We start from the raw sequence: 72089 nt of genomic DNA on the forward strand, positions 1-72089 counted from the left end.
GAATTGAAATGGATTTCTTTTTCACTCCAAGACTGTCGCATTCCTCTTCATTGCGACAACCGGCAGCAATTCACATCAACAACAATCCCATCTTTCATGAGCGCACCAAACACATTGACATCGATTTTCACCTGGTTTGTGGTCATGTCAAAGATGGTTTCCTTCATACCAATCACACACCCTCTCGACTCTAACTAGCTAACATCTTCACGAAAATACTCCCTGCCACTAGTTTCCATTTTCTTTTGTCCAAGCGGGGCTTGGTTAAGCCACACCAAGTTCTAGCTTGAGGGGGGATGAAGAATGTTGTAGATTGCTGTAGAATATTTTGGAATTCTATAGAATACTTTAGAATGTTATAGATCATTAGGCGCCAATTTGTACAACTATAGAGTTAGTTACACAGATGTGGGGAGGTTCCACAATATTTAGCATGTGTATATATACAGTATCATGCAGCTTGTATCAAATATACAAAAATAAGAATTATCTTTCTATTTTTTCTTGTTTGTTATTAGCCTTTGTTTACCTTTTTTTTTGACTATTTTTCATATATATATATATATATATATATATATATATATATATATATATATATATATATATATATATAGGTGCATCATAAGGATGATGTTGCCATTTACATGGTTTGCAAGGATAGGAAAGAAAACCCAAGTTGCTGCACCCAAAAGCGAAAATGTTCATGTGCTTGTGAATTGGCAGACCTAGAAACCTTATAGTATGGAGCTCTTGAATATAGTCAAGAAAGATTTTTACAAATAGGACTATAGATTTGCACATGATGGCACGTATATATTTGCAATATCTAAATATGATGATGCAAGGAAGATAGAATTTCATAAGATAATGAGTAGTTTGAAAGATTTTTAAATGACGAATAGATAAAATTTATAAATTTATAAACAATATTATATTTTTTTAATATTAATTAGATAGATTCATCTATCATTTAAAGTTATCACATAAAAGTTAAAATGCTATTCCAAAAAACCCTCTTCCATGTATAAGAAAGAAATGAGTTGGGAGGGATTTAAAATCAATTAATTATATAAATTTATTTATAATTAAATTAAATTATCTATTATTATCATTATTAAATATTTATTTTTATTATTTATATTTAATTTTTCATCATACTCTTTTCAGTTTCAGTATTGTATCGAATATATTTAATTATTAGTTTTTAAATACCAAATCCAAAAACACAAAGTCAAGCCAAGGGATAAAAGATGAAAGTTCTTAGGGGTGACAATTACCGAAAATTCTGATTAATTATATTCTTCTTCGAAAATGTGTGCAAATCTTGGTTGGAGAGAGAGAGAGAGAGAGAGAGAGAGAGAGATGGGAGAGCTTGCAGTGGAAACCATCAACATATTCTCATGCTTCGCAAAAGATGGAGGGCATGCAGGCGCACTCATCATCATCACCACCACCGTTGCCGTCAATGCACATCAATCCATTTTCAACCCCACCACGATAATAACAAACATAACCTCTTACTGTCTATTAGATTTAGTTAATCTAGTGATAATAAAATTAATTAAAATGAAAATTCATGTTCAAATCTGATTAATATTAAATTAATTATTTATTGATTTTATTTTATTTTTGACTAATTTTAATTCTAATTATTATAATTTTAATATATTTTTATACTCTATCTTTTAATAAAAAATTAAAAAAACACTAACTCTTGCCTCTTCCTCATCCATCACTATTGAGTTCACCCACTTACAAAATTTTTATGCATGATTTATATGTATCATGCCTTGCGCTTTGGCGGGTGTCGACCAATGATCTCCTCTTTTAACCTCCATTGTATGTGTGGGGTCCAAGCATATTAGCATCAAGCTTCCCTCAATAACCAAAAGGGTAGACAAGGAGGGTCACCTTTGAGAAAGATGGTGCTTCCTTTGTTTCAACTTGTTCAAATACACAGAAATTAAACTGATGGTCTTAGGCAGTGACGGAGCCAGGAATTTAATTGAGGGGTCCAATTAAAATATACAATTTGTAAAAATAATATACATAAATAAATATAAATTGATAAAAATATTGTTTAGAAAATATTAATAAATTGTTATAATTAAATTACAATAATTCTCGTCTATTTTTCATTGACTGAAATCTATTTATAATAACTTCATTGTCAATACTTGCAAATATATCCCTTTTAATGTAAGTCACCAAATAATCATTTAGTAGCTCATCTCCCATTTTATTATAAAGTAAACTTTTAATGATATTCATTGCAAAAAAAGATCTTTCCACTGTGGCTATAGCAACTGGCAAGATTAATGATAATTTGATTAACAAATATACCAAAGGAAAAATAATATGCTTTTTTGTAGCAACCATCTTCTCAGCAAGGCCTCCAATTCCACTAACTTCAAAAAATTTTTCATCCATATGCATATCAAAGACAAAGTTCTCAAGTTGAGATCCAAGTTCAATTAGAGCAACTGGAGAAAATTCACATGGATAAAATTTTGCGAGTTGAATCAATTTGCTTATATTAAATGCAGAAAATGAGTCCTTAGGATCGAGAAATACCATGCATAAAAGGAAATTTGTATTCACTTCATCAAATCAATTATTAAGTTCTTGAAACTGCATATCAATCACAGAATAAAACAACATAACACGGTAGTGATGAAGATTTGTCATTTCTTCACTTCTACGCCTTGATCTCCCTCTAGTTACATAGACATCCTCCATATCTAATACAACTATATTATATTTACCACAAAATTTCAATACCTCAAGTAATAAAGCTTCCCAACCATTTTCTCTTATCACTTGCAAACGACATTTTGAGACTTTAACTAGATTCATAGCATTTACAATATCTTGATTCCTCCTCTGTAAAACTTGTGATAACTCATGTGTGATTCCTAAAATCTTTTTCATAAGATGCAACACAAAGACAAATTCAAATCGATTCATAATATCTAGCAAATAAATTGCTTCAACCCTTTGTGGATTATCACTACCATTTTCTCCAATAGACTCAAAAACATCAATGACAGAAGGAAATAAATGTATCAAATTAATAAGCATACCATAATGAGAACTCCAATGAGTATCTCCCGGTCTCTTCAATGTCATTTCTTAATTTAGACCTTGTTCAGTTTTTATTTTGAGTTTTTGACCGTACATGTGTACTTTATTATTGAATTTATCAGAAAAGGGCATGAATTAAAAAAATTACAAAAAGGGGGTGGGTTGGGGGTCAGATACCACAAAACGCTAATCAAAACAGCATTTTTCAGTAAAAACGCTAATTATAATAGCGTCCAAAGGAAAAACATTAATAATAATCGCGTTTAATCCAAAAACGCTAGTCATAATCGCGCCTTTCCGTGCCACGCTGTCCCTTACCAGCGTTAGAGCCAAAAGCGCCATTTATAATGGCGTCCCACTAGCCAATAGCGTTTTTACGCGCAACCTACGTGCTTCCAGCCGTCACACAAAAATGCCATTTATAATGGCGTCCAAGCATTCCAACAAATTTAGGATGCGTCCCGCTTATATATTAATATGTATAAAAATTATTTTTGTTTATAGATAAAAATAATAATATATATAATATTTTAACGAAATTTTTTTTAATTTGTAAAATATATTAATTTCATATTTTTAAAAATAGATTATTTTGTAGTTTAAAAATATTAAAGTTTAAAATTATAATCGCATTTGTTAACGAAAATATATAATGTAATTTTTATTAAAAATATGTTATTTCTAAATAATTAAAAAAAATTAAAATTTTAACCATATTTGTTAATGAAAATTAATAATATAATTATTTAAAAGATATTAATTTTAATGATTTAAAACCATTAAAATTTGAACGTACAGGGGTACTGTGCAATTTAAATTAGTAGAAAATGGTTCTAATAAAATAAATTGTGGGAGGGAGGTGGATGCCAAAATTAATTTGCATGGGATATTAATTTTTATTCTTATTATAATTATGGATAATATAGTTTTTTGATAGCAATTAATGAATTTAAGTAGATTTAAGAATTAAAAGAAATTAAATTATTATTTATTACATGTGAGCATTTATAACAATATATAATTTAGATATTGTTAGTGATTTTCATTTAGTACCAAATTAAGTTATAAAAAATTTATAGAAAATTAAATTGCAATCTCTTATAAAATTGTTAAGTGCTCACCGAAGTGGGAAAGAGTGAGGAGTCGCCACTTTAGTTTTGAGGGAAATTAAAGGAAACCATTTATGAAAACAAATTTAAATAAAACCACTTCGAAAACAGAGATTCTAGGTTCGGGGTCCGTATACGGGCGGGGAAGGTGTTAGGCACCCCACCTCGTCCCTCAATGAGGGTGAGCAGATTTAATCTTACGTTCTTTATAAACTAAAATCGATAGTTAGGGGGGGCTCGAATGGAGATGTTAATCCTTTTGATAAAAGGGAATATTTGATTTTTCACTAATTCGGATTACCCAGATACATAAGTAAATGAGACAACCTTAGTGAATTGATGTCGTGTAGCGGTTTTCGTTTAAGGGATTACTTTGCGTGTTTATTAAAAGTTGATTTTGAGGATCGGATAAGAACTCTCCTCCGATCTCTATATATTTATTAAAACTTGGTTAGAGATTCGGATAAGGACTCTCCTCCGATCTCCTTTAAATATTTATTAAAATTTTAGATTGAGAATCGGATAAGAACTCTCCTCCGATCTCCTTTAAATATTTATTAAAATTTTAGATTGAGAATCGGATAAGAACTCTCCTCCGATCTCCTTTAAAAATGCAATTTGAGAATTTTAATGAAGGATCTCGGATAAGAACTCTCCTCCGATCTCCTTTAAATATTTATTAAAATTTTAGATTGAGAATCGGATAAGAACTCTCCTCCGATCTCCTTTAAAAATGCAATTTGAGAATTTTAATGAAGGATCTCGGATAAGAACTCTCCTCCGATCTCCTTCAAATTTAATTACGATCGTATCGTGTGAGGACCTTAGGCTAAGGGTTCTGGCATCAGAAGACACTGGGGACCCGGATTAAACTTCTTTTAACTCATAGGTGACTTGTGTCTATTAGGGAATACCGGACTGAATTTTTACCGATCTCTTTCGTGTTCGGCTCACTAGTACCTTTCGACAAGCAACATTTGTTCTAGCCAGAAATCTAATTTTACTTCTGACTCTCCACCTTGCCCAGTCATCTTCTCGAGCTAGTCTAATGGTTCGACTTCATGACTTTTGATTTATTATCCGAATGTTTATTTAAAAACTCTTATGTTAAGATATTGCTACCAACACTTTATCAAACTACCTATACGTTACCCGTAACCAGAACACCTACATTAGGAGATAATAAAAAGACCAAGAACAAATAAATGACATGAACTGATATACCAAAGATAAACTCAAGAGGATGACCACTCACGCGGGACCTTCCCACGTAAGGCAAACTTTTAACGAAAATTACGAGCGTAAAAAGAAAAGTAAAGACGAACACCGGATAGGACAATGGTTCAGACACTCACCTGCAGGAAGTTGAACCTATTGAAATAACTATGGAGTCGCGAATGTTGCAGAGTTGCGTGTTAATGGTCTGAGGACTGATGCTTGCCTTGAAATGACGAATGCCTAGCTAGCATGTAATCGAACCGGAATGACAATGAGTGAGATTGAGCTCAGAAAATAAAAGTAGATATAAGGGTGATGAAAACAGAACTGAAACTTAAGAAAGGGTAACACAGAGTGATGAACAAACTGAAAATCAAGAGTTCCAGTGTCCAACACTTCTTCAAAGAAAATACTTTAGAAAAAAGTCTTTCTAGCTTAAAAATAGCAGAGTAGCAGAACTGAATTAATTTTCAGAGCCTTTCCACAATAATCACCACCCTCTTTTTTTAGTCCCCCTTTCAACAATTTTCATGCAGGTATTTATAGGGAACGTGTGCTCCCAATGAAGGGTCAGGATTCTCCTTGAGGGAGATGGAAGGTTTGGATTTTAAAGGACACGATCTGATGGTTGGGAATTAAAGAGAATCAAGACGAACGACTGAGATCTTTTTCTGCATATTTGTCCTTTCTCCTTTCTAATCTGACGGCTCAGAATTTTCTTGTCAAGGGCGATCCGAAGGTTAAGAATAAAGAGCACCGGTCTTGTCGTCTTGTTCTTTGATCCAAGGCCTCTAGACTTGTCCTTACAAGTAAGATCAACGGTGGAGATTGGGATGTACAGCACTGTCATGACATACTCTGGCACCTGTCAGTAATGTGGACGATTCTGAGGCCTGCAGTGGAGATCTCGTCTGCAATGCTTTAACTACCTCGGCTCTGATTATGATGACAGTTAGCGAAAGTTGTCTTATTCTCTTTGCTCTCTGACCTCCCCTCCTTTCCGATCTTCCTAACACGCTCCTTTTCCCATCTTTCATGCCGGCCTCCCCTCTTCCGATCTCTATCACTCCGGTCTTCTCCTTTATCTGGTCCGATCCAATCAAAGCATTTATTCCTTCGATTTCCGAGGCGTCCACTTCGTTTTCTGCTAGCAATAAATGCTCAGACTTTCCCTATATATATACCTTCAACAGGAAACCCCTCCGCATTTGATTTTCTCCTCTTTCCTTCTCACATTCCCTATTCTAACCTCTCCGGCAATAATCTCGGCCATGATAGTTGCTTTTGATCTTTTTTCGATTGTCCTCTTTATTCCTAGACTAAAAATTTATGATCCCGGTGATCGAAGAATTATGATAACCTCATTTGATGGCAGTGAGAGAACCAGACTAATTTGCTGACCTGGATCGAGGACCTCGATAGGGTCGATCTCAAATCGTTCGACCGATATAATCGGCGAACTGATTTCGAGCGAGAAGACTGCTAATATTCCTCCGATCTTTGGTGACTACCCTTCAAAGTTCATTTGGCTTCTCACCACATTGGGTGTCCCGACAGCAGCTCGATTCCGAGTGACAACATTGATGACGACCTCTCTCATTCTCATGAGAGTCATAGTCCCCCCATCTGAGCTGTACATCTATCCGATGTCGACGGCCGGTCTCCTGATCAAACACATCTTTTGATTTAGCCACGAGACTAGGCTTTGACATAGGCCTTTATTAGATAGGATGTTCCACCGATCTCTAAAGATCGCCCCTATGATGTAATCAGACCTTTAATGTAATCCGATCTCTAGAGATTGCCCAAATGATGTAATCTGACCTTTTGGAAATAAAATTTTATTTTGACAACTATCATTTTATTATTATTGTATTGGTTATTTTTCGATCTCTGGAGTATTTACCCAATCCAGCTCTTAACTTGAATGACCCTTAACCGATCTGTAATTCAGAACATCTTAATGTGCCGATCTCTAACTAGCGGATCTATTTATGGAATTTCCAGAATATTCGTGAGACGTGTCAGAAAAGGCTGGCAAATCTCGCTAACTGATGCGTCGCTTAGGACACTGTGAGCATTAAATGCTGGGACGGGTATAAATAGGGGATGGATTGGCTAGTTGCTCCCTTATGTCATTTTCGGCCTCTCGCGAGCAATTCCAAAAATTCTCTCATTTTTTCAAGTTCTTCCGACACCGATCACACTCCGGTAAGGGTTTTGATCTTTCTTTTAGTTTAAATTTCCTCCTTTCTTTGAAAATGAGAAGCGTCGAGGGTCAGAGAGCGGCAAGCCCTCTTTTCGTTCAGATCTCGTGGTTGTCTAATGAAGTTGAGGTGGTCGGACCAAGCGAGCGACCTGAGCCTCCTAGGACCTCCGTTCCAGCTCGTGGTCAAGCAGCACCCTCAAGGCATGCGCATTCTTCAGGGAGAGAAAATCTTCCCATGGACGAGCTGCCATCAATCCTTCAAGAAACTGACCTATAGTCGTTCAGCGAGGAGTATAACATTCGGGGCGATTCATACGAACTTATCCGGTGTCACGGCGATCTCCGAACCGATCACTTCTTCAAAGAAAATAACATGATTATGGTATATGAAGAGCAATTAAAAGCCGGGCTGCGATTCCCTCTCGACGACTTCTTCAAGGAAGTCCTGAGATTCCATCAAGTATGCATAGCCCAAGTTCACCCGAACTCATGGCAGATCTTAGTAGCCTTTAGAGGCCTCTGCCGGGCTAAGGGGCTCAATCCAACGGCGAAGGTATTCGCCGAGCTACATAGGCTGACTCACTGAAAGGACGACGAGTACTGGTTCTTTCAGGCGAAGCCACATTGTGGGCTCTTTACCGATCTGCCCTCCTCCCTGAAGAATTGGAAGAATCGTTTCTTTATCCTGAGGAGCAAAATTCTGAACGTCTTTGAGGGTTTCCCAAGCAGCTGGCTGCATCAGGTTCCCTTGCTTCCGAAGCGCATCACCCTGAATAGGGAAGAGGGCCTAATGGTGATCGAACTGAAAGATCACGCGGCTAGGCAGAAGTTCTCTTGTCTAGATGTAGTGACGGCCGAACTGCATCATTGGACTATGCAACTGGTCACCGGCCAAGAACGCGGGCTTCAGCTCTCTGACCTCGGCTTCGGTACTTTCTATATCTCTGATCTCTAAACCCTTAGCGAACTCACTGACTTTTCCTTTGCGCAGGTATGGCGGGCGGTGAGGGTTCTAAGGAGAGCCGGAAGCGGAAGAGAGAGATCTCCAGAAAGGTGAGGGAGATGAAGCGGGCCGAGGCTCTTTAGACACCCGAGCATGATCCCGGGGAAATGCAAGGAGGCTCGTCTCAACCCTCGGGACCGCCGATCCCCGACACAGAAGTGGTCCGGTCTCCTCCTCGTCAAGAAGAGCAGCCACCAACCCCTCTAGTTGCTTCGAGTGCGGAAGGGGGTCCTTCCCAACCTACCTCGAAGACCCTCTCCCGCGGCACTCAAGTACTGATCCATTCCTTGGAGAAGAACCGAACTGTTCGGGAGAATCCGGGTTTGGCTAAGGTTTTGGGGGCCTCCATCTGCCTTCGGGAGGATCGGGATAGGCTAACCCCGAACAATCTTAATGATATCCTGACCCAAACTATGAGCCTGAGTGTGGAGAGCCTGGTGAACCAACATATTGTCCGGGAGAAGGCTTATCGCATGGGGCAGGAGCTCGAGAAGGTGGGTCATGAAGCAACTTCCCTCCGATCCCAACTTTCATCCACTCAAAACTACATATCCGAAATTGAGGGGCTGATGAAATTCTACGAGGACAAGCTGGCCGAGCAAGCTCATGTTCTTGAAGAGGCTCGAGCACTCCGAGCCGATGTCGCTCACCTCACTAACGAACTTAAAACAAAAGAATAAGAGGCGATGACAAGGGAGGCCGGTGCTTATGTGAACGCCCATAGGGACCTTTTGGCCGAGTTCAGGAAGCGTTATCCCGAGGAGGACTTCTCCTGGATGGTGGACCTAGCTCCCCAAGATGAAGAGGATAGCGAGGAGGAGGCCGAGGGTGATAGAGGGGGTGAACAAAATGTAGAACAGGGTGGAGGATCACCTCCAGCCGAATGACTTGTATATATTTCAATTTGAAATGAAATGAAATTCCTTTTTTTGTTCAATGATTGGATGGGATCGGAAAGGATCTAGGTTGCATAAGCACTTGATTGTCTGAACATATTACAACAACTAAAAGTGATTATTAATCTAAGTGTAAGAGGTCGGAAAGCATTGTAAGCATGAGATCGGCTGAGAACAAACGCTAAACGGGACTTGATTAAAATTGGAAACTTGATTTGAACAATTAAGATCGAAATCATCGTTAAACCAGATTGGAACCTTAACTTTATCAAACGATTATCCCCAAACTTTTAAAAGGGAGATCGGCAATAAGACTGGTGGCATGAAGACCTGACGTTGGTTTGATTTCGTTAGACAAGAGATCGAAAATGTGATTGACTAGCCAGGAGACTTGACAATTGGTTTAAGAGATCGGTGAGGCTTTAAATGATATGGGGACTTAGTATTGATTCGATTCCTTTTCAGGAAAGAACGGAAATGTGGTTGTCTGGAGAATAGAGATCGGTTTCAAAGTTTATTGATTTCTGGGATCGGCCAAAATATGGTGTCAACATGCATAATTTATTAAATTTTATTCCCATCACATTTAGTGTTTCTTGTGTGTTTTTATGCATAATTTAGTTTATTAAAGTATATTTGTCATTTAGGCATATTTTTTAGATAGTTGTTGAAATAATTGTGTTAAATAGAGAAATTTTCAGCATTTGACATTTACTGTATTTTTCAGGTGTTTCTAAAGTTGTGGGTCTCCAAATTGATTGTTGTTTAATCCATTGAAAAGCTAAGATAGAGCACTTCAAATAATATAAAGGGACCAAAGCCCAAATTAGTCTCCAAGGTTGACAAAATCTGCTATGGATATATTACAAAAGCCCACACTTGATTGTCACGATCAGTTTCAGTATTTATTTTGTATCTGGAGTTTCACAGGTCCAAATGAAGCAAGCCTAAGCCCAATTGAACCTTAAGAGCCACCTCTACAACTTCTATGAAGGGCTGAAAGTAAGATAAGGCCATTTTAATTGTCAAAAATGGCAATGAAGTTGTCACTATGGGCTGGACCGTCTGTTTGAACCAGTCCCGGTTTTTGGGCCATAACTTGGGCTGTAGACCTCTCATTTGGGCAAATGAGTACTCGTTGAAAAGCTAAAAAATGGGGCTACAACTTTCCTGAAGAGGACAGAGACATATTCGGAAAGGAAGTCACTGAAAAACAGCTTTAATTTCAGAGATGTGAATGCAGACTAAAAATCTGTCTTTTGAATTTCAAAACTTTTCCTAGTTTGGTTCCTATCTTTGGGATTAGGTTTTTTATGATAAATGCGTCTTTGGGAAGCAGCTAAAACACATCCATTCAGACCTTCAAACACCATAGAAGACCTTCATTCTCCACTCTCTTTTTAGATTTCTTCTTTATTTTTCTATAAGCCATGAACATGAGTGGCTAAGTTTTAATTCAGTTCAAGGGATTCAAGTTTATTTTGCATGATTTATGAGACCAGGTTCTTAATTTAATTTATGTCTTTTTGAATATCTATTATTTTCTGATTTTATTGTCTTTGATCTATTGAATGATTTGCCAAAAAGGTCTATCAGTTAATTGTTTGATGTGATCAATTGCTAGTTCATCTTCATAATCCATAATTGTTGTATAAGATTGAACGTGAGTAGCAATTAGATTTTATTGATTATGATCCAAGTTTTCGATAATAACCTAAGGAAACAATAGGGTGAATTAAATGATTTATGCTTTATAAATCATTGTTCAACTTAACTATTTCCTTTTTTTAAAGCAGTTATTAATTTGATAAGAATTGCTTAATACCAATTCAGTTAATAATTAGAGTCAATAAGAGTATTGGGCTCGAATTGATGAGTATAGGGAAGTTAGGGATTTTACCTTACTATTTGGTAAATCTACGTTAAGTATTCAATAAGATATAATTATATTTCTTTTATCTATGATCGAATAAATGCATTGGAATGCGAATTACCTTGGACTGAAGTTTGTTTAAATTGAGAGTTTCATATTTAATTTTAGTTCTTAATTTCTAATTTTTTATTTCTTCTTTGGACTGCGAATTACCCCCCCCAACCTTTGTTTCTTTTTCCATTACACAAGTGCACGAAATTTAGTAATTCAGTCTCTAGGGTTCGACCTGGATTTACCACTTAATGCAGAAAAATATTTTATTACTGGTAATTTCAGTTAATTTAATTTCTGGTGAAATCAACAACCATCAAAAATTTATAAATTATGATAAGTATTCATAATTAATATACACATGAAAACAAATATTTAAATCAGTCATGTGCCACAACCAGGTCTTCGTATATGTCGCCTCGATCGATGAGCTCTATGTTGTCCCCCTTCTTAATGATCTTCTGAATCACCTTGTGCATCTTGAGGGTGGTTAGGTTGCCCTCATTATCGTCCTGATGATTCTCCCCCTGCAGTATAATGCATAGCAGTTTGGTCATGGTGTCCAAATAAACCTGCACCAGATGGAATATGGCCTAAGGCAGCAAACTGATATGGTACAAAGTATTGATCTGAACTACATCCACCAAATTAACTCGAAGTATAATGTGGAGGCCCAATGGTAAATGGTCTGCCAAAAGGAGCAAATAAGTCGCTGAATGGTGTTTGCGGCTGTTGACTCTCAGTGAAGTCGAGTGTGCTTCTACTTTGCATCCATGATGCTGATGGGCTAAGCATTAACAGGGTAGGCATCCAACCAGTGTAGTGTGTAGATGGACTAGGATCAGACAGTGTAGGAGCTAAGGGAACAGGATCAGGCGCTGATGCCATGCAGTAAGGGTGGAATGCAATAGGTGGGGACAAAACATCATCAGAAGGAAAAGCTCGACGCACTGGATGTTGACGACGTCGAGCAGGATGTGATTGACGTCGTCCTACTCTATGTAAGGGCTCAGGCTAGTTAATGGGTTGGTCGTCTTCTAATACATCATTAAAATTTGCTGCTTAAGGTGTGGATTGAGGAGGTGGCATTTGGCACAGTTGACTTTCTTGCTTTAGAGCAATCATCATTTTCCTTAATGTATGCTTAACTTCTGCCACATTTTGTGTTGATGGGTTCTGTAATTTTAGCAAACAATCCTCAATTACATCCTCCTGTAAAAATAAAAAGTTCATGCATTACTTAACATATTGAGTTAAAAATATAAAATAGCCATTACGAAGTATTTAATAATGAAAAAATATGTGTTGTAAATCATTACCACACAACTAATAACAGTTCCACTTATTGAGATCCAACGTCTCGCAACTCGACGGTGCCACTCCATATATTCAGAATGGCGATGGAGTGGTTGTCCCAATTCTTGCTCTTGAACAATGTATTGTTCTCGCCTATTCCAATGATGAATGTATGTCACATGGTGGTGTGCCCAATTACTCTCACTAAATCGGAGAGTAATCTCATGCAGCTCATCTGTTTGCATTAGTGGTCCTGGAATAGGCTTGGCCAAACCAAACTGCCTCATCACTCTATCAGGTTGGTGTCATTCAATAATATGAAAGCAAACTAATGGCACCACTGCCTTCCAAATAGGATGGCCCTGGATAAATATGTCTGGCAGCTCATCTTACAATTCCTCACTATATAGTTCCCATGTAATCTGCAAGTTAATATTAGCAAAACATTTAGTGATTATAAATGTAAGGAAAAATATAACATATTATTTTAAGTAAGATTTATGAAATTTTAGTTTACATCTTTAGGTCGCATTCGATCAAGGTTGTACCGAATTTGCGGTAGTACATGAGTTGTTACTTTAGTGATCTGTTGAGCTCTACTCCACTTATTAATTTATAAGAAAAATTAAAATGTAATGCAATAAAAATCAATTTATTAATTGCTTAATGGAAAAAATAATATAAATTTATTGACATACCTAGCACCTAAGGGTGCATCATGAGGTGCTGATGGATCTCTTATTGATGGAGAGATTATTTTAAATCTCACTGAGGCCCAGATTTGCAAAATGAATAGTGGTCCTGAAATCTCCTTTGTTTTAGTAACTGCAACCCTACATAACTTACGATAAAGGAATGCTAAGCAAACTCCACCCCAACTGTATGTTGTAGCTTCTATCAAGTTTTCTAAAAGAGGTAGGAACATCAAGTTGACAAGTGAGTTTGTCTTGTCAGGAAAAATCGAACCGATTAGTCATAATATGAATGCTCTTGCATGCCATAACACTGCTAATTCATCAGCATGATGTGGAATCTCTCCAAACTCGTTAATTAGCCATGATAATTTTAGTGTATGTCCTCGGATCATTTCCGAGGGTGGTCTAACTCCTAATAAATTCTCATAAACTTTCGGCCAATCAGCCCATGACATTTCAGTAACAGTAAAACCATGCACTGGCAAACTGGAAATGATGCTGACATCTTGAAGACTGAGTGTGCACTCACCAATTGGCATCATAAATGTATGAGTCTCTGGCCGCCATCGCTCTACAAAGGCACTAATGAGGTGTAAGTCAAGAGAAAAAAATCCTAGTCTAGCAATACCAATAAATCCAGATTCGCGAAGATGAGGAATAATTCGGTCATCAATGTTAGAATGCAATATGTTGCCTTGACTTCTGCACGTAAGCACTTCATGCTCAATAATACCATTCTAGATCCCTTCAGAATGATGCTATGGCTGGAGTCGAAGAAGCTCTAGATCAATTGGACCTGGTACAATGTAATCTCTTCTTTCTTGTTGTGTAGCCGAGTATTGTATCATTATGACAAATATACATTTTCAATTTGTGTTTTGATAGCTACAACAATTCACATTTTTTCCTTGTACATTAATTAATAAATGAATGATAATAAAAGTATTAAATTATAAACATAAACATTCTTCATTCAATGCATTAATTAATAAGTCTACATTACTTAGTCAATATAAAGATTGAAGAAAAACATTGTTTAGTACATTAACAATTCATATACATATTGTTTACAACATTAGAACTAATTAGGTTAACCTGATTATTTGATTGACAGGACATGATCTAATTAGCTCATCATAAAAATCTTTGTCTAATGTGTAGTCGATTTTAAGTAACATGGGCTTAACCAGAGTATGTTTGTTACTATAACGCATTTTTATATCAATTGACCGACACATTGTCCTTGTAGCAACCCAAATAGCATATTCTTTGACAAATCCTTTAAGTAGTAGTAAATATGATGGGGTACGGTTAACTTCTAATTTTCACCATACGAGGTCAAGTATGCCTTTGTCATGGACACAATTCAAAGCTGATCTTAGAGCCAAATATCTATGTTCATCTGTTAATAGCTCTCATTCCCATATGATTTCTTGAATAAGCCCGTTCACCCTAATCATATGCTTAACAATGTAATCTCCTGTACTTGAGGGTGTTACTTCCACAGGCATTTGGCTCAAATTCCTAATTAGACCATTTACCCTTGCCCTCTGTTATTCACTGACAATCCTTTTTGGAGTGCGCATTAAACGAGCCATTATTTTATCTAAGACATAAAAAAAAGGGAGTGCAAATAAATAAATGAGAAACACATCATAACACAACCACATCAAAAGGCAATAAGTAATATTTAACTGTGCATTAGGAATATCTTATAATCACAATATATAAAGATTAAGATAATATTGAAATATACTTAACCTAATAACATGGGGTTAAGCAATGTGGGAGATAATATACAAAATCACTATCATTATTGTCACTAAAATCAGATATGTCATCGTCATCCATAGTTAAGGTAGGTTCAGGTGCGCTATTAAGTTGCTCCATATTTTTTAATGGAATTTGTTGTTTGTGAAATAATTCAAGGAGATTATTCATTATCTCATTCTCAGCACATAGTTGTGTTTTTACTTTCTGGATACCTTCGACTGAATTCCTGTCAACCTCAGCTGATCGAACCTTAAGGACGGATAAATCGTGAAATCTATAATATGCTTCTAATTCACAACGTATCTCCCATAATCTATCCCATTCATGTTGTGCAGCGATTGTAACTTGTCCAAAATCTGATAAATTCTTTGAATGCTTACCAATAATTAAATGGTTGGCAAATCCTTGATGGAGACATGCATGATACTTCTGATTGACAAAAGCTCTTTTATGACCATACCATGTATATCCATTAGGGTCAGTATATTTGTCTAGTATATTATCAAATGCATTTGTATTTAAAGTGGTTGGATGACTCTTATGTGATGAGATACTTATCTTCTTTCTATGCGTTAATCCCTATTACATTTATACACATAAAATGAAAATATAAAAATAAAAATAGTGTGCAACAAATTGCGATAATAATACATAGTATTTCAAAAGATGTACATAATTAATTCATGGTGTTTTTTCATAAGAGACAACTCTTTTTTGTGTGTCCTTGTTCACGACATAGCGAACAATGGAATTTAGATGTATCCCTTTCTTTTCAATTCACTCTCCAATCCATTTCATTCTTCTTCCTAACGGAAGTTGGTCTTCCTTTAGACCTTTTTCGACTTGGGTCAAATAGAAGAATTTGATCATTGTCTGTTGGCCAATCATCATGATGTCCAAGTGCATAAAATTGCCACTCATAGCACTTAAGCGTTCGCTCCAATGTATAATAATTTGAGACTTACTGCTCATAATTAATTGACATTGATTGGTATGCTGCTATCACATGGGAACATGGAATGCATATTTCTTAAAACTTTCCGCACATGCATGTCCTTTCATCAAGTTTGATAACATACTTTGCTTCAAATCTACCCTTCCACACTTCAAATTCACCACAATCGCGGTTAAAGATCCTGACATTAAATGAGTTTGCTTCATTTAAATTATCAAGTAATATTTGACGACATGCCGATGTAAATTTGAAACCTAGTTGCAGTTGCTCGCTGAGGGTCGTACGGCGTGTGTCAAAATAATCGACACATTGGAAAATATATTTTCTCTACCATTGTAGTTATTAGTAAACCACAGATCCCCTTGAGCATTCCATTAACTGACTCAACAGTATTAGTTGTCATGGAGCCATAACGTTTCCATCCATCATGAGAACGTGTCCATTTTTCCAAAGGTATCTTTCAAGACCATTCAAATGTGTCTGGATGCTTGCTTTTGATTATGTTCATGGCCTCATAAAATTTTATATTTTAAATTTGGCGGGCTGTAAAAAAGATCAAAACAATTATTATTTACTATGTGACATTTATACTTAAATTAAAGTTACAATAAGTACTAAACTTACAACTAACCTGCCTTTCGAAGAGCTTCTTTCATTTCAGTGTTCTTAAACTTTGTGTTATAATTGCTGAGGATGTGTCGTAAGCGAAATCGATGATGTCCATCAGGAGGTTGCCACCAATCTTGCTGCATTGCCTTTTTTATGGCAATATGCCGATCTGATATGACATATATACATTTACGATCTGTCACAAACACCCTTAAACAAGACATAAACCAATCTCAATTCCTTGTATTTTCATGGTCGACTATTGCCCATGCAATTGGGAAAATATGATTATTGCCATCAAGTGTCGTTGCTGATACTGTGTGTCCGCAAGTGCACGGGTCACAGTAGTATAGTTTTAAAAATTGATATCGATCCCACAGGGAATTGTGCTTAAATTGGAAATAAAAGTATAAGCAAATTAGAATGACAAAAATTAAAAGATATTAAAAATAAAATCTAAAAATTAAAATTAAGACAAAAATTAAAGATGTAAAATGAAATTTGGAATTAAAATTGGTATTTGAGGAATTAAAACTAGATCAATCAATTAACTAAAATTAATTAAACTAGATTACCCAAAAATTAATTTGAAATATCTATTTATGAAATTGAGAGGAATTAAATCTAAATTCAATAAAAATAAAAATAAAGTGATTATAGAAATTGGATTTAAATTTAAATTGCTATTTATGAGGTTTGGAGGATTTATATCTAATTTCAATGAAAAATAAATTGATTCTAGAGATTGGATTTTCAATATTGTTTGCATGTGATTTTTCCCTAATTTAGCCAAACACATGAGAATTGCAATTTTGAGGGAAATCAATTCTTAAATTTTTGAAACCTTTTTCAAGCATCTCAAAATTGGTTTTCATTAAATCAAACCCTGTTTTCACGGTATTTCAAATCTAACAAAAACCCAATTAATGCTCTAATTGATTTTTGGAAAGTTCCCCTTAATTTTCTTAGCTTATTTCTAACACCAAGAAAATAAAGTTTATTGCAAGATTATCCATCCCCAATATTCACTTTTCAGTCCATCTATTAAGGATTAAAACTTAACTTAATGAGGGCCCATTCATCAAGCAAGGAAATAAGCACACAAGCAATAAATCAAAATATAACAATCTTCATTTAAATGGCTAAATCAGTTCAAAACCACAAAACAAATCAATATTTACAAACCCATCTCTAGAATCTCAATAAACTACTCACAAATCATTGTTTAAAGACAAACCCAAATGAAGAAATGAAGAAATAATGGAAATGTAAGCTTAAAGGGGTAGAAAAACCCAGCAAATCTGCAGCAGGATCTCTGCAGAAAAGTGCAGAAACTTGATCCTTCTTCGCTTTGGAAGAAGAAATGCAGAAAGTGCTCCCTTCTCTCTTTCTAATCTTGCCAAAAAAATGCCTCCCTTCTCTCTTTATATATAAAGAAAGTGATAAAATGGGTCTTTATATAGGCTAAGGGACTGTTCTAGAATGGGTAAAAGGGGGAAGGATCCAGAAAAGGTGAGGTAAAAAGCTGGAGTAATGGAAATGCCACGTCAACAATTTTCCAGTAAAAACGACATAAGCCGGTTGTGTCGCGGTTGTGTCGCCTCGGCGTGAATATCGACGATCGACACAACTGCGACATGAGCTAATTCGGTTGTCTTTGCAGTTGTGTCGCTCTACCATTTTTTCTCAACTTCAAAATTTTTGCAATTCGATTTTAATCTCCTCCAAATGGCTACTCTGATCAAAATACATCAAATTTCTCCAGATTTAACCTACAAAACAAATAAATTCCAAAAATTAAACTAAGAAACGTGAAAATTGTAAAATTGACTAAATATATACTAATATCTATAATAATAGCTATGAATAAGGGTAAATTATGTGCAAAAATAACACCTAAATGATGATCTAAAATGCATGCATCAAATTCCCCCATACTCAAACTCTTGCTTGTCCTCAAGCAAAATTCCATTGAAACTCATTTGGAAGGGAATAGAATCAGTCTTTGAAAACTCAAAAATTCACTAATCCAAACTACCAACTTACCTCTAGCCACCAACATTCCAAATTCCCACCAGCAAAAGCACAAAGAATGAAGCAAGCACTCTCAACTATTACAGAATAGCTAAGAATTAACCAATCAACCCAAGCAACAAATACCAACCAACTACAAGAGTCAATTGTGCCAAAACAAACCTAAATGAAATAGATAGCCAATGTGTCTCAAATAGATGGTGAGTAATGTATGGAAGATTATATTGCCAAACCCATATGCAAGCATAAAAGATCTAACTCTACTAATGTAACAAGCATTTTTCAAAGAATCATTAGGTCTTTTTAAGGGTTGTAATGGGGTCTAATGGGGTAAAATTGTGGTTAACAAAGAAAGGGAATAAGGTAAACAAAATATGAGAATAATATTAATTATGAAACTCAAAGTGCATCCAAAAAAAATTTTTTTTTTTTTTTTTTTTTATATAATACTAATTTTTTTTTTTATCAAGAGGAAAGAAATTCACAATGAATCTTAAGTGCTAACACAATAAAGGGACTACTTTTATAATATATTTTTTATTTTGTATGTGTCCCTATTTCATGTCACACCCAAAATTACCTTTGGGATATTTTGGTGACCTTTTCAACTTTTCACAATTACTCTAGCACTTTTCAAGATGTTTCAATCCTCCGAAAATTATTATTTTTTTTTTTTATGCACTTAATTGCTAAAATATTATTCTCATAGATAGGTGGTAGTGTTTAGGTTTTATGGCTAGGTAAATGATTTGGGTTCCAAAGAAATTAGGGAATTAAGGTTCAAGGGGGTTTGCAAGGGTTAAAATGAAATTAAGGTAGGTTAAGGCTAAATGCGAGGTTTAAAATATGAAGAAATGCCTAAATCATATTCTTATCAAATGCAAGTTAAAAATTTCGCTTTGAAAGATCTAAGATGCTTGTTCTAGGAATGGTGAGACGACAATGACCATTTTCTTTCTTAAAGGCTTATCCAGACACTCAAAACTCAAAATAACTAATCAGAATCTGCATACCTAGATGAATGTATTAATTTTCAGCTATTAAGTAAGAGAAAGAATAATGCTTAAGACTTTGTACCCAGCTGGAACTTTCATTCCACTAACCATCTAAAGGCAAGTTGGATTGCTTGAATAAGCAATTTATGGAATTCAAAGACTGGTTTAAAAATTCAAAAATTTGAAATGAATGAAATGCATGAGTGTAAATGTCAAGTCAATCTATATGCAACTAAGTATGCGTAACTAAGTATATGAGGCTATATGCAAGTGTATGTATGTGAATATGTACAAGTATGAAGTGATGAATGAGTATGTCACTATATGCAAATGAAAAGGAAAAATAATTTTTGCAAAAAATTTACCCTCTCCCCCATACTCAGAATGAACATTGTCCTCAATGTTAAAAATGTGCAAGGAATGGGATAATTTGGCTATATGTGCATAGAGAAATTATTACCCTGTTGCATAAGCGATAGCACAACTTGTGTTGAAAGTGACACAAGCTGAGATAAGAAGTGTTACCTCATTGAAGTGCAGCCAATTTAATTAGATAAAATTTGGACAGCTGCTGCACTCATTGCAAAAGAAACAGTGCAATGGAATCCATTAAATCAATTAAACTCAAAAAGTTGAAATAGGAAGTTAAGCTCAAAAATGTAATCATCGAGTGTAAATCCGAAGTAGCACATAAAAGCAAGTGAGCAATGTACTAGAGATATAAAAGAAAAATGTATTTTATGAGGAACTAAAAAAAAACAACACAAGCAAAATATTAACTAAACAAGTTAAAAACACTAATGAATTAAGCAACTAATTTTTTTTTTTTTTTTTTTATGGGTAGTGGGCTTTTTTTTTTTTTTTATGCTCATTTGCTTGCAATGCATTGTATCCCATCTGCACAAGGAAATTAGAACAATGTTAAACTCTGAATAAGGAGTATATAAAAAAAAAAAATCTTAAATCAAATGAAAGAAAGATTGGGAGTTATGCACAAAAATGCTAAGTTTAGGTCTTTAGCTTGACCATACTTACTCAAAATTTCATGGAGAATGAGAAAGATAGCAAGTTGCTATCTTCTCAATTGGCTCACCAACTGAATAGTGCCTCAACCTTTGCCCATTTACCTTGAAATTACCAGATTTTTCACCAAAAATTTCCACAGCACCATGAGGTAAAACTTTCACAATTTTGAATGGACCTGACCACCTTGATTTTAATTTTCTGAAAAAATTTTAACCTTGAATTGAATAAGAGAACCAAATCTCCTTCTTTAAAGTCCTTTTCTTGATATGCTTATCATGCCATTTTTGTTCTTTCTTTATAGATCCTAGCATTTTCATAAGCATCATGTCTCAATTATTCTATTTCATCTAGTTGCATAAGTCTTACGTGTCCAAAGACTTGTAAATCAAAATTGATTGCTCTAATGGCCCAATAAGCTTTGTGTTCTAATTCTACGGGCAAATGGCATGATTTCCCAAAAATTAACCTATAAGGTGTAGTTCCTATGGGGGTTTTAAATGCTGTTCTATATGCCCAAAGAGTGTCATCTAATTTAAGGGACCAATCTTTTCTGGACTTATTGTGCTTTTCCAAGATTTGCTTGATTTCTCTATTTGTGATTTCTACTTGGCCATTTGTTTGAGGGTGATATGGTGTGGCAATCCTATGCTTTACCCCATATTTTCTCATCAATTTTTCAAATTGGTGGTTGCAAAAATGGCTACCACCATCACTAATTATGGCACGTGGGGCACCAAACACAGTCAAAACAAATTTTTGGAAATTTCACCACAACTTTTGCATCATTGGTAGGTGTAGCAATAGCTTCTACCCATTTAGATACATAGTCTACCCCTACCAAGATATATTTATTTCCATAAGAAGATGGAAATGGCCCCATGAAATCAATTCCCCACACATCAAATAATTCAACTTCTAATATGGATTGTTGAGGCATCTCATCTCTTTTGGAAATGTTGCCTACCCTTTGACACCTATCACACTGCTACAAAGTTTCTCACATGTTTAAACATATTAGGCCAATAGAAACCTGATGTCAAGACTTTTTCAACAGCTTTTGAGACACTAAAATGACCACCATATTCAGAGAGGAATGACAATGGTAAATAACATCATGAATTTCTTCCTCCGTATACATCTCCTAATTATTCCATCATTACATCTCCTAAACAAAAGAGGTTCTTCCCAAGAATAAAATTTAACATCATGCAAGAATCTCTTCTTTGTCGCTAAGATAAATCAGTGGTAAGACACCACAAGACAAGAAATTCACAATATCACCAAACCATGGAAGTGCGAATTCAACATATACAAGCTCATTCATGAAAAATTCATCAATTGGCACAATTTCATCATCTTTATTTTCAGTTTTCATCCTAGAAAGGTGATCAGCCACCACATTCTCAACACCCTTTTTATCTCTTATTTCCAAATCAAATTCTTGAAGTAATAAAATCCATCTAATCAACCTAGATTTAGCTTCTTTCTTGCTCATTAAATACCTTATTGCTGCGTGATCAGTGAAAACAATTACCTTTGAGTTGACCAAATAAGAACGAAATTTATTGAGTGCAAATACTACCGCAAGGAACTCCTTTTCAGTTGTGGCGTAATTGACTTGAGCTTCATCAAGGGTTCGGCTTGCATAGTAAATGGCATAAGGTTTTCTATCTTTTCGCTGGCCAAGGACAGCTCCAACAGCAAACTCGCTTGCATCACACATGATTTCGAATGGCAAAGTCCAATCCGGGGGTTGCATGATAGGAGCTGTTGTTAAGGCCGTCTTCAACCTGCAAAAAGCAACCATACAATCTTGATTAAAATCAAATTTAACATCATGATTCAAAAGATTTGTTAAGGGTTTAGCAAGTTTAGAAAAATCCTGAATAAATCGCCGGTAAAACCCGGCATGTCCAAGAAAACTCCGCACTCCTTTGACAGTGGTTGGAGGGGGCATTTTTTCAATAATTTCTATTTTAGCTCTATCCACTTCAATTCCCCTATTTGAGATTAAATGCCCTAAAACGATCCCCTCTTGGACCATAAAGTGGCATTTCTCCCAATTCAACACCAAATCATTATCGACACATCTACGCAAGATTTTAGACAAATTAGTCAAGCATGAATCAAAATTAGTGCCATATACTGAAAAGTCATCCATGAAGACCTCCATAATTTCTTCAATAAAATCAGAAAAAATGGCCATCATGCACCTTTGAAATGTGCCAGGCGCATTACACAATCCGAATGGCATCCTTCGATAGGCAAAGGTGCCATAGGGACAGGTAAAGGTAGTTTTCTCTTGATCATCAGGATGTATTGGAATTTGAAAGAAACCAGAATATCCATCTAAGTAACAAAAGAATGAATGCTTGGCTAATCTCTCTAACATTTGATCCATAAAAGGAAGGGGAAAATGGTCTTTTCTTGTGGCATTGTTCAACTTCTTATAGTCTATGCACATTCTCCAACCTGTAACAGTTCTAGTGGGTATTAATTCATTATTTTCATTTTTAACAACTGTCACCCCACCTTTCTTTGGTACAACATGCACAGGACTAACCCACTCACTGTCAGAAATGGGGTAAATAATTCCAGCAGCTAGTAATTTTAGGATTTCCTTTTTCACAACATCCTTCATTGTAGGATTCAATCTTCTTTGGTGTTCAATGGAAGGTTTACTATTTGGCTCAAGGAAAATCCTATGCATACAAACTGTTGGACTAATTCCCTTTATATCATCAATTGCATAACCCAAAACTCTCCTATATTTTCTCAAAACTCTCAACAATTTGTCAATCTCAATATCAGTCAAACATGCATTAATTATAACAGGATATGTTTCATTGGGTCCAAGAAAAGCATACCTGAGGTTGGAAGGAAGAGGTTTAAGATCTACCTTTGGGGCATCCTCTACCTTTAATGATGGTGGTTTGATCTCCAAATTTTGCACTCCTTCAAGTTGAAAAGCGTGGCTTGAGGATGTGGTGGAGAGCTTTCCAAGTATTGCGCAAAAATAGCCATGTTGTGATTATCATCATCAATGCTCCCACCATGGACTAAGCAATTTTCAAGTGGGTCTTGTGGATAGCTTTTTCTGAAATGCTCTTGAACAATCTCTTCAATAATGTCTACCCGCAAACAAGACTCAACTTCTTCATGTTTCCTTTTCATGGCAGGATTGATGTTGAATATCATTTGATCATCTCCCACTCTAAGTGTCAATTGCTCACCCTTTACATCAATTAATGCACCAGCTGTTGCCAAGAAGGGTCTTCCCAATAAGATAGGAACTTTTGTGTCTTCTTCCATATCTAAAATGACAAAATCTACCGGAATGTAAAATTTCCCAACCTTGATAGGCACATTTTCAAGAATGCCTTCTGGATACTTAATTGAACGGTCAGCCAATGAAAGATACATGTTTGTGGGCTTCAACTCTCCCATATTCAACTTCTCATATATTGAAAGAGGCATTAGGCTGACGCTAGCTCCAAGGTCACATAAGGCATTTGCCACACAATTATCACCAATATGACAAGGAATGGAAAACACACCCGGATCTTTGAGTTTGGGAGGTAACTTCTTCTGGATTATAGCACTGCATTGCTCTCCCAAGTTGATGGTGTCATAATCTTCTAGTCTTCTCTTGTTGGAAAGAATCTCCTTCTAAAACTTGGCATAACTTGGCATTTGGGATAGTGCCTCAGTGAATGGCACATTGATATACAATTTCTTTAGCACTTCAAGGAACTTGCCAAATTGCTTGTCTAGTTTGTGCTTGATGAATCTTTGAGGGTAGGGAAGGGTGGGTTTGTAAGGTTCAGGTGGGATGTATGGTTTCTCTCCTTCATCTTGCTCACTTTTGCTTTCTTTTTCTTTTTCATTTTTCTTGCTCTCAACTGAATTTTCTTCTTTTGTGCTCTCTTTTTCTTCTCTCTTGTTTTCACTCTCTTGACCAACTTTTTTACCACTTCTCAAGGTCACCAACTTACATTGTTCATGAGGGTTTTGTGGTTGGCTAGGTAGTTTCCCATAGGAATTGCTTCCTGATGAGCTTGCTTGTTGCGCCAATTGAGTCTCCAACATGCGGTTGTGGACTTGTAATTGATCCATGGTTTGTCTCATGTGTTGCATTTCTTCCTCCAATTTGTTATTCATCTTGCTTTGTTCAGCAAAAAATTTCTCCATCATGCTCTCCAAAGATGGCTTCGGTTCATGGGATGGAAGGGATTGTTGTGCTCTTGCTTGATATCCAGGTGGTGGCTGCCTTGTGGGCTGAAATTGAGGCTGAAATTGAGGCCTATTTTGCTGCATAAACTGCTGGTTATGAGCATAATTTGAGCTTTGGCCTTGTTGAGCAAAAGTTGCTTGTGGTCTCCATGTTGAGTTGTTCATATTAGAATAAGAATTTCCCATAGGTTTTTGTTGATAACCTCCTGCATAAGCAGCTTGCTCTTGCAAATAATCATCACCATAAGAAGAATAATCAACTCCACAACTTTGAGTTCCATTTGTGAAGGCAACTTGTTGCATAGTTGTAGGAGTTGAGGTTGTTGCCTTTGTGCAAAAATCACTAAGAAGCTGAGTCAACTGATCAAATTTTGCATTCATGTAGTTAACTGAGTCAAGTTCATAGATCCCAGCTTTCTTTGGCTCAAGTGCTCTAGGATTTCCCCACAAATGGGTATTATGAGCAATCTTCTCTAATAGATCATAGCATTCTTCACTTGTCATTCTCATGAAATCTCCTCCTGCTTGTGAATCAATTGTGTTTCTTATGGCTGGAGTAACTCTGGTGTAGAAATTCTGAACAATCATCCATTTGGGTATTTCATGATGAGGACATTGCCTTTCAAGCTCCTTAAATCTCATCCAGGATTCATACAAAGTTTCATCATCTCTTGGTTTAAAAGCTACCATCAAATTCCTCAAATGAGTAGTTTTCCCAGGTGGGAAAAATTGAGATAGAAAAGCTTGAGATAGCTGCTCCCAAGTAGCTATAATAGCTTGTGGAAGTGAATCATACCACTCCAATGCTGAATCCCGAAGAGAGAATGGAAATAAGGTGAGCCGAATAACTTCATCAGAAACTCCAGGTTGTCTTTGTGTACCACATATCATCAAAAATTTCTTCAAATGAGAATGAGGATTTTCAAGTGGGCTACCTCCAAATTGTGAATTCTGAACCATTTGAATAAGACCAGTTTTTAATTCAAATTGATTAGCTCCAATAATAGGTCTGTTATCTCTCACATCAGTACATCTAGGAAAAGCATAATCTAACATGGATCTTCTTTGAGGATCATTTTGATTAGCATTTTGCCCGTTTTGCTCATTTCCTCCATTGTTTCCACCAATAGCTCTATTTTGATTCTCCATATTTTCGATTGTCTCCTCTTGCTCAAATCTTTGTTGTTCTTCTTTTTCTGCTTCCTTACTTCTCTTGTATTCCTTTTTGTTAGCTCGACAGAATTTTTCAATTTCAGGATTGAACAACAATTCAGTGTCACTTGTGCTTTTCGATCGTCTCATAAACAAGAAAAGTACCTGAAAAACACAAGGAACAATAGTGAAAATAAAAGAAAATAAAAATTCTAATTAGCTTAAAACAATTAAAATCCAACTTAAAAACAAACAATTCCCAGACAGCGCTAAAACTTGATCTGTGTGTCCGCAAGTGCACGGTCACGATAGTATAGTTTTAAAAATTGATATCGATCCACGAGAATTGTGCTTAAATTGGAAATAAAAGTATAAGCAAATTAGAATGACAAAAATTAAAAGATATTAAAAATAAAATCTAAAAATTAAAATTAAGACAAAAATTAAAGATGTAAAATGAAATTTGGAATTAAAATTGGTATTTAAGGAATTAAAACTAGATCAATCAATTAACTAAAATTAATTAAACTAGATTACCCAAAAATTAATTTGAAATATCTATTTATGAAATTGAGAGGAATTAAATCTAAATTCAATAAAAATAAAAATAAAGTGATTATAGAAATTGGATTTAAATTGGATTTAAATTTAAATTGCTATTTATGAGGTTTGGAGGATTTATATCTAATTTCAATGAAAAATAAATTGATTCTAGAGATTGGATTTTCAATATTGTTTGCATGTGATTTTTCCCTAATTTAGCCAAACACATGACAATTGCAATTTTGAGGGAAATCAATTCTTAAATTTTTGAAACCTTTTTCAAGCATCTCAAAATTGGTTTTCATTAAATCAAACCCTGTTTTCACGGTATTTCAAATCTAACAAAAACCCAATTAATGCTCTAATTGATTTTTGGAAAGTTCCCCTTAATTTTCTTAGCTTATTTCTAACACCAAGAAAATAAAGTTTATTGCAAGATTATCCATCCCCAATATTCACTTTTCAGTCCATCTATTAAGGATTAAAACTTAACTTAATGAGGGCCCATTCATCAAGCAAGGAAATAAGCACACAAGCAATAAATCAAAATATAACAATCTTCATTTAAATGGCTAAATCAGTTCAAAACCACAAAACAAATCAATATTTACAAACCCATCTCTAGAATCTCAATAAACTACTCACAAATCATTGTTTAAAGACAAACCCAAATGAAGAAATGAAGAAATAATGGAAATGTAAGCTTAAAGGGGTAGAAAAACCCAGCAAATCTGCAGCAGGATCTCTGCAGAAAAGTGCAGAAACTTGATCCTTGCTGCTGCTGGAAGAAGAAATGCAGAAAGTGCTCCCTTCTCTCTTTCTAATCTTGCCAAAAAAATGCCTCCCTTCTCTCTTTATATATAAAGAAAGTGATAAAATGGGTCTTTATATAGGCTAAGGGACTGTTCTAGAATGGGTAAAAGGGGGAAGGATCCAGAAAAGGTGAGGTAAAAAGCTGGAGTAACGGAAATGCCACGTCAACAATTTTCCAGTAAAAACGACATAAGCCGAGTCGGTTGTGTCGCGGGTTGTGTCGCTCTCGGCGTGAATATCTGACGATCGACACAACCTGCGACATGAGCTAATTCGGTTGTGCTGCAGGTTGTGTCGCTCTCGGCCATTTTTTTCTCAACTTCAAAATTTTTGCAATTCGATTTTAATCTCCTCCAAATGGCTACTCTGATCAAAATACATCAAATTTCTCCAGATTTAACCTACAAAACAAATAAATTCCAAAAATTAAACTAAGAAACGTGAAAATTGTAAAATTGACTAAATATATACTAATATCTATAATAATAGCTATGAATAAGGGTAAATTATGTGCAAAAATAACACCTAAATGATGATCTAAAATGCATGCATCAGTTGCACAAAATAAACACCCAATGTGCTTTCCATATAAAAAAGTTGAGTCTATGAATATAACCGGTCGACAGTGCTTGAATCCTTCTATTGTTTGTTTATATGCCCAAAACATTCTGTCGAAAACTCGATAAGGAGGATTTAATCTATTATTAACAAAAAAAGGATCATCTTCAATCAAGAATAAACAATCAGGGTTGTGTTTGCACAATGCAAGCATTAATTGTCGCAATCTTCCATAAGATTCCTCCCAACCATCAAAGATCTTAATAATTGCATCGTGCCTAGCCTTCCAGGTCTTTCGATAACTTGGCATATATCCGACCTTATCTTTTATTTCGGCTTGCAACAGTCTTATCTTCACACTAGGCTATTTGCGTACAATAGCGAGAATGAAATCAGAAATAAATTTGCTATCCAATTGCTTATGATCTTGTGACAGTGATGGATTAACACATGTATGCGGACCGTTATATCGCGTAATTTTCCATATATCACTTCCTGTAGCCCGTGAGGCACGCAATCTCCACTTGCAATTGCTCTTTATGTCTTTGCACCTGATGGCATATGTTCTACTCTTTGTCTCCTCATTACAAAACTCATGGTGCCTATGTAAATGATATTGTTTGGCAGCGTTTTGGACATCCTCTCTAGATGAGAATATCATTCCTAATTCAAACTCTTTCGATGGATCCCACATTGAACTACATTTTGGTGTTAACCATGGATCAACCGTTAGCAATGAAAAATCTATTTCACAGTAAGGCGGAGGAGGGACAAGCGACGTTATTGGGTTTGCAATATGAGTATTGTAGTAAAAGGGCAAATCTACTACTAACTCATTATGATTACCAACATCCTCATTGATGTTTGAGTCATCACTGTCAATCCATTGTTCATCATAATCCTCTTCGTTCTCATCATTCTCATCATCATTGGGACAATAATCACTGTCAGCAAATTGTGAATGGTACACAAATTGATTTGAAACAATATCTTGACATTCACTAACACTCCCTACAATATTATCATCAGCCATATTGTTATCAATTTTATACATTTCATCTTCTAACACCGTCTCATCACTTGCATCCGTATACCCAAGTGCTTCAGTGTAACCAGTATTTGATGGGCCCGCTTTATCAATAATATTTGTAGATGCATCCAGTCGAAAAATGTCAATATATAATTCAATCAATGACATACCCACAATTTCATCAATGAAATTAAACATAATATTCACATTGTCATCGTTTGCCAAAGTCATACAGTCCCATTTCACTGAACCATCTCCTACAATGGGTTGTCTGAAAAAGATATTCGATATAAATTCATGTTCGGCTTGAAGTCCTATTTCACAGACTATTTTCATTCCTAAAGTACCAAAATCCATGCATCTACCAATAGTAATGAGCATAGATGAACCCCCACAGTAGTTGTAGCCTTCATCGTCCATAATAATATCTTCATCCCAGTATAAAGTACCAAACGATGGAACTGACATTTTTTTGAATAATTAAAAAACTAAATTATTTAAATTAATATTATACATATTAAATGATAGAATTATTATATAAAGTATTCACTATAGCATGCGAAGGGAAAATGCTATTCATAATAGTGTACAAATTTTTTTATTTAAAATCTATTAAATAAAAAAAATTAAAAATAATATGTATTTTTTATTTTTTATTTTTATTAAAAATTTAATTACGTTAAAAATATTTATTTTATAATGAAAATATTATTATGTAAAATATTATTTATTACATCAATGTTTATTAAAATAATTTATACTTTTTTATTTCAAAATTATAAAATATACAAAGGAATAAAATAAAATAAAGCTAGGATGTTACTCATGATCGGAGTGAATACAAGTATTCAATTCGATTATTTTAACTAAAAAATAAATTGAACCGGAATAAAATTCAGTTCGGTTTAACTAAAAAATAAATCGCACTGGGTTGGTTTATGTGAGTACTCGATCCGACCGAACTCTAATAGGACAAGTTTGAGTATTGTATCATCGGGTTTGAGACAGGTTCAGATTTAAAAAATTATACCCGTTTTTTATATAAAATAGAATTTTAATATTTTATGAAATTATTAAATTTTTAATGCAAAATATTAATTAAAATATATAAAATTAAACAGGTTCAAGTTTTTTTTTCAGGTAATACCAATCAGGTTTAGGATGAGTTCGGGTAATTAAGAATAAATTTGAATAAAAGAATACCCTCTCATATATTCATCTATTCTAATTAAACACATTGTAGTACATTTACCTACCAACTCCATAATATTACATATATTTTTTCTTTTTTCTTTTTATTTTTTCAACTATAATTATTTTATTTTTATACCATTTAAGTATTATATTTTTAATAAACTTTAAGTAAACTATTAGCATGGGTAAATGTAAATTTATTTTTTCAACATACAATTTCCTTAATATAATATATTATTTTCAGGCCATTACTTAAATGTAAATTTTTTTTTTTTTACTATTATCTTCATAATACAAATTTATATTATATTTTTTCATACTTATTTTACTATAATATATCATAAACTAAAGTTTATATAATTTTTTTTCAAAATATTTTTTCTTACTTATTTTACTATAATATATTATAAACTAAATTCCTATAATTTTTTTTAATTTCTTTCTTCTATCACTTACACTAATATTGTCCCATAATATAATTTATTTAAAAAAATTCATATTTTATCATTTTAATTATTTATTAATAAATTCTCACTTTCATTTTCAACTATCTATAACTATTTAACTATTATACTATTATTATATTGATTATATATATAAATTAATATTTTTAAAATTATTTACATTATATATATATATATATATATATATATATATATATATATATATATATATATATATATATATATATATATTCATTTAATTATTTTCTAATTTTTCCGGGTTCCAAGTGCAGCCTACTTAATGAATAAACCAAAAAACTATATTACAATATAAATTCATGTCACAATATAAACATTATCTTAAACACTAAAAATATCATAATAACCTAACTTCTAAGACACACATGCATATTTAACAAATATTCATCATTTTTCAACAAACATAAACACATTAAGCACTCAAAAAATTTTAACATAAATAATTTTCATTTTCTCAAATACGTAAAATGTACAAAAAATTCATATATTAAACATTTATTATATTCAAAATACATACCTTTTTTTAAGAGTAACTAAGTTTTACACTTTGCACTAAAATCCTTTATGCTGCTGGTCCACAAGCGTCGTCCTCCTTCTTTGCTGGTCCATTGGAAGCTACTCTGTCCACCACCAATAGAGCCGAGCGATAAGAGATGAGAGGGATTAAGATTCGGGAGCTGTAAACGGGAGGGAAATGAGAGTTGTGAATAGATTAAAAGCCAAAATCTGGACGCCATTTTTATTAGCATCTCCATTCTGCACGCTATTAAAAATAGCGTCTCCAGTCCCTTTATCGGACAAAGATTCACTGACAGAGATTCTTGCCTCGCCCAATGTGGCTGACTCTGGACGCTATTTTGAATAGCGTCCCACAATGCCTCATGACTAGACGTGACCGACATAACGTGCTGTAGGTTGCATGGGAGCTGGATGTGCGAGGCACTCTGGACGCTAATCATAATAGCATCCCACACTGGCTGACATCGTCCCAACTTGCACGCGAATGATTGATGTCCATGGACGCCATTTATATTGATGTCCCATCTTGCACACCATTTTTATTGGTGCCCCACTTTCTTGGACGTTATTTTGAATGGCTTCCTAGCGCAAGAACGCTATTTTGAATGGCTTCCTAGCGCGGACGCTATTTTGAATGGCGTTTTTGTTTATCCCTTGTTCAACTCTTTCCAGTTCAAGTGCTTGGGACATAAGTTCTGAGAAGTTGTTGTGTCGAAATCCCACAACTTGCATCCTTATGTTGGGCTTCAAACCCGTCTCAAATCTCTTGCATCTTGCCTTACTGGTAGTAAGGAGACTCTCAGCATAATGACTCAGGCGGGAGAACTCCCTCTCATACTCCGCCACTGATCGATTTCCTTGTTTCAAACTCAAAAATTCTTGCAATTTCTGATCAACATATGCGTCTGGGATGTATTTCTATCTGAACTCTCTGATGAAGTCATCCCAAGTTAGCACTGGTGGTTCTGCCAAGCTGTGGGGGATGGTCTTCCACCAGTCATATGCATCCCCTTGCAGTAGCGACACAGAATATTCAAACTTTAACTCCTCTGAGCAGTGCAGCTTCTTAAACACTCTATCCATTCTTTCAAGCCATTGCTCTGCCTCTAAAGGGTCCACTGTACCCTTAAATTCTGCAGCCCCATACTTCAGTAATTTATCATATTGTCTGGCTAGAGGCAATGGTTGTGCCACAGGTGGTTGTGGTGGAGTTTGAACAGGCATACCCCCAGCCATTTGTTGAAACATCGCAGCCATCTGCTGTGCAAATTGTGCAGGGAACTGCGGCATTTGTGGGGCTGGTGCTACTGACCCACTGACATTCGGTAAAGCTGGGGCTTTCCCTTGTGCCTCAGCTTCAACAGACTGCTCAACTGAGCGATCCCCTTCTTCCATTTCAGGCTGAAGCTAGGGTATCTCCTGAACAAGTAACACAAGGAGATTTCCCTCCGTTAGTTCACATTCATGATGTAATGCACTGTATGTAACAATTATGGACATTGAGCAGTTGTACTTAACAAAGAAAAGACACAAATTCACAATTTAAAACATAATTCAAAAATTTGCTCTGATACCACTAAAACATGTCACACCTTACCCCTCTGTAAGGCATAACATGATCCCGTAGAATACCTAATGAACTACCGAACTTCACCTACCGATAACTCATTAAGTACCCTACAAGGGATTTTAAAACAATTTTCTTATTTTTGATAAGTGGTGAGCATTTTCTAATAGGCATTTAAAACATTTAGTTAAAATTAAAACTAGTTAATATTTTTGGTCCATTTTAGTTTTCCGCAAATTCTATAGAAATTTTGACAGAGTTTCCTCTGTATTTTGAGAAAACCGTTCTTCAAATACCTGTAAAAAGCACTTCTAAAAGTTTTTCTCAACCACTACTTCGGTTTCACAATCAAACTCAATCAATTTCTCAAAATTCACAAGTTCAATAGTTCTAAAAATACTGTCAATCAATATCATACATATTTCATTAAAAACAAAATAATTTATACACAACCTTACAAATTTATATCAAAAGAAACACAAACTAAACTTTGTTACAAACTTCATACAAATTTGTGTACAAGCTGCTCAAGACCCATTTTTTACATGTCCATACATTTATGTGCAATATATACATCAAAAGAAGTATTTATAGTTAGGGTATAAATTATACCCGAAGGCTTCAAGCTGATGACTTCACACACTTCAGCAGCTCAGTCTGCTGCTCCTCTAGTCTCTCAGATCTGCGACAATAAAGCTATCGAGTACTAGGACTCGATGGTGCACAATATACTAAAATAATCTTTATGCAAAGCTTAAAGCACATTCATTCAAAAATTTGGCTAAACATGAAAATTAAATACAATCATGCATTGTGAGATTTTACATGTAAACCAAGTTCATTTCAAAGTATCAAAACACATTTCATAAAACCCACAGTTAGATCACGCCATTCGAAACAAATAGAATCTCAATAGCCAGAGGCTAAAGAGAAATCACATGAATCTCAATAGCCAGAGGCTAAAGAGAAATCATATCACAGGCTAGCTAGCTCAAATATATGGATATCCATTCACATCCTCTTCTACTGGCACACCTCAACACTTCTCCAGAGAAGGAATCAAAATTCGAAACTAATTACCCCCACTAGTCGTGCTAGTGAGGTGTTCAAATATATGGTCATGACACTGTGGTTTAAAACTTATCTTAACAATTTGCTAAACATTGTCATTTCAAATATACACAATAACTTTCACAATTTAAATCAAACATCATAAAAATGCTATAATCCAATATTTCACATTATTCAAAACATTATGCAAAAGATGATTATAAAAGTATATGTTGTGCACAAACCTCAAACGAGTCGCCTGTTGGCCTTGACTCAACTCCTCGGGTTCTGTCCCGGTATTCTTTTCCACTGAAACACGAAATTTTTCAATGTTTCAGTACTAAAACTTAAAATAAATCCAAAATAAAATTAATTTCACATTTACCTAGCTCTAACGTGTTAAATTCGACGTTCTCGAAATTTTGTGTTTCGGGTTACTATTCACTGCACTATTCAAGTCAAATTATTGACTTTCTAAGGCTTAATAGGTATGGGAACTCCAACTTCACCCACATACCACATTTTGGCCACCAAACTTGTTGGTTTTGGTCATTTGTTTAAAGCTTAGGTCATTTTGGCAAAATTGCCAATTTTCGATTTTGGTTCTCCGAAGTTTCACTATTCCATTGGTCGATCTACTGTTGGAATTTGACAAAACTTCCTTCATAGAAAATGTTCCTTATTGTCTTAAGTGTATTCTCATTTTTGGATCACCCCAATCGGAGTTTTGTAGCTCAAGTTATGGCCAAAATAAGTTTACTGTTCACGTGTACTGTTCATACTGAGATTTTGGTGCTGGCAGATTTTTGGTCCAACTTTGGTTAATAATTTGATCAAGTTAAGTTCATAATTTGGTCTCACTTTCTTCATATGAAATGTTGTACTATGTCTTAGGTTTCCATCGGTTCAAGAATCGCCTAAATCCGAGTTTTCTAGAGGGAGTTATAGCTATCCAAACATTGCTGCTCAATGAAAATTCTGCAGAGTTGCAGGTTTGGTAACCTAACTTTGCTCAATAATTTGAATGGGTTAATGGCGTAATTTGGGGTGATGTTCTTCATGAAAGTTTTAGATCTATATGCCCTCTAACCCTTGGCCAAATTTCAGGTCAATTTGACCTGTCTAACTCGAGTTATGACCAAATGAACAGTTACTGTTCATTTGGTCAGTTTAGTGCAGTGGCAGCCTGCAATCAATCCACTTTGGTCAATTGTTTCACCAAGTTTTGGTCAGTTTTTGGCCATGGTTCCTTAATGAAAATTGTGCTCTTTTATGTCTATTTTCATCTCCAATTGGTGGCATATCAATTGGACTTGTAAAATTTGAGTTTTGGTCCTTCAAAGTGAGTTTGGTCATGCTGCCAGCAGCATGACCATTGACCTACGAATTTGATTTTTATTCCAACAATTCCCACACAACTTATTTGGTCATAATTGACCATTATTTCATTTCACAATAGGTTAAACATGCCATTTATGTATTTCTCCAATTTTTGGTTCATAAACCCTAGCATTGAAACCCTAATCTCACTAATTCATTATATTTAACTACTTTCAAAGCCTTAAACCATAATAATTCAACTACTTAAGGTTCATATATTCATTTAAGTCAATCAAACCATGAAACAATACCTTCATACCATGCTGGCTGAAATCTTTATGATCCCTTATCTTAACATTTTGTTTTAACTTTTATCAAATTCCAACTTAATACAAATAGTTAATCATTAATATAAAGAAAAATTTAAGAGATAAACACTAACCTTGCTTGGTGGGTTTCTAGGTTTTACTTTCTTCAAGTCTTTCTTTTTCTTTTTACTCTCTAATGCTTCTTCAACATGTAAAGAGAATTTTTAATGTTGGGACTTTGTGAATTTATGGAAGTAAGTAAAGAAATTCAAGCTTTCTAATTCTTAAAAATGGTGGAACAAGTGAGTGAGAATGAAAGGGAGAGATGGGTGGCACTTGATGGAAGAAGAAGAAAATCCCAATTTTTTTTTTCCTTTTGTTTTCCTTTACACGTTTTTGGCTTATGGAAGACCCCTAAATCCAAATTAATTAATTCAATTTATTAATTTAGTTATGACATCATGCACGATGTCATAACTTTTGACTTTTCCAACCTCTTTCCTTTTCTCTTTTTTTTTTTTTCTATTAGTTCTTTAATTTAATTCTCGATTCCGAAATTTTCTTTTCTCCGATTTTATTTGACAGTTAGGTCAGGAGTCAGCTCTCGGGGTCAATTGACCAAATTGCCCCTCGCCGGTTCATCCCGGTTTGCAAATAATCCAATATTTCTTCCGGCTCCCTGACCTAATTATTTGACTGGCTTAACAGTTCTTTTTCATGATTTCTCTTTTCCACTGTGTTCATGAGGGACCTAAGGACCGCAGCGTCACTTTTTACGATTCGAAATTTGAGTTTAAAACGACTTGTGATGCGTTCAGGAGGTCACTCATCGCTGTGACTCTCGGCTCGTTTAACCTCTTATGTTCTGTTTTTCTTATTTATAGTTAACTAATTAAACATTACTAATTATTTGTGTTTATGGCTTCTCAAATTGTCTTAAGTGTGGCCCTAATCCCATTAATTGTCCGGACCGACACCGGTCACCGGAACAGTGAAATATACCAGGCTATACAACGGGGGTGTTACACAACTCATCACATCTCACCCCCTTCTCATAATTTTCATGAAGTCCACCCTATTCTGGTATTTCCAATTCTATAGTATACCTGTACAGTAAAAGCCCTTTTATTTCACCTTTTGCAATTCCTTCAAACACTTTCTCTAGTTGCTTTTCTCGAAGTATATCCCTGCGTTTACAAGAACCTCCAATAACATTGATCAAACGGGTAACAGTATTGAAAAAAGAACATATACTTGAATGCTTTTTAGCAACAGCAACAAGTGTGAGTTGGAGTTAATGAGCAAAATAATGGATATAATAAGTACTAGAATTGTTCTTCAAAATCAAACTTTTAAGGCCATTAAATTCACCTCGCATATTACTAGCTCTATCATAGCCTTGACCTCTCAAACTTAATATACTCAAGCCATAAGTAGAGAGCAAAGACTCAATACCTTTTTTAAGAGATGCTGCACTTGTATTATGGATATGCACAAGACTAATAAATCTTTCAATGACACATCCAGATCCATTGACATATCTTATGACAACTCTCATTTGCTCTTTAACTGATACATCTTGACATTCATCAACTAAAATAAAGAATAAATCATCTCTCAAATCTGTAATGATAGCCTTTGTTGTCTCAGTTGCAGCTATATTAATGATATCTTTTTGAATATCAGGAGATATGGGTTTGAGATTGTCAGAAGCATTCTTCAACACAACATTATTAATTTCTTCATTACATGAAGCCAGAACTTTTAATAATTCAAGAAAATTTCCTTGATTTAATGAATTTTCAGACTCATCATTCCCTTGAAAAGCCAATCCTTACATCAAGAGATAACGAAGACATATAATGGATGCATTTAACCTGCAACAATACTCAATTTTTTACTGTTCTGATTGTTTTGAAAAAGAAACTTCAATATGTTGAGCTTGATTCATCAAATCTTCACAAGCTCACCGACATTTATTATGATCGTTATTATGGTCTCCTACATGTTCTCTCAATCTTTTTTTCTTTCGCCAATTAGTAAAATCTTCAGATACAAAAGCATCATGACCTCTTTCACTAAACCCAGTTGCAAAAAGATAACAATATAAACAATATGCAACATCTTTTTTAATACTATATTCCAACCAACTACTTAATTCATCAAACCAAGATGCAATAAATCTCCGTTATTGAGTTTCATCTACCTTTTGAGGAAATTTATGATGGAGTGGTTGACATGGACCTTTAAGTAAGTAAGCTCTACGTACCTGATTCCTAGCATCAGGTGGATAGCTCATTATGTTAGGTCACAGTCCTGGATCAAAAGGAATGTTTTCTATATTGACCTCAACTTCCTCAACAATCACCTGGTTAGGTGGTGCTGGTTGATTAGGTTGATTGATTGATGATGATGATTCTGCAGTGTTTGATTTTCTTTTAAAAAATCGCTCCATATCTCTAAAAATTAAAAATCAGTCAATATTTATATAAAATTGAGATAACAATATCAATGCAACTATGAAATAAATTTTATCAAATAAAATATATAAAAAATTTATATAGAAAAGATATAATAATATCAATGAATGCAATGAGTAATTTTTATTATTAAAAAAAATCAAATCAAACAAGTATCAGCAGCAAATCAAACAGATAATCTATGCAGAAAATCAAATAATTTTATATTTATCTTGGTGAAGAAAAAGAAAATATGTGCAAATGGACCGCAAATTCTAAAACATTCCAAATTGATTCCATTCATATCAAAATTTAGCTTCATACAATTTATTTATTGTGCAATATTTGGATACAATAATTTCAAATAAGAGATTTGGATTTAATTTTAATCTCAAATTGTTTGGATGACAGTTAATTTATTATAAAATTAGTTAGATTCATGAATAGCTCACTTGAAATAGACTTCAAATTTCAAATGATATATTCTTCAAAAAAATCATATGATATTTTAAATTCATATTAAAATAAAGTTTTTCTACATCATCAACCTAACAAAGATTTTCAAATCAAATCAATCAAAAAAAAGAAAAATCTATGTACTATTAAAATCAAACCATATCTCATAATGCAAAAAGTCAAGAGTTTAAGCTTGGAAAAATAGAAATTGCCCAACTAGAATTGTCAAACAATAATTAACTGATAGAAAGAAAAATTAACAATAATTATAATAAAAAAATCAAATCAATTTTCAGATTTGCTATATATTATTCTATGGCAGAAAATCAAATTAAATAAATTTTACACAAGAAAAAAGACAAAAATTAAATAAACAAAAATAAAAATTATAAAGTAAAAATAGGTTTAGAAGTTAGAACTTACATATAGAGCTAGGCAAAGACAAATGATCCAATTGTGGAGTAAAATTGAAGAAAGGAGTGGAATGGAGATGAGGAGAGAAATTGCAAAAAGATAATTCTTTTGTTTGCAGCAGATGGAGCAGAATGGAGAAAAGATGAGCGGTGATGTTATTTGCAAAAGATTTTTAGAGTTAAATGAAAAATTATCAATTTATCTTCAAAATTTTTAAAAATTTCAGGAGGGCCATTGCCACCTTGATCTCCTGCTCCCTCCGTCCCTGGTCTTAGGACTTTTGCCTTCCTTTTTGTTTCCCTCAAATCTTTTCACTTGGCTTTGTTCTCCCACCTCATGACCTGTAAAAATTATTACATTTTGCAACCCTATTTATATATAATTTTCTATGCTGCATGCCTACGCTTTCTAAACTTTGGTTTTATTTTTAATTTTTTAATTTGGTCTTATTACTCGAACTTAGTGATAATGGATCCATTTGATCCGTCCAAAACACGACAACGTCCATTAAGCCCAATAGTGTTAGGTAGGACGTAAGATCACCCAACCCATTGATCCACATATCTTCTGTGTTCTTTTCTTCGGCCATTTTCTAATTTACGTATCCAATCCAACCATTCCCCTGGCCCCTGGCCCCTGCTGCTTTTCTCATTTTTTTAGAGGAATGTCTAATGAATTAGATAGCCTCCTTTATATATATATATATATATATATATATATATATATATATATATATATATATATAGAGTGAGGGTATTTCCTAAAGTCTGTGTTATTTTTTTTTTATGATATTGTCCTGTAATTAATATGTGATAGAGTTTACTGACATTCTCTCTTACATGTAAGTTATAAATTATTTAATAATTATTTTTTTAATATAATAATAAATAGAATAAATTATAATAAATTAGGATATATTAATTATTTTTATTATGAAATTTATATATATATATTAAAATTATTAATAGTGACATTCATTAAGTACGGATAATTCTTTAATTTTAATATGAAGATAAAAAATTTCTATTATATTAATATTTAAGAGTGATTTTCTTTAGAAATTTATTTGTGGCAAGGCAAAGGCCACATCAATGTAACTATGCTGTACTTCTTTATTTTAAATTTATTTTTAAGACAATGAGAGATCAATAGCAAGTGGTGGAACTCCTACTTCTGCTGTGCCTTCCAACATCTGTGTTACCTTCTTCATGGTTGGTCGGAGGATGGGGTCAGGATGAACACACCATAATCCTACCATTGCCAGTCTCTCAAACCTTCTGAAATCTTCCAGTACTTCAGGCTCATTATTAACCACCAAATTTAGCCTCCCCATTCTAACACATTTCAGCACCCAATCTGTTAACACTAGGTCATCCTCTTCCGTCTCTTCCTCGATTCTATTCAGCTCTATGTGCCTTCTGCAGCAAATTATTTCCAGCAGCATCACTCCAAAACTGTAGACATCTACTTTGGCTGTTATTGGAGCATGCTTGAGCCATTCTGGCGCCATGTAACCCATTGTTCCCCTCATATCGGTACTTGTTCTTGTTTGATCCTTCATTAGCAGCTTTGCTAGGCCAAAGTCTGCAATTTTGGGCGTGTAATGTTCGTCAAGTAGCACATTCTGCGGCTTAATGTCACAGTGGATGATTTGGGTATCACATTCCTCGTGCAAATATAATAAGCCTCTCGCAATTTGTAGCACTATGGTTGCCCTGTGATCCCAGCTTGGTTTCTCCTCTTCTCGAAATAGGAAACCAGATAGTGGCCCATTTTTCATTAACTCATAGACCAGAAGACGGTGGCTTCGCTCGTTGCAGAAGCCCACTAGCTTAACCAGATGCTTGTGATGGGTTTGGCCAATTACCTTCACTTCTGTCAAAAATTCCTTCTCACCCCGTTCGATCACGTTGTCCAACTGCTTCACTGCGATATCAATTTCTTTATCCTCGAAACCAAGAGTGCCACTGTAAACAGTGCCAAAAGATCCTTTTCCTATCCTGTTACTGAACCCATCTGTTGCTTCATACAGTTCCTGGAATGTAAATGCTCTCAAGTTAAAATCCGATGCGTATGGAACTGATGGAGCTTTTCTGGATTTGAATCTTTTGGTTATAGGGTGGTAATAGAGCGCAAACGCTGCGAAAAACAGGACAAGCACGCTGGTTACTGAAAGGCACACTATAAGAACAGTACGGGAATCTTTTTCTCCATCCTCTGGAATATTATTAGTCCCAACAGGAACCTTGATGAGGGCTACTACCCCAATAGTAGCAGGGTTACTCTTCCTCGCAGTAAAGAAAGGAATCCTTAACTTGCGACAAACAGATCCACTCACATTGAATGTAGCAGCCATGCAGTAGCAATCATCCTGAACTGCCTTGGTACAATTGGCCAGGTCTATATTTCTTATCTCTGCCAAATCTGCCGTAAAATCATTTGGGATGTCGGCGTCTTCAATCTGATCTACTGTGTAAGTCACCTGCGATCGAGTGTTGTTGCTGCACTGTTCCGGTGGAATGTCAGGAAAGCAACCTTTGGAGGGGATATTTGGATCCAATAAAGAATAACCTCAAAGGCAGCTACAAGTTACTGTTTGTGTTTGATTATTATCGGTAGTGCAGTATCCATACACACCACATATGCCATTCACATTGCATGGTTGAGTGATTGCTCTCCACACGCTTATCCACTGGCTTCCATTAACTTTGGGATGGATATGTTGCTGAAAATTTCCACCATCATCTATCGTTGCTCTGTGGTAATAGCTATTAATTGAAGTTGGCAAATCGCTTGTTTTCGTCATCTGGTAAATAATCGCAGTTTCATTGACGATATACATTAACGCACTGCTCTCATTGAAGACCAAACTGGCGTTTTGACCCGAAGTTCCCGTGAACCAATAGGCTGGACCACCAAATCGGAAAGCTGAAAGCACCAGATTTCCATCGGCCTCCTGCATCTCCAGCTTGAATCTTCCGGTTGAGAAATCCACTGTTCCGTTGGCGTTGGAAAACAAGGATTGTTTCTTCTTGAGTTCTTGGCCTGGCAGAATTGTGTCTGTTGGATTATCGAAGCTCCGCCAAATGGGCTGTGAACCTGAATTCATCAAGACGAAATCGCCGTTGTCTTGCATGGAACCTGAACTGGCAGCACCACCATCGTATATAGGAAATATGCTTCCATTGGTGTGCGTAGACACAAACCTGCCATCCTCAGTCAGGGTGACGTTTGATCCTGTTGGCAGCGGGATGTCACGATTTGCTGACCAAACAAGTGTTTTATTGGGTATATTAGCAAACCATATCCCAACAAGGAAGAGGCCATTTGTGAGAGGATAGAACCCAAAGGCGAAATCGGCAGAGGATGAGAGCCAAGAGGAATTGGATCCTGCTGTGATGCTGGATCCCAAGGTTATATTTCCCTGATTTTGAGCGTTGCAGCTAAGCAAGGAGCATAATAACAAGAGTGTCAATAGTAAATTACCTGACATTGTTAAACAGGGAGTGGGAAGCAGCAAAGAAACAAGAGATTTTAATATGAAGATAAGTTTCCCCACATTAGCTATATCCGGTCCATGCACGCTATGACAGGAAGCGTCTTCCTTCCTTCTACAGGACATTGTTATTTTCCTCTACCTGTGTAAATTTGTTTTGCTTTTGGTGTGCTCGGCGAATGAGTTAAAAAAGCAAAAAGGAATATTCAAAAACAGAGCCTCCATTTATGTGCATGGCTAACTTGGCAGCGCCTTCATACCTGAACAAGTCCAAACCCTTTTTATAAATTCAAACTTATCCCAATAAAATTTAGTTGATTTTGATATTCGCTGCACGGCTATCCTATTTGAGAGTGAAGGTCCATCACAGCTTTGAACACTGACAAAATTAGGTTTATGTTGCTGACTTTTGAATTGAAATTTGCGTAGTTGAATTGTAGATGGACCCAGCCAATGATCCATTTCCACTGCAAACGATAAATTGGTCCCAAATTTAGTACGTGTAATGGGTATATAGTATTAGATGAAGAGATAGTATGGACTTATAGGTCTCATCTTTTAACAACTTTCAACAACTAAATGAATTTGTTAATGATTATTGCATTGATATTCAATTTTTAGTCTTTCTTACGTGTATCTAACATTCACCTTAGACAGCTTCATAAAAATCACAGGGTTGGTTCCTAACAAGAAACAGAGAAATTTGAAAATTGATCGTGATTGCTACTGAAATAATTATTCTAAAGTTTTTGGGCTTGAATTGCAGAATATAAAAAAAATAGTAATAAAATAAAAGGCTAGACTTCTCGGCCCATAATGCAAATAAAAAAAATATTAATATTATTTATTTGTTTATCTACTAGGGCCAAGTTCTGAACTTTCGGACTACAAAGCTCGGGGAATTTTTATTTCCTGGCCTGTAAACTGTATAATTCAAAGTAAAATAAAGTACATGTCCGAGCTGTCTTTTTTATTTTTTCCAACTACTTTGGCTCTGTTGAACAGTTTTTAAGGTAGTGTTTCAGGTTTTAACTAAGATCAATACTACCTGATATAAGTGTTTATACCAAGACTTATCAACACGTTCCATCATATCTAACCAAGTTTACTGGGGATGGCTTTGGTCATGATGAACAAAAAGAAGCCATTGACAGATGACCATTTTGTTCAATAGATTAGAATGAAAAGTCTTAACTTATGTAATATTTATTTAATTTTTAATTTCATTCATGAATCAGAAAGAACAGTCCTATCCAAACATAAAAGTGAAAGCAATTAAAATTATTTTATTATAAGCTTTAAATTCAAACATTCTTGGAAGGTAAGCAACTCTAATAACAAAAATAAAAATCATATGTTGAGGAAGTTTTCTGACTTTACAATTATTATAAATAAATTACATTAATCGATAAATTCCCCTAATATTAATTTATTTATAATGAGTCTTACGACCAAACTAGGACATTTGATCATGAAGCAGAGGAGGAATTCCAACCTCCGAAGTTCCTTCCAGCATCTGTATGACTTTCTTCATAGAAGGCCTAAGAACTGGATCTGGATGAATGCACCATATTCCCACCATTGCCATTCTCTCAAACCTCTTAAAATCACTCAATACTTCAGGATCATGCCTTACTACCATCTCTAGCCTCCCTTTCATCATACAACATACAACCCAATCCGAGAGAACAAGATCATCCTCTTCGCTCTCTTCTTCCACCCGATTTAACTCAATGTGCCTTCTGCAGCATAAAATTTCAAGTAACATTACTCCAAAACTGTAAACATCCACTTTAGATGTCACTGGTGCATTCCTCAGCCACTCAGGTGCCAAATATCCCATTGTCCCTCTTACATTTGTGTCTGTTCTGGTTTGATCTTTGTTCAATAGCTTGGACAGACCAAAATCTGCAATCTTGGCATTGTAATTGGCATCAAGCAGAACATTTTGAGGCTTTACGTCACAATGGATTATCTGGGTCTCGCACTCTTCATGCAAGTAAAGCAAGCCTCTTGATATTCCAAGCACCATTTCTGCCCTCAGAACCCAGCTTGGCCTTTCTCCTTCCTCAAACAGAATATCAGATACTGTGCCATTGGCCATTAACTCATAGACTAGAAGCCATTGATTGTTCTCTACACAATAGCCCAATAGTCTTACCAAATTCTTGTGGTATGTCCGGCCTATTATCTTGAGTTCTGTCATGAATTCCTCTTCACTTTTCTCGATTTCTTTCTCCAGCTTCTTTACTGCAACATCGATCCGCACATTCTTTAAGCTTAGAACCCCACTGTAAACTTTACCAGAGGATCCTCTTCCCAGGGTCTTACTAAACCCATTTGTTGCTTCATGCAGCTCCACGTATTTGAATTCTCGAAAGTTGACTCCTATAGCAGTATTAGAAGAGTGCCTCCTTCTGACAAATTTTCTAGTAGCTGGATGATAGTAGATGGCTGTGGCTCCGAACACGAAAGCAAGAGTGGCACTAACAATAAGACTAATCTCCAGAAAAACTCGAAAGTTAAAATGATTTTTCTTCTCACCTTCCCGAGTGCCAGGATTGCTGCTTTTCATTGGCACCTTGACAAATGCAGTGATTCCCTTGGTAGAAGTACTTTTTCTTGCATTTAGCAGAGGCATTCTTTTCTTATTGCATCTAGAATCAACCAAGGAAGCAGCAATGCTATAGCAATCATCCATGAGAGCCACTTTGCATCCCTCCACATCAACATCCAATACTCTATCCAGATCTGCAAAACCCTCGAATGGGAAGTCAGCATCATCAATCACCGCAATTGTGAAATTTCTCATTGAAGGGTCTGCACAATAATTCACCACAGTTTCAGGGTGACACCCTTTTGAAACCTGATTAGGATCCAATGGAATGTAACCTGGTATGCAATTACAGGTCACTGTTTCATTATCCGGAGAAGAACACATGCCATTGACACCGCATACAGCATTAACAAAGCAAGGTTCATGGATAGCCTTCCACACACTTATCCATCCACTACCGTTTGATTTATGGTAAACATATTGTTGGAAATTGCCCATATCATCAATCGTTGCTCGGTGATAGTACTCACCAATCGTGGCTGAGAAGTTTGCCGTCAAAGAGTAAATAACATCATTGGTGCTATTGACAATGTATAGGGAAGCATTAGAATCAAACACCAGACTGTCATTGCTACCCATAGTTCTAGTGAACCAGTATCCAGGATCAGAGAAGTGATAAGCAGAAAGCACCAAATTCCCATCATTTTGCATTTCCAACATGAAATTTCCAGTTGAGTAATCAGTAGTCCCTTTTGCATTTGAAAAGAGCTTTTGGCCATTAGTTAGAACTTGAGTAGGTAAGAGTGTATCTGTTGGCGAATCAAAGCTCTGCCAGATGACTCTGGAATTGCCATCTTTCAGCACAAAGTTGCCATTATTTTCCATGAATCCTAAACTCGCAGCTGCTCCAGTGTATACAGATTGAACACTACCATTGGAATACGTTAGGAAAAGCTGACCAGCGAAAGTTAGACGGATTGTGGATCCAGCTTCCGCAGGAGTATCGCGGTTAGCTGACCAGACTAGTGTTCTTTCTGGGATTTTGTCGAACCAAATCCCCACAAGGTAGAGATTGTTCTGCAGAGGATAGAACCCAAACGCAAATTCACCAGAGGGGGATCGCCAAGAATCATTGGTTCCAGCTGTAATATCGGTACCTAAGCTTATATTTGGCCGAATCTGGCCTTGTAATCCACAGAAGTTTAGTGCTAGTATCAGAAGATAAGGAAGAAATTTATTGACAATCATTTCTAACTTTCTTCTATGGAATTGAAAAGAAATAAACAAGTATATTACCAAAGGTTGGGTAGGAAACAATCATCAATGAATCGAAGTGAATGGAAGAAGAAATTCTACAAGACCCCCATCTCCCATGTGATAGCCATTAATTCCTAATTTAATCTATTGTTTTGACTTGTATGTGGCTTAAGTTATAATTAACTAGTCCATCAACAAAGGTTAGATGGTGAAGGCATGGCCGCCAAACCAAATTCCAATTTGCTGACCTTTCAATCCTGACGCTTAAAGAGTCATTTCCTTATCCTTGATTTCTTCCATTTTAGACCGGCGCACGACGGAACCCAAAATTTTTCATTGGTCCAACCATATATCATAAATTAAAATATATTGAAAGTCATGAGAAATTGTCCTGTTGAAATGTATAGTGGCAATTTGAATGATAATTTTGTAAATATTTAATATTTTGAGCTCAAGAGGGTATGGTAATTTTGTAAATTTTTTATATTTTGAGGTTTAAGTGATAGAGTGAAAAAATTTCCTTTCTAAAAAACGGCACCGTGCAGTTATTGTAGGTAAAAAAAAAATTTCTCACAACATATATCTCTATATGTCATGTTCCCTTTCACTTACATTCTAAACTCAAGCAATTTTTTCACTTCAACTTTATGTACTTTTTATGCTTCAACTCAATTAATTTTTTCCTTCAAACTTATGTACTTCTTATGAAAAGGTTTCTCTCCTTTAAATAGCACAATGTTTTTTTTGTACGGGAAAAATTATTCACACCAATATATATATATATTTGTTTGTCATATTCCCTTCATTTACGTTATTCCAGACAAACGACGTCGTTTCGACTCAAAATTTGTCATTTTTAATTTCAAACTTGATCAATTTCTTTCTTTAAGTATATGTATTTTTTATGCTTCTCAAGCAATTTTTTTTGTCTTCAAGCATATATACTTCTTATGTTTCAGTGATTCTCTTCAAACACAATTTTTTTCTTCAAGCATGTCTACCTTTCTTCAAACACAATTTTTTTCTTCAAGCATGTCTACCTTTTATACTTCGCAAGCAATTTTTTCTTTTCAAGCATATGTACTTTTTATGTTTAAATGATTCTCTTCAAGTATATCGCACAAAACCATGAAAGGATCTTGAAGAAGTTTGCTTTAAGCACACTTGCATATACGTAAATTAGCCAATTTAGAGGGTTTTCCTCCTCTAAACTGCACCATGTGTTGTTTAAGAGGAAAAAAAATTTTTTCCTCAGTATATACATATTTATATATCATATTCCCTTTACTTACATTATCTCATAAAAACAATGTCATATTTACCCAAATTATTTTTAATGACTTTTTCTTCCATCGGTTTAAATTATTTTTACGCAATGTAATTTTATACTATGTCATTTTAAGCGTAATTGTTCCATATTTTTCTGAAGCGTGTAATTATCCTATACTCTCTAGTTACATTGTCCCATAAATTATTATTTTTACCTCAGTCATTTGCTTAAATGTTGTATTTTGGTCTTTTGTCTCCAAACTCAAATAATATTATTCTTCAAACATATATAACTTTTTATTCTTTAATAATTTTCTTCAAGCACATTCATACACGCGAACTAGTCAATATAGAAATTCTTCTATGCTTTGGCACCGTAGTCTTTAAGTATCTTTTTTTTTTTTTGTGAAGTATGTGTACTTTTTCAGCGTCTTCTCTTTTTATCTTATATTTCTATGTGCATATACACGTAACTTAGCCAATATTTCTTGACGCATTCCATTTACACTTTCACAACCTGTGTAGTCATAGAATTGGTTATCTTTTAAACTGTTTCCATTCACTTTATTTTTCATTAATATTTATATAAACTATTTTCATTTACACTTTTATATATTTTTAAGCATGTCATTTTTATTTTTAAGTATTTGTACACTGTAATTTCATACTGTTTATATATTTTTAAAGCATGTAGTTTTTATTTTTGAAGGATCTTTGCACTATGTAATTATTTTTTATACTAATATAAATTATTTCTATTAACACTTCTATATATTTTTGAAGCATGTAATTTTTATTTTTAATTGATTTTTACATTATTTAATTATATTTTATACTCATATAAATTATACTATGTCATCATCCTTTTTCTCTTTTATATGCAGATTCCCATGTTTGATTGAAGCTCTTTTCTTTTCCCTTCACCCACGCTATTCTTTGAGGACAGTAATGTTTGGAGTAACCTTGCTTTACATGATATGAAGCATGGGTATTTGATTTGACATTCGATATGGGTCCTCCACCATCCTCACTTTCCCTTTTTCTTCTGCTTCTTTGTTATTTCTGGTTGTCCAAGAAATCTGAAGAACTTTGATGGGTTCACCTACTATCCTAGGCTATTCTTTCAAAATATAAAATCAATTTTCATCCCTCTATGGATTAAAGGGTTTTCTATAATAGTTATCATTTTTATTCTCTATTTTTGCGTGATCTCATCACATGTTATTGCGAAATTTAACTATCTAGGTTTTGAGAGTTATAATTTCCTTTACTTCTTTTCTGTTGTACTGTGTGGTAATTATTTATGTGAATACCCACCAAATGGGTCTTGGCGATCTTTTAGGATAAATTTTAGGAGAGGAAGGAAAATAAAAGAAGGAAAATATTTTTTATTTTTCATTCTTTATTTTCTCTTCTTGTGTTTGGATGAGTGGAAAATAAAAGAGGGAAAGTAAAAGAGTTGGTACTAAAATCTAATTTTTTTTCTTTGATTTTTTAGTTTCTCTCTAATTTGGAGAGAAAATAACTAAAGGAAAATAAAATTTATTTTCCTTCCCTCCTTTATTTTCCTTCTCTTATCCAAACAATGAAAAAGTCTTTTCAAAATTATTTTCCCCTACTTATTTTCCTTCCTCTCCCTTTTCCACCTATCCAAACAAAGTGTTTGGATAAATTTTAGGAGAGGAAGGAAAATAAAAGAAGGAAAATATTTTTTATTTTTCATTCTTTATTTTCCCTCCTTGTGTTTGGATGAGTGGAAAATAAAAGAGGGAAAGTAAAAGAGTTAGTACTAAAATCTAGTTTTTTTCTTTGATTTTTTAGTTTCTCTCCAATTTGGAGAGAAAATAACTAAAGGAAAATAAAATTTATTTTCCTTCCCTCCATTATTTTCCTTCTCTTATCCAAACAATGAAAAAGTCTTTTCAAAATTATTTTCCTCTACTTATTTTCCTTCCTCTCCCTTTTCCACCTATCCAAACAAAGTGTTAGGTGACTGTTTGCATTTTATTTGAATCATCATTCATCAGATGTGTTGGAAATTTCAGGAAAGGCAATATGATCTTGCCAAAAAGTTTAAAAATTGAGAAGGTCTTCCTGTCCCCACCTCGCATAAATTGAGATTAGAACACAGTCAGAAAAATTGACCAAGTTTGGAATGAAACGGGTCGGATTTGAGAACTTTTGTCATCTCTACCAATGGCATATATAACTCAGATTTTAAATTGAGGCCATAGTTTAAAATTCCAATTACTACAAATCATATCGGGCTAACTCTTTAACAATATATATAAATAAATACAGAAATGAAAAACCAAAGGAACTTGGATAATTTTCAAGACTGCTGAATTGCAAGACTTTAATCCAGTATATGAAGATTTAACTAATGAAATGCATATCTGCCAACATAATTAAATTACAAAAAAAAGTTAAAATTAGAAAGATATAACTATGTTTTCTTCCCGTGCTAACTTCCCCACAAATAGCCCTGTTTACAATTTCCTAAACGCATGAAACGAAGACAATAGCAATGATCTTAAAACATTTGTGCATCAATCAAAGGAGGAGTACCAACTTCAATTGTTCCTTCCAACATTTGCATAACCTTTTTCAGTGATGGTCTGAGAGTTGGGTTGGGACATATGCACCATAATCCTGCCATCACCATTCTCTCGAACCTATTAAAATCCTGTAAAACATCAGGATCATGGCTGACAATGGCTTTTAGGTTATCGGTTCTCACCGAACACAGAACCCAATCAGTTAGAATCATGTCATCTCCTTCTCTTGCTTCATCAACTTGATGCAACTCTAAGTGCCTTCTGCAAAAAATAGTCTCAAGTAGCATCACACCAAAGCTGTAGACATCAACTTTAGTCGTCACAGGAGCATTCTTGAGCCATTCAGGGGCCATATATCCCATGGTTCCTCTAACATTGGTACTCGTTCGAGTCTGGTCCTTCATCAGGAGCTTTGCCAGGCCAAAATCTGCTATCTTGGCTGTATAATTGTTGTCAAGAAGAACATTCTGTGGCTTTATGTCGCAATGGATGATCTGCGTTTCACACTCTTCATGCAAATATAACAAGCCTCTTGCAATTCCAAGTACTATTTCTGCTCTTTTATCCCAACTGGGTTTTGTCTCTTCACCAAACAGAAAATTGGACAAAGTCCCATTCATCATTAGCTCATAAACCAAAAGTCGATGATTCTGCTCATTACAGAAACCCAACAGCCTAACAAGATTCCTGTGATGAGTTAGACCAATTACTTGGACTTCTGTCAGGAATTCCTTTTCGCCTTGTTCAATGATCTTCTCAAGCTGCTTCACAGCAATCTCAACCTCTTTACCCTCTATATTTAACATCCCACTGTAGACAGTACCAAAAGCACCTTTCCCAAGTTTGTTTCTGAAACCATTTGTTGCTTGGCGCAACTCCTGGTAGGAAAATGCCTTCAAATTTATTTCCACAGGCTTTGGACTTGGAACCTGCTTGTTACATATAAAAGGCTGAGCTAGAGGGTGATGGTAAATGGCAATGGCTGCAAAGAGCAAAGCCATTATCGAGCACAACAGAAGTCCTGCTAACAGAACAGCCCTGGATGGAGATTTACGCCTGTTATTGTCTTGAATTTCGTTCGTGTTATTTACCTTCGGAACTTTAAGAAATGCCACTATATTACTTGTAGAAGGGAAGCTTATTCTAGCATTCAACAAAGGCATTCTCTTCTTGTAACACACAGATTCGACCAAAACAGCTGCCATGGCAAAACAATCAGCCGTGATTTCACTCTTGCATTGATCAACATCTGCTGGAGCAGTCCTTGCCATATCAGCAAATTCCCCATTTGGGAAATCAGCATTATCAATCACTTCGATAGTGAAATCTGAAGTCGAAGAATTAGGAGCACAAAAGTCCATCACCACATTAGGGTAGCAACCTTTTGAGGGAACATTAGGATCCCATGGTGAGTAGCCAGGCAAGCAATCACAGTTGACAGTTTTATTATCAGGTGAAGTGCAGAAGCCATACACCCCACAAATATTATACACCGTGCAAGGCTGAGCAGCAATGAAATCTGGCTCCCACACAACTGTCCATTTGTTGCCATTTTCTTTGTGGTAAACAAGCTGTTGGAGATTTCCGTAGTCATTGATCGTCACTCGGTGGTAGTAATCTTCAATCGGAGTAGGCACTTTTTGTGTCATTGTGGGTATGATTGAAGTACGATTTACAACATATAAAAGAGCAGTACTCTGGTTGAAAATCAAGCTCACATTTTGGTTTCCAGCAGTTAAGCTGAACCAGTAACCAGGATCAGCAAACCTATAGGCAGACATAACAACATTGCCATCCATCTGAACCTCCAACATGTACCTCCCCGTCGAGTAATCCACTGTTCCATTTGCATTAGAGTAGAGCTTCTGGCCCATAACCAGGACTTGGCCTAATAAAATGGTGTCTGTAGGAAAATCAAAGCTCTGCCAGATGATTTTTGAAGAAGAGTCTAGCAAGACAAAATTGCCATCGTCTTGCATCAAAGCAGAAATAGTGGATGTGCCATTGTATACTAGGTATTCGGTTCCATTTGAGTGTGTGAGCACAAGTTGGCCATTAGGCCTCAGATGAATGGTTGATCCAATTTTAGCTGGATCGTCACGGTTGGCTGACCAAGCTAGCGTTCTTTCTGGGATTTTATCAAACCAAATACCAACAAGAAAAAGACCACTAAGCAGAGGGTAGAAGCCGAAAGCAAAATCACCAAAGGGTGATAGCCATGAAGAATTAGTCCCAGCAGTTATGCTGGAACCCAAGGTGATTGTGTTTGTAGTCATCTGAGCAGAAGAGAGAACAAAAAGAAGAGACCAAACAAAGATCCCAAATGGAACCATTGTCATGCGAAAAAGGAACTAGTACCAGTAAGAAAGAAATAAAACGATAAAGAGGTTACATTCGGACCAGTTTTTCAAAAAAAAAAAAAAAGGCATTTTCTATTACTACCTCCTACCGCAAACATATACCGACTTCTATTTTCACATAAATTAAAAAATTATAATTAATATAATTAAATTAATAAATTTCATTTATTTTTTTAATATAGTTTCTATTCATGTTGATTTATTAAAAATTGAATAACGTACATCACTAAATTATTCTTTAAGAGCAATTAAAAAAATTATTTTTAAAATAAATTTCATACGAAGTTAAAAAAATTAAGAGTTAAGTGTTATTCAGGTAAATTTTAACTCTTAATTAAAAAAAAATATAAATATTATCTTAATTAAAATTACAAGAATAATAATAATTCCACATAAACCTTGTAATAAATACTCATTAAAATATATTTAAAATTTTAATTTATATTAAATAAAAATATATTAATAAGTTAATAGGTAAATTATTATTTAAAAAAGGAAAGTGAAATCACTTAAAAACTACTCATCCAGGCAAGAGACAGCCACCAATATTCAAAGAGATGCGTGATTAGATCAGACTGACTAATTAAAAAAAAAAAAAAAAGTTTAAATTGGAAAATATCCCATGACTTGAGTGGTTGTGTCATCCACAAAGCATCCTTCATTTGGAAGTGAATATCCACCATGAATAAGATAACAAATGCCTCCGCGAGGAGTTGAACCAGTGGAAGACTTTACAACTCTATTATTAGAAAATTTGTCCAATAAAATTTCCATTCGTATAATGGATTAAGGTTAAATTTTACCTCTTAAAATATAAACTTATAATTTAAGAGTAATTAAATTCAATTTATTTAAAAGATATATAGCTATTTCTTTCTTTTATAATAATAAATTCTTTATTATAAAAAATTTAGTTCATAAAATTATATTATAAAATAAAAGAAATTATTAGTGTTAGGGATTAATTAATGTGAACTAAAATTAATAGCAGGAAATGTATTAAATTGAATTGGACATCAATCCTTTGTATGATAGACACTTAAGAGGAGCAAGTGCGTCCACGAATACAATTTCACTTAAGTGTTCTGTTTGAATGAAGTTTTTTCTTGGAAGTAAGTATTACTCATGAATAGAAAAATTGAAAACAAGGGAATAGTTGAATAGTCTACAGTTGGGCCCACCACATTCCGTGCCAAGAAAATTTCCGATAAATCTTGGCACGCAATGTGGTGGGCCCCACTGTAGACTATTCAACTATTCCCTTGTTTTCAATTTTGTCTATTTATGTACGCAATAAATTTCCTCTTAAATAATAATAATAATAATAATAAAAATCCTATTAGAAATTATGTTTAATGCACTCTAACAGCAGCTGCCGGTTGGTATTTGGAATTGGATCGGTTGCACTTAAGCCTTATTCATCTTCTTGAATCCCTTTAATGATCTCACAAGAGGAATATCATTTCAAAATAATAACACATTAATTTCTTTTTCTTTGTGTGGTAGCGAAATATTTATTATTTTATTTTAATAATATAATTTAATATTTATTTTTTATATTTTGAAAAAGTTAAATTACAAAATTTTATTAATGATAAAATTTTAATTAATTATGTTAAATGAAAATTTTAAATTTATATTAAAAGTTTGAATTATTATGTCTATAAAAATAAATTAAATTCTTATTAACTATTTTTTAAATATTTTTTTATAAAAATGTAACAATATAATCTCTTATGTTGTTAATAACAGATTATCTAATTTTATATTTAAAATAAAATATAAAAATATATGTTATTTAATTTAAAATTTCAAAATAAATTAATTAATAGATTAATCTTTATTATTTTTTTTAAAGTAAGTTAATTTAAATCTTTTAATATGATGCATGGTGATTTTTGAAGAATTCAAGTGATTTACTTTTGTACACCATTTTTTAATATTCAACTTATATATATATATAATTTTACTCATACTTATTAAAATCAAATTAATAGTCATTACCAAAATTTTGAATATCAAACTCAAATTCATTAGGAATATTATTTTTTAAATTCAAATCCAATTAAAAGTTATGCAAACTTGTCAATTTGAATCCCAAAAATCCGTTGGGACAGTTATCCTATTTGACAGTGAAAGTCTATTACAACTTTGAACACTGACAAAATGAGGTTTATGTTGGTGGATTTTGAATTGGAATTTGCATACTTGAAATGTAGATGGTCAACGATCCATTTCCACCGCTAACAACATAGTGGTCCAGAAAATAAATCATCAACTTTTTTCAACAAGAAATAGAATTTGTTATTGCGTTGATTTTTAATTTTTAATTTTTTTTTAATAAATTTTTAGCCTTTCTTATTTGTATCTAACATTCACATTAGACAAATCAAAGGGTTAGTTCCTAATAAATAGGTTCGTAAGGAACAAAGAAATTTGGAAATTGATCATGACTGCTATGGAAATAATTATTGTAATGTTTTAAGTTTAAATTACAGAAAATTAAAAATGCAAAAAGAGAGGCTGAGCTTCTGGGCTCGGAATGCGAACAAAAAGTAAATATTAATGTTATTTATTTATATATATACTTGGGCCAAGTTCGGAACTTTCGAACTACACAGCCTATATAAAATATTTAATTGAAAGCAAAATAAAATATACGTCCGGACTAAGTCCTAACTACTGCTTGAGAACACAAAATTAAAAAAAAAAAAAATTGAAAAAGAAACACTTAGCCTGTATTAGGGATTTACTTCGATTATTCAGTGTTGGTGAAAAATGAATTTATAGAAAAGATGTAATTCTAATCGAATAAGAGATGACTTAAATAATTCATACAATATCATAATAGATATGTGAGTACGTAAAAATATTTAGAGTATCCTTACAGAAGTGAGAAAACTCATGTTTCATATGATCACACGTACTACAAAAATATGCGCGTTGGAACCAAAGTCAAATTGTCACAAGGAGAATTATTATATACACTCGCAATATTAAAAAATAATGTTCTTTTAAAGAAAAAAAAATAATTTTTCTTTGATTTTAAAGAAGTGAATCTCATATATATAAAGAGAGGATACATGTGTACTGAGTATACTGAATAATCTCTCAACTTAAAGTTCAATATATGAATAACAAATATAGAGTTGAAATATATTGAGATAGATAAAATTTCCATATTTTTATCATTTCTTTTTTAATGTGATTGAAAGTACATATAATTTATAATTATACATTGAAATGAATTGAAAATATAAAAATATTGCTATTGAGAGCATGTAATGTAAATTTCTTGTTGTTAATATTATCTAATGTTTATTTAATTCAATTTATATATAAAATTTCAGAAAAAAAAACTCTTGAGACTTTTAATTTTAATAAGAAAATTAATTTTTTACTACCAAAATTATGACATAATTAAAATTTACTATCTCTATCACGACCCAACCTATGGGTTGGACCGGCACTAGGACCTGGGCCAGTCTAAAGCCCCCGAGGTCCGTAGTAAGCCTAACTATTCCTCAACCCAACTCTAAGGCTCATTTAGGCCCAATTTTAAGAATTCAATGGGACAGAGTCCGGCCAAAAAATGGACCATTCAACAGGGAGTTTTTGACTCGCTCGACCTGTAAACACAATATATAATAAATTGGGGAGCTCAGCTCACCCTCCTCATAATCAAAATGTCATAGCTCAAAATGGCTCAGCTCCCTCATCCAATCCCATCATGCATATAGTTAATAATTTTACAGGTCCAACATAACTTTTATAATATAACTCCAAAATAAAAATAAGTGCTTCTAACACATGTGAAGTCTAAAATTTAACTCAATTGTATAAAATACATTAAATACTATTAATGGACCTACGAAGAAGAAGAGCAGGTTAGCCACAATAGATAATCTTCCTGTAGCCTGGAAAAATAGATGAACAGGAGTGAGCGTTCGACTCAGAGAGTAAAATACCAATTTTAATCATAATCTCTATAGCTATCTAAAGCTAATGCACCCTGTGGAGTGATATGCAACATCCTCATAATTTTCATACAATTCATATTATAACAGCAAAAAAGCAATTTGGAGCACTCACACATCCAACACAGTAAAACAATACATATATGGGAGCTGATCCCCTATACAACCCTCTTAATCCAACCTTTGCCAGCGTGTGTCTCTTAAGCCCGACTTTCGCTTAATAAATCAAATGCAGGGTCCCAGCGAGTGTCTCTATAGCCGTGTCTATCCCGAAGGACCGGGTCCCAATGAGTGTCTCTCAAGCCGTGTCGACCCGTCCTGTCCATATCCAATACCATACCACACGCACGCCACGCACACACACTGTGTCACGACCCAACCTATGGGCCGGACCTGCACTAGGACCTAGGCCAGCCTAAAGCCCCCGAGGCCCGTAGTAAGCCTAACTATTCCTTAACCCAACTCTAAGGCCCATTTGGGCCCAATTTCAAGAAAACAACCGGACAGAGTTCGGCCATAAAATGGACCTTTCAACGGGGAGTTTTTGACTCACCCGACCTGTAAACACATTATATCATCAATTGGGGAGCTCAGCTCACCTTCCACATACTCATAACATCATAAAAATAAATGGGAGCTCAGCTCCCTCATCCAGTCCATCAAACATACATGTGATAATAATTTTACAGGTCCAAAATAATAATTTAGATTACAGACCCAAATCAATTAAACACTTCTAACACATGTTGAAATTCTAGAAGTTTATAGGTTTATACAAAAATAAATAAACGACCTGCGAGGGAGAAAAGCAGGTTAACCTCAAAAATATCCTCCTGTGGCCTGGAAAAATATTGAACAGGAGTGAGCGTTCGACTCAGAGAGTAAAATATCAATTTTAACCATAATCTCTATAACTATCTAAAACTAATGCACCCTGTAGAGTGAAATGCAACATCAACAACATTTTCACATCATAACATCAAAAAGGTAATTTGGAGCACTCACACACCCTGTAATATCAATCATAATATATGAGAGCTGATCCCCTATACAGCTCTCTTAAATCCAACCTGGTGCCAGCGAAGAACTCAAGCCGGACTTTCGCTTAATAAACCAAATCGGGGTCCCAGCGAAGAACTCAAGCCGTGACTACCCCCGAAGGATCGGGTCCCAGCGAAGAACTCAAGCCGTGACTACCCGTCCTATCCATAGTCCACACCACATCACACGCACGCCAACGCACGCACACTGCTCCAAATTACCACAACAACATCCATGGCACTTTAACAGTTATGAATGCAACATAATCGTGCCTAGAGTTTAACTACATAAATATATGCATATAAGTGATGCATGGGCATGCTTGAACATATAATAATATCGAAATTATAATTAAAATTAATATTTTACTCACAAACTTGACAGCAATCACTGTGGCGGCTGGGAGGAGGAAGAAAGCTGTCCCGACTCACCTGACAATTACATTACCATTATTTAATACAAATGACTCAATACAAATCAAGAAAAGACCAAATACGTCCTAAGTCGTGCCGAAAATCCGGCAGAGTCTCCCCTATACCTAGGACCTACCCAACCTGCAAAAGGGCTCAAAACACACTTCTAAATCCACAATCCATAAATCCAAAACTAAATAACATAACACAGCCCCAACTAGGCCCAACAAAACAATCATCCATCATAATATGTAAAATTTCAATTTAGTCCTTATAATTGATCATTTTTGCAAAAACTGCCCAAACAAGCTCTAAAAATTCTAAAAATTTGCCCCGCGGTCCCTAGCAATATTACTAGGCTATTGCAAAAAGAATCATAATTTCCTGAGCTACCACGAATATTTTATGGATTTTTAATCCTATTTAAACATTAGAAAATTACGAAAAAAGCAAGGTTCGGATTTACCTTTGCCGATTCCGATTGCGGGAACGCGCTCGGGATGTTTGACAATGGTGGGGTAGCCAAAACCTCGATCCAATTCGGAGACTTTTCCGGTAACGGGTCTGTCTGGCCGAAAATTCACAGACCCAGACAACTGTCGAATTTCTGCGAATTGAAGATACCTACACGAAGCCCATAACACGGGGGTTAGTACATAAATTTTTCAGAATTTTCTAAGCTCATTAAATGCTCGAAAAAACACTGCGAAGTTCCGTGGGACCCACCGAAAAACGGTGTCGGAAAAATTCAAAATTTATGTCGTCGCGAAGCTCTCGACGAGTGGAGCGCTCTGGTACTCTCTGTTTTCTCGTGGGGTTCACGGTTTGCGAGAAATCTAGCCCAAAATTCGAAATGGGCTAAAAACTTCCCGGGCAAAATCGGACAAACCGCTTGACGGATTTCGGTGTTCTTGGTATCTATGGAAAGCTCTCGACGAGTAGATGAGCTTAGACACAAGACCTGGTCTGATTGGTGGCCGAATAGGCCGGATTTCGGTCGAGAAGACGAACGGTTGCGCCCGCGCGTCGCTCCACTTCGGGCGCCGTTTTCCGGCGTTCCAGGCGGCGGCCGGTGGACTGGGATGGCTGGGGGTGGGCGCCGGCGAGCTGGGGTGGCAGGGGAGGTGGCGGTGCGGCAAGGGGAGGAGGGAGGAGAGAGAAAAAGGGAGAGAAGGGGAGGAAGGTCGGGACGCACGGAAGAAAAGAGAAGAAGAAAAAGGAGCCGGTCCGATTCGACAGGTCCGATCCGGTCCGGTTCGATTCGGCCGGTTCGATTTGAAATACAAAATTTTGAATTTTTACTCTGCCTTGTGACCGAAAACGAGGTCCAAAAATTCCGAAAAAATTCCAGAAAACTCAGAAAATTTCGTAGACTCCAAATATATTTTTAGTTTTGCCACGTGATCTTTAAATTAATTTTTAAAAATTATCAAATTTTATGTTTTCGAAAAATTGAACCCGATTTCTAAAATCCGAAAAATTTCAAATAATTTTCTTAAAATTTAAATAAAATTAAAATATCAATAATACTCATAAAATAATAAAATTTAAAATTTTGGGGTGTTACATTCTTCCCCCCTTACAGAAAATTCATCCTCGAATTTTACACAAAGCAGAATAAAGTACATGATTACACATTGAACAGATAAGGGTACTTGCTACGCATGTCCTGTTCTGACTCCCAGGTGCACTCTTCCACTGACTGGCTCCTTCACAAAACCTTAACCATAGGGATCTGTTTTGATCTTAGCTGTCTCACTTGGTAGTCCACTATGGCTACAGGTTGCTCCTCAAATGTCAGATTCTCTTTTAGTTCTATTACATCCGGCTGTAGTACATGAGAAGGATCTGGAATGTATTTCCTGAGCATGGAGATGTGAAATACAGGATGAACGTGAGAAAGGTTGGGTGGTAGTTCCAACCGGTAGGCAACTGCTCCAACTCTATCTGTAACCTCAAAAGGTCCAATATACCGAGGTGCCAACTTGCCATTCTTTCCAAATCTCATGACTCCCTTCATTGGAGAAACCTTCAGGAATACATAGTCACCCACTGCAAACTCCACATCCCTCCGTCTGGGGTCTGCATAACTCTTCTGCCTACTGAAAGCTGTTTTCAATCGTTCCCTGATTAAAGGAATTATCTCTGAAGTGTACTGCACTAGGTCTACATCATGCACCTTCGCTTCCCCCATTTCTGTCCAACACAGAGGAGACCTACACTTTCTTCCATATAGTGCCTCATAGGGTGCCATCCCTATGCTGGCGTGATAACTGTTGTTGTAGGCAAACTCCACCAAAGCTAGCTGATCATCCCATTGATCTCCAAAATCCAAAACACTCATGCGAAGCATGTCTTCCAGTGTTTGGATTGTCCTTTCGCATCGTCTGCCCGTGCGAGGGTGGAAAGCGAGACTAAAGTTCAACTGTGTGCCAAGTGCCTCCCGCAACTTCCTCCAAAATCGAGAAGTGAATCAGCCCTCTCGCCGATATTATGGAAGCAGGAACTCCATGCAATCTGACTATTTCTCGAATGTAGAGCCGGGCGTACTGTGTCACAGAATATGTAGTCTTCACAGGCAAGAAGTGAGCTGATTTAGTTAGGTGGTCTACAATTACCCATATCGAATCATATCCTCGCGTGGTACGAGGCAACCCAGTCACAAAATCCATAGTAATCATTTCCCACTTCCATTCTAGAATAGGGAGCTCTTACAGCTTCCCTGACGGTCTTTGGTGTTCAAACTTCACCTTCTGACAAGTCAAGCACTTGGACACAAAATCTGCTATGTCTCTTTTCATGCCATTCCACCAATAGCTATCTTTCACATCATGGTATATCTTGGTGGAGCCTGGGTGGACATTGTACAGTGTATAGTGTGCCTCTCGCATGATTTCATATCTGAGGTTGTCCACATTGGGCACACATATCCTAGAACCATGCACTAGGGCGCCATCATTGGCAAATCCAAACTCACCACCTTCACCTTGCTGTACTCTTTCTATGATTTTCATCAATTGTTGGTCTCTGTGCTGGGAAACTCTAACTCTGTCTCTCAAGTCTGGCCTTACTGAAAAATGAGCCAACAATACCCCCTCATCTGACAGATCTAGGATTAAACTTTGATCCATCAACTCATGTACTTCCTGAATCAACGGTCTCTTCTCTACTGAAATGTGCGCCAAACTGCCAGAAGATTTTCTGCTCAAAGCATCTGCTACTACATTGGCTTTCTTAGGGTGGTACTGTATGGTGCAGTCATAGTCCTTTAGAAGCTCCATCCATCTCCTCTGTCTCAAGTTTAAATCCCTTTGTTGGAAGATGTACTTCAAACTCTTATGGTCGGTGTATATCTCGCACACTTCACCATACAGATAGTGTCTCCAGATTTTTAGTGCAAAGATTACAGCCGCCATTTCCAAGTCATGGGTGGGGTAGTTCTGCTCATGCCTCTTCAGCTGCCTTGAAGCATAAGCCACTACCTTTCCATTCTGCATCAAAAGACACCCTAAGCCAACTCTGGAGGCGTCAAAATACACGGTGTATCCTTCACCACTCATAGGTAGTGTCAACACAGGGGCAGTGGTTAGACACTCCTTAAGCTTCTGGAAACTCTCCTCACAGTCATCTGTCCAAATGAATAGAACATTCTTCCGAGTTAACTTAGTTAGGGGAGCCGCTATCCTGGAAAAATCTTGCACAAAACGCACAAAACGCCTATAGTAGCCAGCTAGACCCAGAAAATTTCGCACCTCAGTGACTGTTGTAGGCCTAAGCCAATCAATTACAGCTTCAATTTTCTTGGGATCCACTTGAATACCTTCACTAGAAACCACGTGTCCCAAGAAGGAGATGCTTTCTAGCCAAAATTCACATTTTGAAAATTTGGCATATAGCTGGTGCTCCCTTAAAGTCTGCAACACCATTCTCAAGTGCCACACGTGTTCTTCCTCGGTCTGAGAGTATACCAAAATGTCATCTATGAATACAATGACAAAACAGTCAAAAAATGGCTTGAACACCCAGTTCATCAAGTCCACGAAGGCTGCTGGTGCATTAGTGAGTCCAAAAGACATCACCAAGAACTCATAATGACCATATCTTGTCCTGAATGCCGTTTTGGACACGTCCTCATTCCTGATTCTCAACTGATGGTAGCCTGATCGCAGGTCTATCTTGGAAAAGAATCTAGCCCCTTGGAGCTGATCAAACAGATCATCGATCCGAGGAAGTGGATACTTGTTTTTCACAGTCACCTTATTCAGCTGTCTGTAGTCAATACACAACCTCAATGACCCATCTTTCTTTCTCACAAATAGAACAGGAGCACCCCAGGGTGAAGTTCTCGGACGTATGAAACCCTTGTCCAAAAGATCCTGTAGTTGCTCCTTTAACTCTTTCAATTATGCTGGTGCCATCCTGTAAGGCGGCATTGATATGGGGTTTGTACCCAGCACAACATCAATGCAAAACTCTATTTCCCTTCCTAGTGGCAACCCTGGAAGCTCCTCTGGGAAGACATCCATAAATTCTCTGACAACAGGAACATTTTCCATGCTGACACCTTCTACAGATGTATCTCTCACCAATGCCAAATACCCTTGACATCCATGCCTCAACATTTTTCTAGCACTAATTACTGACACCAAATTATATGGAGCCACGCTCCTGTCACCGTCAAAGCTAAACTCTTCCACACCAGGTATGTGGAAATACACCTTTTTGTTCCTGCAGTCTAAAGTGGCATAATGAGTTGCCAACCAATCCATCCCCAAGATTACATCGAAATGCATTACCGGTAGAGGAACCAAGTCTGCTGGGAGGATCTTTCCATCCACTACCACTGGACTACCCGGAAAAACCATATCTACATCTATGTTGTCGCTAAGTGGGGTAGCTACCGACAAAGGGCATTCTAAAGTGGTAGGGTTTCTACCCAATCTCATGGCAAACACAGGGGAGACAAATGAGTGCGTAGCACCCGGATCTATCAAAACACGAGCCTCATAGGAACAGACTAGAAGAATACACCACAATCGCATTGGAAGCTCGAGCATCTGGTGGGTCGGGGTGAAAACCCAAGCTTGACCCCTTCCCTGAGTGGCGTAACCACGATCGACTTCTACCTCCCGACCGCTTCCAAATCCACGTCCCCTTGTCCTCGGCCTGTTGGCATCGAATCGACTACCGCCATGCTTGGAAGCACCAGGATACAATCGACGAGGAACATTTGCATGTAACCTTGTGACCCCATCCGTGGCTCATTGAACACGGGCATTCCCTAGCAAAATGACACGTTGGCCACACAGAAACATACTCCTGAACCCATCAAACAAGGTCCTGAATGTCCTCTTCCACACTGTGCACAAGGTGCCAAGGAGGATCCTGAACCAGACCCAGAACTACTATACCCTGAACTGTGACCACTGCTGGATCCGTATCCTGGTCTGAATCCTCGAGGTTTGTTTCTAAAACCACTCTTCTTGTTCCTACTCTTTCCTCTGTAATTACTCTGGCCACCACTATCCGAAGTACCCATGTGGGGAACACCTGAAGAACCCTCTGCTCTGTTTTTCTTTGCTCTTCCGCTGTCATCCATAGCATAGCTAATCTCTATCTGTCTGGCTCGATCAACCACCACATCAAAAGACTGATCCGACATCATGACCAGGTTTGCATACCTCCTGTCAAGCCCCTTTAGGAATCTCTTCACCTTCATAGTTTCTGTAGCTACTGCTGTAGGGGCATATCTGCTCAATTCCAAAAATTCTGTAGCATATTCATCTACAGACCTGCCATTCTGTCTTAAGGCCTCAAAGGCCCACTGCTTTTGATCTCTGAAGCTTTCTGGCACAAACCGATTGATGAATAGTTCCACAAACTGAGTCCACGATAAACCCTCCATCCGAGGTAATATGTAGTCATTCATCCATTGTCTAGGCATAGGCCCCATGACATGCTGCATACACTCTATAAGTCTTCTATCATCCAATCGCAACTCGCTCTCCCGCCTCATGCAGAATCAAAAATCGATATGCATCGTCTGACACATCATAAGTACCAGGCACCAACTTCTTGAAATTGATTATCTGTTTGTAAGGTTCCCCTCTTGGTGCGATGGACTGCTGCTGCTGTGGAGGGTGGACCATATACTGCGCCATCATATCGATGGTTCTCTGCAACCCAGCTAGAGTAGCTGCCATGGGGTCCATGGGACCCTGTGTCATAAAAGACTGATCCTGAACTGGTGGCAGCTGCTCTTCTACTTGAGCAGCTCTAGGCCTCCTACCCCGCCTCCTCGGGGCAGGCGCCTCATCCTTTGCTGACACCTCGTCAGCACATCCAGTTACAGTGCAGTGGCAGCTCTCCTGCTTCTACGCATTTTCCTGAAATTCAGCAGCATTAGCCCACAAAATTCAAAACTGCACATTACACAGCTCTATAGACTCATATTTACACACAATATATAAAGCAGAGACTATAAGCAAAGATGACAATGCAAGACGAATGTAGACCCTATTTTTCCGCATGTGACTCCTAGTAGACTCTTCCCAACACTTTAGACAATTATTCCCTGTGAATCTGGAGCCTAAGCTCTGATACCACATTTGTCACGACCCAACCTATGGGCCGGACCGGCACTAGGACCTGGGCCAGCCTAAAGCCCCCGAGGCCCGTAGTAAGCCTAACTATTCCTTAACCCAACTCTAAGGCCCATTTGGGCCTAATTTCAAGAAAACAACCGGACAGAGTCCGGCCATAAAATGGACCTTTCAACGGGGAGTTTTTGACTCACCCAACCTGTAAATACATTATATCATCAATTGGGGAGCTCAGCTCACCCTCCACATACTCATAACATCATAAAAATAAATGGGAGCTCAGCTCCCTCATCCAGTACATCAAACATGCATGTGATAATAATTTTACAGGTCCAAAATAATAATTTAGATTACAGACCCAAATCAATTAAACACTTCTAACACATGCAGAAATTCTAGAAGTTTATAGGTTTATACAAAAATAAATAAATGACCTGCGAGGGAGAAAAGCAGGTTAACCTCAAAAATATCCTCCTGTGGCCTGGAAAAATATTGAACAGGAGTGAGCGTTCGACTCAGAGAGTAAAATATCAATTTTAACCATAATCTCTATAACTATCTAAAACTAATGCACCCTGTAGAGTGAAATGCAACATCAACAACATTTTCACATCATAACATCAAAAAGGTAATTTGGAGCACTCACACACCCTGTAATATCAATCATAATATATGGGAGCTGATCCCCTATATAGCTCTCTTAAATCCAACCTGGTGCCAGCGAAGAACTCAAGCCGGACTTTCTCTTAATAAACCAAATCGGGGTCCCAGCGAAGAACTCAAGCCGTGACTACCCCCGAAGGATCGGGTCCCAGCGAAGAACTCAAGCCGTGACTACCCGTCCTATCCATAGTCCACACCACATCACACGCACGCCAACGCACGCACACTGCTCCAAATTACCACAACAACATCCATGGCACTTTAACAGTTATGAATGCAACATAATCGTGCCTAGAGTTTAACTACATAAATATATGCATATAAGTGATGCATGGGCATGCTTGAACATATAATAATATCGAAATTACAATTAAAATTAATATTTTACTCACAGACTTGACAACAATCACTGTGGCGGCTGGGCGGAGGAAGAAGGCTGTCCCGGCTCACCTGACAATTACATTACCATTATTTAATACAAATGACTCAATACAAATCAAGAAAAGACCAAATACGTCCTAAGTCGTGCCGAAAATCCGGCAGAGTCTCCCCTATACCTAGGACCTACCCAACCTGCAAAAGGGCTCAAAACACACTTCTATATCCACAATCTATATATCCACAACTCAATCACATCACACAGCCCCTCTTGGGCCCATCAAATCAATCATCCATCACAATATGTAAAATTTCAATTTAGTCCTTATAATTGATCATTTTTGCAAAAACTGCCCAAACAAGCTCTAAAAATTCTAAAAATTTACCCCGCGGTCCCTAGCAATATTACTAGGCTATTGCAAAAAGAATCATAATTTTCTGAGCTACCACGAATATTTTATGGATTTTTAATCCTATTTAAACACTAGAAAATTATGAAAAAAGCAAGGTTCGGGTTTACCTTTGATGATTCCGACTTCGGGAACGCGCTCGGGATGTCTGACAATAGTGGGATAGCCAAAACCTCGATCCAATTCGGAGACTTTTCCGGTAACGGGTCTGTCTGGCCAGAAATTCACAGACTCGGACAACTGTAGAATTTCCGCGAATTGAAGATACCTACACGAAGCCCATAACACGGGGGTTAGTACATAAATTTTTTAGAATTTTCTAAGCTCATTAAATGCTCGAAAAAACACTGCGAAGTTTTCGTGGGACCCATCGAAAAACGATGTCGGAAAAATTCAAAATTTATGTCGCTGCGAAGCTCTCGACGAGTGGAGCGCTCTGGTACTCTCGGTTTTCTCGTGGGGTTCACAGTTTGCGAGAAATCAAGCCCAAAAGTCGAAATGGGCTAAAAACTTTCCGGGCAAAAATCGGACAAACCGCTCGACGGATTTCGGTGTTCTTAGTGTCTATGGAAAGCTCTCGACGAGTAGATGAGTTTAGACACAAGACCCGGTCCGATTGGTGGCCGGATCGGCCGGATTTCGGCCGGGAAGACGAACGGTCGTGCGCGCGCATCGCTCCACTTCGGGCGCAGTTTTCCGGCGTTCCAGGAGGCGGCCGGTGGATTGGGATGGCTAGGGGTGGGCGCCGGCGAGCTGGGGTGGCAGGGGAGGTGGCGGCGCCGCAAGGGGAGGAGGGAGGAGAGAGAAAAAGGGAGAGAAGGGGAGGAAGGTCGGGACGCGCGGAAGAAAAGAGAAGAAGAAAAAGGAGCCAGTCCGATTCGACTGGTCCGATCCGGTCCGGTTCGATTCGATTGGTTCAATTCAGAATACAAAATTTTGAATTTTTACTCTGCCTTGGGACCGAAAACGAGGTCCAAAAATTCTGAAAAAATTCCAGAAAACTCAGAAAATTTCGTAGACTCCAAATATATATTTAGTTTTGCCACGTGGTCTTTAAATTAATTTTTAAAAATCATCAAAGTTTATATTTTCGGAAAATCGAACCCGATTTCTAAAATCCGAAAAATTTCAAATAATTTTCTTAAAATTTAAATAAAATTAAAATATCAATAATACTCATAAAATAATAAAATTTAAAATTTTGGGGTGTTACACATTGCTCCAAATTACCACAAATAACATCCATGGCACTTCAACAATTATGAATGCAATATAAAGCGTGCCTAGTGTTTAACTACATAGATACATATTTATAAGTGATGCATGAGCATGCTTGAACATATAATAATATTGAAATTACAATTGCAATTAATATTTTACTCACAGACTTAACCGAAATCACTGTGACGGCTGGGCGGAGGAGGAAGGCTGTCCTGGCTCACCTGATAAATTTCATTGCAATCATTTAATATATTTGACTCAATACAAGCTTGGAAAAGACCAAAGACACCCTAAGTTGCACCAAAAATCCGGCAGAGTCTCCCCTATACTTAGGACCTACTCAACCCGCAAAAGAGCTCAAAATGCACTTCTATATCCACAAATCAATCACATCACATAGCCCCTCCTGGGCCCATCAAAACAGTTAACAATCACAATATGAAAAATTACAGTTTAGTCCTTATAATTAACCCTTTTGCAAAAACTACTCAAATGAGCTCTAAAAATTCTAAAACTTTGCCCCGCGGTCCTTAGCAATATTACTAAGCTAATGCAAAAGGAATTATAATTTTCTAAGCTATCATGAATATTCTATGGATTTTTAATCCAATTCAAGCACTAGATAATTAAGAAAAAGTAGGGTTCGGGTTTACCTATGTCGATTCCGATCTAGGGAACGCGCTCGGTATGTCTGACAATGGTGGGGTAGCCAAAATTTTGACCTAATTCTAAGACTTTTTTGGTAGCCTGTTTGCCTAGCCTGAAATTTACAGACCCCGGCAACAGTTGAATTTCCGTGAATTGAAGGTACCTACATGAAGCCCACAACACAGGGGTTAGTACATAATTTTTACAGAATTTTCTAAGCTCATTTAGTGCTCGGAAAAATATTACGAAATTTTACAGGACCCACCGAAAAACGGTGTCGAAAAATTTTGAAATTTGTATTGCCGCAAAGCTCTCGACGAGTGGAACACTCTGGTACTCTTGGTTTTCTCGTGGGGTTCACGGTTTGCGAGAAATTAGCCCAAAAGTCAAAATGGGCTAAAACTTCCCGAACAAAAATTAGGCAAACCGCTCGATGGATTTTGGTGTTCTTGGTATTTATGGAAAGCTCTCGAGGTGTAGAAGAGGTTTAGCACAAGACCCGATCCAATTGGTGGCCTGATCGGCCGAAATTGTTCCGGGAAGACTGAAAGACGCATGCGCGCAGGGGTGACTTTGCGCGACGTTTCCGACTGCCTGGAGCGTCGGTCGGCGGCGGGGAGGTGGCCTGGAGGTGAAGCAGCTTGTGGGGGAGGCTGGGGCGGTGGCTGGCCAGTGAGGGGTGAAGGGAGGAGAGAGAAAATAGGAGAGAGAGAGAGAGAGAGAGAGAGAGAGAGAGAGAAGGCGTTAGGAACGCGCGGAAGAGAAAAGAAAAGAGTAAGAGGGCCGGTCCGATTCGATCGGTCTGATCTGATCCAGTTCGATTCGGTCGGTCCGATTCAGAATACAAAATTTTAAATTTTTACTCTGCCTTGGAACCGAAAACGAGACCCAAAAATTTCGAAAAAATTCTAGAAAACTCAAAAAAATTAGAGTCCAAATATATTTTTAGTTTTGTCACGTGATTTTTAAATTAATTTTTAAAAATCATCAAAGTTTTATATTTTTAGAAAATCAAACCCGATTTCTAAAATCTGAAAAATTTCAAATAATTTTCTAAAATTTAAATAAAATAAAATATTAATATCTATCCATAAAATAATTAATTTAAAAATTAGGGGTGTTACAATCTCAATTTTCAGAAATAGTTGTTTTAGTCCTCAACATTTGGTTACTTCAACAATTAGATTCCTACATTTTATTTTAGTCAATTTGGTTATTAGTTAAGGAATTAAAATATGGTCTGATGAGAGAATATTTTATAATTTCTATTTTACCTTCAACTCTCCTTATTTCTCTTTTTCTCTCTCTTCCATTCTTTATTGGTGATTCATGAAGGTTTTGTTAAATTTTTTTTTTCATCATGATCTATTCTGATAGCAATTTAGGACCTAGTTCTGAAGCGTTATAATCATATTGCTCAAAATAAAATATTAAAATGAGAGAGGACATGAGAGAGCAAATCCCAAAACTGAAACGACACAAGGTTGCGTTTGGATTCTTAAATTTAGATTTTAAATATTGAATTTAAAATTTAAAATTTAAAAATATCTTATTTGGATAATTAAAAAATTTTAATTTTAAAATTTAAAATGGAGGTAAGTATAAAAAAAATGTTTCTTAGGTTGACTTTAAATTTCAAATAACATAGATAATATTATTATTTTAAATTCTTACTTTTTTTTTTAATGTTTCTATACTTACCTTGGATTTGATCAAAATCCAAATTTATATTTTTTAAACCTACCAAATAAGTTATCTAAATTCAAATCCAAAACTTCAAATTCATGAATTCAAAAACAACCTAAAATAATTTAGGTTATTTTGGTAAAGCGTGATGTGATCAATTATGTAACACAATCGAAATTGTAATGTAATTGTCATTATATTTTTATATTTAGTTGTAAAATAAAAATATAAGTAGTGTAATATAATGATATTTCTGATTTCAATATTTAATTTATTTATAATTTTAATAGTAAATGATAGTATTTACAATGATTTGCAAGTAATAATGACTAAATGGCAGTGATGGTGGTGGCAACAATGATAATTAGGTAGTGGTGATGACAAAGTAAGATAGTGGTTATAATAGTGGCTAGGTGGTGATAGAGATAATAGTGATTAAACAGTGATAACGGTAGTCAAGTAGTGGTGGTGGTGATAGCGATGGTGATAACAATTTGACAATATTGATGGTAATAGTGATGGTAATAACAGTGATTGTGATACCAATCTAGCAATGTTGATGGTAGTAGTGGTGGTGATAGTAGTGAAGATAATAAATGAAAAAATTAAAATAAATAATTATTATTATATTTATTTTTATATGTAATAATTATTATGTTATTTTAAATATAATTGGAAAGACGTATAGAATAAGGATCTCATATTGTGTGAATACCTGATGTCAGCTTAGTTTATATACTAATTAAATATTTATAACTCACAAATCGACTTTTAAATTAAGTTCAAACGCTTGAATGTTTTTTGTTACTAAATAATATAATTAAATATGTAATGTAATTACGGTTACATTATAATTTTGATCACATCATACCGACGATGGGTGTATTTATAAAATTGCAATTTGTTACAATAATTTTCATTACAACAGTTGAGATTTGTCTCAATCAACCATGGATCCATGCCCATTTGCACATATCCCCGTATGTACTAATCCTTTTCAACTGTACGCTCATGCTTCTGCAAGGTCAAGCTCAAGAATTTTCTTGCCATAATAATTCTACTAAGTTAAACGTCTGTACTTTACACGTTAATTTATTATTTTTTTAATATTTAAATTTTAATATATTTATATTTAAAATTAATATTAATTAGGTATATATAAAACATTAACAAAATAATTATTAACATAAATTTACATTAATATTTCAAATAATTATCAAAAACATAAAAATAAAAAGCAAAATAAAAATAAAAAATAAAGTTTCATTTAAAAAATTGAAATCAGTTTATTTTAAATATGATACTATTAATTAATAATTTTTATATTTTCATATTTAAAATTGATTGTAAAAGTTTTAACAATTAAATATTTAAATATGATATTATTAATTCATACATTTTATTAATTTCTGATTTGCGTATTTAAAGCTAATTTTAAAAATTTTTAGAGTTAAATAAAATCGAATAATATTTTCAAGTAAAATAATATGGAATTATTTAAATAATATTATGTATATAAATTATATGTAAATAGGTTTAATAAAGGATATTTAAGGAGATAATATTGTGATACTCAACTCAACTAAGTTTTTATCTCAAAAATTTATTGGGATCGACTATATGGATTCTCTTTCTCCACTCTAAATGATTTTGGGTTAAATCCTCGAAAATGTGTAATGCTCTTAGGTCATATTGTACTACTCTCCTCCAAATCAGTTTTGGTCTACTCCTTCTTTTCTTTCTATCCTCTAACCTAATGTGCTCTACTTGTCTAACTGGAACCTCCGTTTGTCTACGCTTCATATGATCAAACCACCTCAATCTCTCTTCTCTCAACTTATCCTCAATTGACACCACTCTTATCTTTTTCTAGTATTCTCATTACAGATTTTATATAGTTTAGTATAGTCACTTATCTACCTTAACATTCTCATCTCCGCAACTCTCATCTTAGACATATACGACTCATTCATTGCCCAACACTCACTATCATATAATATAGCCAGTCGTATGGCTGTATAGTAAAATTTTTCTTTCAACTTATTGGAAATATTGTAATCACATAAAACTCCCATGGCACGTCTCCACTTCAACCATCCGGCTTTAATCCTATGACTAACATCCTCCTCACATCCCCATCTACTTGAAGGATTAAGCCGAGATATTTAAAGTGATTACTTTGGGGTAATACCACTCCATCCAAACTAACTCCTACCCTATCACCAGTTCGACCTTCACTAAACTTGCAATGCATGTATTCTGTCTTCGTTCTACTTAACTTAAAGCCCTTTGACTCTAGAGTACTTATCCAAAGCTCTAGCTTTCTATTGACTCTTTCTCGTGTCTCATCTATCAGAACTATATCATCCGCAAATATCATGCACTAATGGATACTCTTTTGTATATGTTTCGTCAATTCATCTAGAACTAATATAAAAAGGTAAGGGCTCACAGCTGAACCTTGGTGTAATCTAACTGAGATAGAAAAATCTCTTGTGTCCCTTCCCACTGTGCTCACAATAGTAGTTGTTTCTTCATACACATCTTTCAACACTTATATGTACCTAATAGATACCCTCTTTTGTTATAACACTCTCCATAAGATATTTCTAGGAACATTATCATAAGC

The 72089-nt window shown here is 35.6% G+C and overlaps 3 protein-coding genes, 1 non-coding gene and 1 pseudogene across 5 annotated transcripts; 1 reads left to right on the forward strand and 4 right to left on the reverse strand.

Moving 5' to 3' along the window:
* Positions 1-2112: 2112 nt before the first annotated feature.
* On the reverse strand, positions 2113-38050 carry LOC110654109 (uncharacterized; annotated as a pseudogene).
* LOC131179679 (small nucleolar RNA R71) lies at positions 25658-25764 on the forward strand. The gene has a single exon (XR_009148566.1). It is a non-coding gene; the product is annotated as a small nucleolar RNA R71 (small nucleolar RNA).
* Positions 38051-40012: 1962 nt separating the features above from the next.
* On the reverse strand, positions 40013-42694 carry LOC110654123 (G-type lectin S-receptor-like serine/threonine-protein kinase LECRK2). Its single transcript, XM_021810010.2, is given in 1 exon segment — positions 40013-42694. A coding segment is annotated over 1 exon segment (2493 nt). The 5' UTR covers positions 42547-42694; the 3' UTR covers positions 40013-40053.
* A 992-nt stretch (positions 42695-43686) lies between these two features.
* LOC131179135 (G-type lectin S-receptor-like serine/threonine-protein kinase LECRK3) lies at positions 43687-46533 on the reverse strand. Of its 2 annotated transcripts, XM_058145088.1 has the most exons (2): positions 44965-46452; positions 43687-44874 (listed from the first exon to the last, which is right to left on the reverse strand). In XM_058145088.1, the coding sequence occupies exons 1-2, from the start codon at positions 46223-46225 to the stop codon at positions 43877-43879; spliced, it is 2259 nt and encodes a 752-aa protein (XP_058001071.1). In that variant the 5' UTR covers positions 46226-46452; the 3' UTR covers positions 43687-43876. The 2 variants fall into 2 exon arrangements, with proteins under 2 accessions (XP_058001071.1, XP_058001070.1); XM_058145087.1 differs by having other exon boundaries at positions 43687-46533.
* Positions 46534-49809: 3276 nt separating this feature from the next.
* LOC110654126 (G-type lectin S-receptor-like serine/threonine-protein kinase LECRK4) lies at positions 49810-52472 on the reverse strand. The gene has a single exon (XM_021810013.2). The coding sequence runs from the start codon at positions 52398-52400 to the stop codon at positions 50037-50039; it is 2364 nt and encodes a 787-aa protein (XP_021665705.2). The 5' UTR covers positions 52401-52472; the 3' UTR covers positions 49810-50036.
* Positions 52473-72089: the final 19617 nt, after the last annotated feature.

Source organism: Hevea brasiliensis, chromosome 4 (genome assembly GCF_030052815.1).
Source record: "Hevea brasiliensis isolate MT/VB/25A 57/8 chromosome 4, ASM3005281v1, whole genome shotgun sequence".
Lineage (NCBI taxonomy): Eukaryota > Viridiplantae > Streptophyta > Magnoliopsida > Malpighiales > Euphorbiaceae > Hevea > Hevea brasiliensis.

Coding starts and splice junctions, on each gene's coding strand:
- LOC131179135 (XM_058145087.1), bottom strand. CDS start 46,225: ATGATTGTCAATAAATTTCTTCCTTATCTTCTGATACTAGCACTAAAC.
- LOC110654126 (XM_021810013.2), bottom strand. CDS start 52,400: ATGACAATGGTTCCATTTGGGATCTTTGTTTGGTCTCTTCTTTTTGTT.